Consider the following 72,089-nt stretch of genomic DNA (forward strand, 5'->3'; position numbering starts at 1 on the left):
TACCCATTCATGGCATTTTATTTATTTATTTCATTTTGTTAATGTGGTAAGTAGACTGCTTGACAGGGCCTTTTCATAAATGACTCAAGCATGTAGGGCAACAGTGAAAATACATAAGAAAGAAATAGGCAACATACTTGTTTGCAAACTAAAGGTTATAATACAGATTGAAGACCACTTATACATTGCACAAAGTGACACGTTTAACTTTAGGAGTTTTACAAGAGTCAAATTTTGGATCCGCCATGGTCAAGCAGCGGTTAGGATTGCTGCCTCACACCAAGAGGCTCTCCGGTTCGATCCTCGGCTGGGGTGCCTTTTGTGTGGAGTCTGCATGTCCACCCTGTGGTTGCATGGGTTTCCCCTGGGTGTAGAGTAGTCATGAACAAACAACTTTAATGAAGCTTTCGGGTATACACCCTTCATCAGCACATGAAATCATCTTACATAGACTGCATTTAAATAGAGGAAACACTAAAAAAACACATGAACAAGCCAGCCATTCAGATAAGAACCAGAATTAATTATGCAAATTATTTAAAAACACATCACATCTAAATTTCTTAAATACTCACTTATACCTATGAAATACATAAATAATTACATACTATTAAATCATGCATATAAAAATAAAAACATAAAAAACATTAAAAAGGGAGGCACAAAACAATTATCATAAATTCTCCCTCTGCCGCTTAACCAACACTGGTTTTATACTTACTGACCCATTCAGGCCAGGTGGTTTGTCAGCCTGTAGATGTACTATCCACTCATATTCCTTCAACAGCAAAATATTATCTAAATCACCACCCCTAATACCTATTTGTACCGTACAGATACACCTAAATTTAAATGCATGAGTTTGAAATTCATGTAGATGTCTGTACAACGCATTTGTCTCAACCTTCCTTTTAATTTCAGACCTATGCTCTATTATTCTATCTTTAAGTTTCCTACATGTGGTGAATAGGTGAAGGTTTTGAATTCGTCTCTCAAGCAGATTGTAATACCACTAAGCTAGTCTATCTTGCTAATTGCATTTTATGCAATGCTTTCTATGTGGGAAAAACATGTAGGAAACTTAAAGATTGAATAATAGAGCATAGGTCTGAAATTAAATTAAAATTAACGAGCAGCTTGTTATAGTTTCAAAACTTCTCATGATGAGCTTCAGTGCTTCAACTCTGACTGCAATTGCAGTATCGGTATTCATTTCTGAATGCTTTTACTGCAGTACCACCCCGTCACCAACTGCTGATCATGCCCCCCAATACCTTGCACCCAGGACAATTGCCCTCTTCACTTCACTCGGGTATGGTTCTGGAATAGATTTCCAACCCACATATGATAAATTGAGGAACAATGATACACACACACACACACACACACACACACACACACACACACACACACACACACACACACACACACACACACACACTATACATACCTACAGGTAATATGAAAGATTACCAGTTCACCTTATGAATATGACAGGAAAGAAAAACACTAAGCAAAAACCTGCACAAACACAGTAAGTACATGCAGACTCCACAAAGGAAGTGTCTCAGCTGAGAAATGAACTAATGAACCATGCACTGTATTACCCACAAGTATGCTATATGAAATAACACGAGTAATAAATTGGTGCAAAAAGAAGAGCACAAGAGTTATTAAATAATGCAGAAAAATGTATAAATAGAACAGATTCAAAAATTCAGATCCAAAAGAAAAGTGAATTAAAAGAATAAACCAAGGGTGAAATGAAACCACCCATATAATATGTACATATATTGGAATGCACCCTTGCAATACTGCACATATTGTTTCAGAGAGACAGACAATTCCAAACACACACATACTCACACACAAAATTCTGTCAGAAAAAGAATGCAGCAAAAAACTTAAGTTACACAAGTGGTCAAATCTGCATTTAGGGATGGAAGTGGATAGAAGATGAATAAGAAGATGAATGAACAGTGTCAATGTTCTGGACTCCCAAAACACATTATAGTTGAGTCAAGGCATTTAGAAAGAAATCAAGAAGTGAAGTTAAAGACGGTCTTTTGTTTAAAAGAAAACATATACTCAGTTTTTCCAACTGATAAAATGACATAATGTAGGCCATATAACATTATTAGTGCTAGAGAATGAACACATTATCAGATACTCATGAAGATGAAGAAGATGCTGACAAAGGTTTTGGCACACCTTGTAACCAGGAAATCCATGCTGCCATTCAAATGCTTGAATTACATAATCATAGAATCACTTTTGAGATTCCGTAGCTTTTCAAATGTTTTTGGCAAAATATCACCAAGTTAAACACGCTGAGGTTATAGAATAACACAAAGACAACACCAGTTATTATGCTGGCAAATGAAGTGTTAACTGTGTCATTAAGGAGCAAGACAGACAGTGTTAAAACATTACTTTGCTCTCCTCCCTATCCCAATTCAAAACTAAACTCAAACAATATCTGGCACTAAACTGGCTTTCCCACTGTAACAAGCCTGGCTAATTCTCACCATGAATGTATATAATCTATTAATCAAATTACTGTTATTTTTTCCCCTGATTGTTATCAGGGGTAACTTGAACCTGTGATATTGTCTATTTCATGTCTGCTTATGTCATTTGTAACTATCTCATCTGTAATATGTCTTCTTTGTTATTACATATCTGTCTACCTTGATATTATGCCTTCTTTGTTATTACTTGTCTACCTTGGAGCTTTTCTTCCCGGGCCTCCACTGAAAATGGACATTAATCCAGATGGACTATCCTGGTCAACAAATGTAAAATAAAATAAATAAATAAAAATAATATTCTGGTGTACAAAGATGCATCTTTAGTGATCACACACTCATGAAAGATTAACGTGAAGAAAGTACTACTTCTCAGCAAGTTAAGTCTGTGTCCAATGGTTTAATTTCTCCAACCCAGGGTTTCAATAAAGCAATTTTACCATGCCAGAATAGTGTAGCAGCTTCTGCATGGGATATGGCCACCAAACAATTCAGTAAACAAGGCTGGGGGCATGCACAAGTCTGCCAGCACTATTCTGGCATGGACACCACTGAATAATGCTAATTTCCTCATTTGCTGGAGAAAAACCATAAAAATCAAGTGAATTAATGATTCAGCAAGCAGGCAGGCATCTGTGTCAGAGCAGTGTCCATTGCAGAAATGTATTCAGTTACTAACTGTGTACATTTCAGCAAAAATCAAAATGGAGGCATGACAGCTCAAAGTAAAGCATGTGTTATGATAATCAGGCATGCCGATGGCCAAAAATATGGCCATTGGCATGGAAAACAGTTGCAAAATAATACAAATAAAAGTTTTTTTTTTTGGCCAATTTCAGCCATTTAAGAGTAGTGCAGTGGTGCGCAAATGAGATTGTGCAAACAATATTAAGAAAAATGTGAAAAGACAATTTTAAGTGAAATCTGCATTTTGCCATTATAGTGAGTAGCATGCAGAACCAAAACAATAACAGGTAACACTGGTTGCTAAGGAGATAGACTTTGGTGTAGTGGTGTAACAAGAGACTAAGGCAGTGGGGTATGCAAATGAGCAAAATTTACTGAATAGCAAAATGGGAGACAGTGTCCAACTGCACCTAACTGTGTAGGAGCTATAATGCAGTGATGTAAGCAGGATAAGCAACTGACATGAAAAGGGGGTGTGTCATGCTTGCGCTTGGTGCAAGCACATTGGAACTCAACTGCTTCCATTTGAGCTTAGCTAAGCACAGTTAAGGAAGAGGGTGTATCAAAGGCTGTATTTACTTATTCCATGAAATAAGGAGCGTATTTGCATCCAGGGGAGGGCCATTTCTACTTAAAATGTTTACTTTAGAAAAACGGGTTTGTGCAGCATGCACTGGCAGGTCTTAAAAAAAGAAAGAAAAAAAAAACGGAAATAGCAGAGCTGCTTACATTTGGGCAGTGGGTTTACATGACACACGCAGGGCTTAAAAAGGGTGGAAATGGGAAGGGGAAAAATAAATGGGAAATAGCAGAATAAAAGCAATTAAGTAGAATTAATATAGCTGGCAGGTGGAATGTATCATAGTCAGCCAATCATACAGGCATCATCTGTAGCACAACAGCATATAAACTATGCAAACACCTTTCAGTCTAATATTTCCCAAAACTCTGCACCACTGGTATACACACTTGGGGGGATTTTAACTGACAAATTGTTAGGGGCTGCTGTCACTTTGATACATCAGTATGTGCTAGAGGCTGAGGGTGGTGAGGAGATTAATGTTGACAACTTCCCCAGACTGAGGAAGAGGAGAAGAGTGTTCAGATCCAGCGTAACCTACCATGAGCTACATGATCTGGAGATAGACCACTGCAGGGTGGACAGGGACATACTTCAGAAACTCAATGAGCTGTGTTGACCTCACCTCAGACCCAGAGCCAACAGAGGGGAACCCATCATAGTGGACACGAAGGTATGTGTAGCCTTAAGAATACTAGCTACAGGTACTTTCCAAAGACTTACAGGGGACATCATGGGGGACTCACAGGCATCTGCATCAAGGGTACTCCACCACTTCCTGGATGCCATGCTATCACATGTCATGCTTCCCCAGCAGCCCTGAGGAGAGGACCAGCAATATTCATCTCTTCCACTATGTAGCAGACTACCCAGAGGTACTGGGTGCCATAGACTGCACGCACATCCATATCAAAGCACTACCCAGTGAACAGGGTGGCATCTATGTAAACTACAAGGGCTTTCACTCCATTAACTGCCAGGTCATGTGCAATGTCCAGGGCATTATCATTAATGTGTGTGTTGGCAGCCCTGGAAGCTATCACAACTCCCACATCTAGCATTCTTCACAGCTGTACCAGAGATTTGCCAGGGGGGACATCACATATGGCCATCTGGTGGGGGATGCTGGGCTATGCACTGGAGATGTGGATGATGACACCCATCAGAAATGCACACACATGCACTCAAGAATGCCATAATGAGGCACATGCACAAACCAAAATTACTATAGTGCATGTGTTTGGGATGCTGAAGTCACAGTTCTGCTGCCTTGACATATCTGGTGGAGTCCTGCAGTACTCTCCAGCCACATGTGCACACATATTCATAGTATGTGCCATGCTACACAATATAATCCTGCGGAAACCGCTGCATCAGGAACAGCACGGGGAAGGGCCACTCAGTCCCTCACCATTGCCAAGGTCCCCACAGGTACAGAGGGACTCAGAGGAGGAACTCCCTGAGCCAGCTCATGTAGGTAAATGGAGGCATGTCCAGTATGCCCTGGCCTTGGCAAAGAGGGAACACATAACACACACACTGACACTGTAGGGACCTCAGGACTGACATCTCTCTCTGGCTTGATCACACAGTGAAATGGATGCAACACACATCACACTACCTGTACCTTACCATATAAAGTCAGTGTACTGCGTGCATCTGACATAGGAAGCCCTCAAGCACCATCCTCACAACTGCTGCAGGCACAAGGTAAGTCAATCTTCTTAACAATAAATGAATGGAGTAGTATGTTCTGGTAGCATATCTATGGTATCATTGCATTCATGCAAGGGAATGGCGTGGCCTACTGGGATAACAGCAGGCAACTGACAGCTATGTGGGACACCGGGAAATGTTTGCCCAATACTGGCTTCCCCATACTATGAAGTAGTACCCAAGGTGACAAATCCCACTGCAGTATATGTGGGGGGCCAACTAACTGGTGGGGTCATAGATCACAGGCACTGATGTCAATGTGGGGGTCCCATACTCACCCCTCAGCCTCACCCAGCATGTCAGCCATAGAAAACCATTATGAAATGTCTGGCAAAGGCCCATAAATAGTGACAATGATAAAATACCCCCCTACAGACTTACACAGTGATACCAAGATTAAGAGCTTTATTGCCAGGCAGTTATAGTTTTGTTTAAATATGACCTATATGGGATTATTACTGTCATATTATCTGGTTTATTCAGTACAAACCATACACAAAACAGTTTTTGTACTGGCAGCTGACTCTCTACTACTTTTATATTTATTTGGTATGATTATTACAAACAGGATTGTTGTTCACCAGCCTTGCGACACAGCCTTTGCAGCCTACTTGCATAGGCTTCCTGATTCACAGCCCGCTTAGCTGCAGCTGTAAGGGAAATAGAGAAATATTTAGCCATACCTATCCATCATATACACAGGTAGGACATTATTAAACAGTTACTGGCATGAGTAATTACACACTGCTGGGACATCCCCCCTCTGCCTTGATTCTTGGACCCACTGGTCCAAGAGCTTCCTCTTCCTCTGTTTCAAGTCGGCATAGTAGTGCCTGACCTGCTCACCAGTCCGAAGGATACCAGTGGCACTGGTGAAGTCACGGATGAGATGGTCCCAAGCTTCTGCTTTATATTGGGAGCCTCGGTACTGGCCCTGCCGCAGTATCTTATCATTTTTTTTACCAGGAGTCCCACCATGACCTTGGACTCCTGTATGCGCCAGCACTGTGCACAGAAGCACATTCTGTCTCCAAATCCAGCTATCCTGCCTACAGTGGGAAGCTGCAACCAGTTATGAGGTGTATTCCCACCTGTGGGGTTTAAATACATCCGATGTCCTGCCCTTTGCCATGATTGGATGGTTTTGAATATGCTGAGCTAAGCTAAACTATGGGCAAACCTGCTTAGCTAAGGTTGGCATTGCTTAAAGGGGCAAGCTCAGCACTGCTTATCAATGGGCAAATCCATTTAGCTGGGCTACTCATTGCTTAGCAGTTATATTTACATAATGCTTACACCTGGTAAGCAGAGCTGTGCAATGCTTAGCATTGCTTATTTTTCATTTTATAGACTATCTGCTGCATGGCATTGATTCATCATTCATTACATATTATAAATTTGTTTACTGTCCCTGAGATCCCCCAGTGTGCTTTCATTTCATTTATTCATGTGTAACTATATTGTATGGGGCACTTGTGTTTTTATGGGGATTTCACAACTTTATCAAAATGACACCTCACATCTGAACATAATGCAGTACTCTGGTTAACAAATAAATGTAATTTAGTAGGAAATACTAAAAAATTTGTTTATGTACTGCTTTCACATGTAAGAGGTGAATGGGTTATAGTGGGGATTGAACCAGGAATGATTACTTGCAAAGCGTATGCTCTAACCACTACGCTATTGTAATGCTGTTTATGTTGGATGTCTCTTGCTATTTAACTTCTTGTGTTGTTTAAGCTGTTTTAAGTGTAGCTAAACAATGGGCACAGCCATGCAGCTATGCCTAAACTTAACGCATTTATAAAAATAAAAGTCTTGTTGTGTTATTTGGATAGGTATGTATATTTCTGTGCATTATCAGAACTCAGCTGGCTGGATTCTTGGAAGAAAGACAATTAAATGCACTATGCAGTTATGATATGTCTGCATCTTGCATCCATTAAGGTGAGTGTTGGGTTATCAGGTGCTTTTTCCAAACCTGGAGCAGAAATTACAGCCCATGCTTAAAGTGTGCCTCCATAACAGGGACTTTGAGGTGGGGAATAACATTATAGATAACATTGTGGACAGTATGTATAACAGCAGAAAGACTGTCTATGTGAACACCCATCACTACCTACAGAGTGATTGGTGCCCACCCGGAGATAAGAATAGTCACCTACAGGCTGCTAGCACAAAGTTAAGACTTTCTCATTCTGATCTACCTGTAAAGAATCTTCCCCTATGAGCATTCAGTCTCTCAAAGACAAGCAAAGGTGGTCATGAAGAAGACCTACACTGACTGGCCAGAGGAAGAGAATGAACAGTTGATCTTTTGAGAAAATGTCAGAAGAACTTTAAATAAAGGAGAAAAGGATGAAAATTGATCTTTCATTTAACTATGATTCAGAAGGCTGTACTCTCATTTTTGTTGCATGAAAAATCAGAAGCCTGTGGCTTTTATTCTTATAGCAAATTATTGGATTAATTTTCCATTAGTAACTATATAACATAGTATGGGGGTGGGGCTGCACTTTAGTGGTACTATTCTTGAAATGAGACTTTAACTTGAGGTTCCAGCTCCATGAGTTAGTGGAATCTTATCCGAATGTTGAAGATACCATGGTGCTTATCCACAATAAGAGTATGGCAATTTCTCTGGCATCCTTCCCAAAGTTCCCCAGACTGCATAATTACCAAAGGCAAAAAGTAATGTGATTAACCTGATAAACAAAAGTACATAAACTGGAGCAACAGTTTTGTCTAACAGACAATCAGTCATGGTGTGGTTACTGTTAAAGCCAACATTTACATCATTTAGGCTGATAAAGTAGAAACAATTTAGTTATTTTCTAAAACCTTAAGACTTCTTGTCACTGGAGGAAAACATGCAGAACTTTGCATGTCTACTCCCATCCTCCCATACTGCTTTCAGGGAATGTGACATGACAGGATTCATTCCATGATACAGATAAACCTGTAGCCATTATGTTTCTGATGTGTCTTTCTGCTTTTCCCGGTTAGGGGTCACCACAGCGGAACTCCGGTCCGCTAATGATTGGCAGTTGATTTTTACATGCCGAGTTGCCAGTCCTGATGCACAAGGTATGCCCATTCTCGCATGTCTCCACGCAGAAGACACTCTAGCTGAGAATCGAACCGGACAGCGTCTTACTGTGAGGTGACAGCGCTAGCGCAGCACCACCACTGCAGATAGCCATTATGTTTCTGATACATTTATAAAACAGGATTCTTGTGTTAAGTCAGGCTCCTGCTATGGTGCACCTGTGATTGCTGGTAGTTATCTCAAACTTCCTATGCTGTATCTCTGATTGCTAGCAATACTGACCCCTGAGAATGTCTGGATATTTCCCATTGTATACTGGGGTTCTATACATAAATGTTCAAAGCTGGTTAGTTTCTCTTGATTAGTTTTCAGTCCCTTTACCACTGTCTGCAATCAAACTTTGGAATTTTATAGGAATGTTGGAAGCAGTGTAAAGTTTTGTGATTTGAAAAGGAAAGTTTTATGTTTTGTGATTTGAAAGGGAAAGTGTATCTTCTTTATTGGCTATATAGTAATAGACAATAGAATAGCAAAAGAGAGAAGCCATGGAGTTCTGAAAACTTCTTTTTCAATTTAAGGTTTGGATGAGTCATAATCATTACAATAAAGGAGCAAAACCTTGTATTCAAATAGAGCAGATACTCTGAATATTCACATCGCACAGAACATCTTCCCTTTGAGTGCTTTGCACATTTGTATCTGTGACTCAGAAAATATAATGCCGTGGTCAGTGACACCATCTCAGCTTAGTGAAAGTGAAATAAAAGGACAACATTATGGATTACACAGGAAATATTTACTCATGTTGACATTTGTACACAGCATTTAGTACGTTTCTCTGGCTCAATTTCCAATTTCGGTTCCCTCTGAAAATGGATTCTGCTGGTAGTGATAAGCCAGTTAACAAGATATAAACAAGTAGTTGAATAAAGAAAATGTAATTCAATTAAACATATAAATTACTTGTTGTATAAATGAGATGCAAAAGATGCATCTGTGTATGTATGTATGCATGTATGGTACAAGTACTGCAAGGAGTAACGTACTTTAAATACCAGCAGGAGAGGGATGTTTGTTATATTACAGAATAGGAGGGGTTCAGCGAGTATTAGCAATTCTTTCTGTCTTCAGTACCTAATTATAAAAATGGTGATAGGACCAAATGGTGCCCAAAGCAATGCATGCTGGAGTGTGATGCAATGGGGACTGCTCAACACCCAGATGTTTTTCAAATGTAGTGCAAATATTAGCATAATTACAACTGCAGTTTCAGTTGCAAGCATACTTGCAAATTAATGTATAGCCCCAATCTCAGGTAGATAAGCATTAGCACAGTTACCAAACCTTTACACGGGTGTACCGAGTGCAGCATTTCTGTACATGAAGGTATAGTGTAGCACATGACATCCACAGGTATGACCCAACACACAGGTGACAGAATCAAAACAGAACCTTATCTGAATGCAGAGGACATGTTTACGTATGCCACATGAAAAACATGCAGAGTGACTCTGTGCACACAAAATAATACATAGTGATTACCAACTAACCAACTACTACAAAATCTGTCTCACTAAAACAGAAGCATCTTTAAACTACAGAAATGAGCAGTACAACCCACAAACACACTGCTAGATATTGCAACTACAGTATGTCAGTGATGCACAGATACACACACACACACACACAGACACACACACACAGACACACACATACACACACACACACACTGCAGTTAATAATGTGATATCTAATCTATGGAGTTGGTCAATTAATTAATTGTTAACATTTTCAACATAGTATTTTCTTACTATATAACTGATCACTGACAATCACAGTTTGACATGGTCTCATTTATTTTAATCAAAGTGAAACATGCATTGTTGCAGATTATCCATATCTATATCATGAAGTAATTTTAAGCCTTCATTACATTCAACAAAACATGCCATCCTGCAGTTGCTCATTGTATTTCTTCTTTCCTCCTAGCACCTTAAACATGAGGATTGACTAAAATTAAGATTGGAAAGGTATAATGAATGAGCAAGAAGTCACTTTGACTAATGAATGCAGACGCAGAAACAAGGCAGTGATTTGTAGTGACTTTGCAGTAGAGTGCACATTAGTAAGTTTACTTAGGCTGTTGCTTTGTCATGAACTTCATAACACTTGAGATTTAATAGGTTTTCAGAATCACACAGAATCACACACCCAAGCAACAATTATCTGAGCACAAAATATTAAAATTACAGCTAGAATATCAGTTTTTCTTTAGTATAAAAATTGAAAGAAGTCAGACATTATTATCTAAAATTCCCATATGAATGTGTCCCTAGTTTCACTTTGTGGAAGATACATTACTTTTCCAAGTTATGTTACACAGTCACAGTTAAGCCTTGCTGGTGTGGAAGGTACATCACATTTGTAATTTCTGTCACACAATCACAGTGAAGCCTTGCTTATGTGGAAGATATATTACTTCTCAAAGCTGTATCACACAATTATTGTAAAGCCTTACTGATGTGGAAGACGTATTACTTCTTCAATTTGTTTTTATTCACTCAATCAGTAAAGCCTTGCTAGTGTGGAAGATACATTACTTATCTGCATGTTTTTAGACAATCACTGTAAAACCTTGCTTGTGTAGAAGATACATTACTTCTCCAATTCTATCACACAATCACATTAAAGTCTTTGCTTATGAGATTTTGAAGCTTAGTGTGTTATCAGCCTCTAAGTCATACTTCATGACAGAAAGAGAAGTGTTTAGTGTAATCCTTATGCATATCTGGCAAGTAGATATCAGTAAGGTGAATCTAGTATGGTCATAGTTTGTGGTCCATCCATGTCCCTGCTGGGCAGGGGCTTTGGGTGCTGACTTGTCTAAACATGGGCTAACTTTTGACTAGGCTTATAAGGGCCTCAGGGCCATTAGCCTAGTAACTTCCTATGATCATTGAGCTTATGGCACTAATAACATTCTGTATCAAAATTGTACTGGATGGCATTATATTAGTTTATGAAGTACTAATTGTTAGTTTACTGCTGTAGAGCAACTCTACAATACCCAGAAGTCTTCCTGAAGGCATTTTTCTTTGTCTATATATATTTATTTATAATTAAAACAAAAAATACATATCATTACTGAAGGTGTTAATTTATTAAGTGCTTTTATTCCTGTATTCATGGAACTTCATGAGAATAAACAACACACAGATCAGTTCCTGTTTCTTATATTCACAGTGCTATCAATTAAAAACAAACCATTTAACCTTTAATCAATTAAAAATTAGTTAATCAAAAAATATATCATGTACTTAGAACTCATAGTTTCACAGACATGTAACAATCATAAGTGTCAGTGTAAAAAAAAATAATCATTAATGTCATCCAACCTTGCAACTTACTCATCCATTTGATGAATAAGAATTAAAAATAAAAACAAATGTGTATATTATTCAGGAGATATTTAAACACTATCAGGTCTCAAATTCAATATGCTTCTAATAGATACTTTATCATTAATGCCTGGGGAGGTGGCATCAAACAACATCTGCTAATGTAACTCATGTTTTTCCAGGTATGCCTCTTAATTACATCCCCCACATCTTTATCAACCTTCCTAAAATACAGAAAATAAACTTAAAACCAATGCACACTTTCCATATTTAAGTAATGCATTTCTTTCATCTTATTTTTGAATAGAGTAATGTGTTGATAGGATCTATTTTTTTAATTCATATTCTATCTTCCCTATGTAGAAGGCAACACAGGTCAGGCAAGTACCTGCATAAACAACTCCAGTAGTAGTACAATTAAATCTGACATTAATGATAATGACTCTTAATGAACTGAAACATGAACCAAATTTAAATATTCTCTTTAACTCCAATACAAGCCCTGCTTAGTGCATAGAGTTTTGCCAATGACATATGTATAGTGACAGAAAACATGTCTTAATCTGTAAAATATGTATGATTTATATTTCTGCTGTAATGATACTTCATGCAAATATATTTTGGATATGAGCCCTAAGCTCCATTCTGAAATTAATTAATATACCAACCCTTGATAGAAAGTGAAAATGGCAAACTGAAATAGTGAAATATTGAAAGAATCCCACAGTTTGCACCTACTTTTAAAAGGCCATATATTAGTATTTTTAGATGTGTTAAAAATATTGACGGAATGGGTCTATATTAAATCAACGAATACTTAAAATAGCGAACGCTGATTTATCAACTCTTTAAAAGTGAATGCTGACAATCTCGACACAGAACAGGGATTTTTTTTTCCCAGGGAAAACAATTCCTGGGCCGTTTTCAGGACTTTGCCATTTCCTTCACTGTGGTGGGATCTCTGAGTTGGTATACTTAATTAAGGGGGCTGTGGGGGGCACAGCCCTCCACTTTATTTTGTGTTCTGAACTTTTTTTTTTTTTGGTGGAACAGAGATTTTTTTCCCCCTGGGAACAAAATCTCGGTTCCGAGTCTTCGAGATTGTCAGCTTTCACTTTTAAAGGGTCGATAAATCAGCATTCGCTATTTTAAGCATTTGCTGATTTAATATAGACCCAAAGGAATTACATTAGGATGTGTACATTAAACATACACCTGAGACTATTATTTTTACTCATCTATTTCTAATTCTGTAATGAATTTGACTGAAGTACATTACCCCCAGGAAACACCGAGGTTTGAAGTGTCATGTTTGAAGCGACAAAGTTGTTGATTTATCCAGTGAAATGTATCGTTTTTTTTACTTCTTAACTACAAATAAACTCTGAACACCTGGTGTATTAGACTGTGACAGTGAAATGACGGCACATGCCGATATCTTTCTCAACTCATTGTAAGAGCTCTTGACAAAACTTCCACAGAACTATTTGTAGACATTCAGATATACTTTGCAGTTATTCACACCATTCTATCTTTATAGATATTGCTGCAGCTCAGTAATGACTTTGACTGCAGCACATTACTTGTTTCAGCACATGGAGTTTTGGTAGTGACATATTTGTAGAGACAATCTTTTGCTTTATCTGGTAAAATATACTGCATCTTAATGTATAATGGTAACTAATAAGCAATATATTCTATAATCTGCAACATTATAATTTAATGTACTACATTGCCAGTCTATTTAATTTTGTTCCTCTGTGCTTGCTGATGATCTGGGTGGTCACTCTGATCTGAACCACAATCTTCCCCTTCAGGATGAGAGATTATATTGGCATGATCATCATCCTGGTAACCACCAGAGGATTTTTATTTGTAGCCTTAACTCTCACTTGCATGCTGCATAAGTTGTCTACGGTCATTGTGTAGGGGGTGGGTGTGCAATGGTTGTAGAAGAGACTGCTATCTACATCTGTCAATGAGGTAGCCCGTTCACTTCAAGCAGAAATTTCATGCTAGCTCACCAGCTTTTATTCAAACATAAAACCTGCCCTACCCTCCACAGTCCATATCACTGACCATTTAATAGTGATCATATAAACTCTTGTTGCTTTCAAACAGATTCATTCTGGTTCTGTAAATACCTCTTATGTCTGATTTGGATGATCTTGAATGAAATAAACACTCAGTAATGTATTTTATCTTGTTGCTCACAGATACAAACCATACTTCTTAACCTCGGAGCACAAGAAATCTAGACAAAGCCAAAATTAAAGGTGTGGGGGGCAAAGGTCCGAAAATAGGGACAAATTAAAAAAAACTGCTTGTATAAACTTAGAGAGTTGCTAGAATAAAATATGTTGTATTACCATGCAGTTTCTGAAGGATATGAAGTATGAAACTTAAATGGCTGTCATTATTTAGGGAGTTTAGTCCTCAATGATTTGCAAGAAAACCGCATGACATTAGCTTTGAGCATTTAGAAACATTAACTTCTCTTAGCTTGCTTGGCAATGGTATACATGAAATAAAGAAAGGCTCATTCAGGAAACTATCTCTGCTTTATGAACTTTATTTGGGAACCTTATGGGAACCTTTCACAGTAAAAATGCTTTTTCGGTGAACATGTTACACCTTCCATTTGTAGTGATGACATTGTTTCTGAAAGAGAAAATGTGAATATTGAAAACCTTTGCATACTAAATGTGAGATGCTGTATTTTACTGTATGACACTTAAGACACATCATATTGATATCAAATAAATAAGACATTTGGATGGATTGTTTTAGTCAAGAACAATTCTGTCCTGGAAGAGATTTATTTTAAACGTGTCACAAATTTTGGTGAAAAAATCTCACATTATACTAGATTTCTCAGAATTAAATCATCTAATTTTTTTACAACTGAAAGACTTGTACATCAGTTCATCAAAACACTACAAGGCTTCAGAAAGCATGTTTCAAAATCTGAGACGTTTAAAATTAACAAAGTCTGAGTTTACTTACTTCACTCCTCAAATGTTTAATGATCTGTTTTTTTTCTTAAAGTGCTTGTAATTGCTGTGCAGAAAATTGCAATATTGTCCCCTGATCTCTTTAAAAACTCTGACAGTTTCAAGTATATTTATTTTTACCAGGCCATATTCCACTGTGATTGTCAAAATGCATGGATGATTTCCCAGGCAGTTGCAAGAAGGAACATGATATTAAACCTGGAGAGTGCAAAGTGTTTCTTTCCTGAAAAAGACCTGTAGCATTGCCTTAGCAAATTCATTTTTTTTCTTGGTAGCATTATTCCCATCATGCTGTTCATGATATTTGCTTTAGTATACAAAATGGCTGGATGAAATATTGCCTGTACATTTTGGCATTTTCAGAGCTCAGCTAGGAGAATTGCTGGGACAAAGACACATAAGAGTCCAGTACAAGTATGATGTATTTTTATCCTACAACAGTAAGGATGAGTGATGTGTTATTGACAATCTCCTTCCAAACCTAGAGCAGAAGGGATGCGCCTCCATACCAGGGACTTTGAGGTAGGGAAAGACATGGTACATAACATTGTGGACAGTATCTAAAGCAGCAGGAAAATAATCTTTGTGGGTACCCATTATTATCTATGGAGTGAACGACACTCCCTGGAGATGAGAATGGTCACTTGCAGACTGCTGGAAGAAAGCCTGGACCTTCTCATTCTGGTGCTCTTGGAGGGGATCTAACCCTTTGAGATTTCAGCCTATAGTAAGGTTGATCAAAAAGGAGACTTATATAAACTGGCCAGCTGAGGAAAGTGAGTAGCTGATCCTTTGGGAAGAGCTGAGAGACTTTAAATGAAAAAGATCACAATAAAAATAGATCTTTCATTTAACTGACTCATTTGGATGCAGACACATTTTTGATAGGGAATATCAAAAGGCTGTTGGTTCTAGTCCCAAAGCAAATTGTTGTATTCATTTTGTAATAGAAAAAACTATAGTGCAATGTATGGGTGTATGTGTGTGTGTGTGTGTGGGGGGGGGCTGCACTTCTGAAATATCATTTCTGAAATTACATGTTAAACTTGAGGTTCTATCTACATGAGTTGGTGAAATCTTATGTTGATGTTAAAGATACCACAGTACTTACCAGAAAGAAGTATATGGGAAGTTTCTGGAGTCCTGGTCAGTTTTCCTGGACTACATAATTATCAACAAAAACAAGACTCATGTGAGTATCCTAGTCAACAAAAGTACATAAACTGGGTCAACAGTATTGTCTAAAAGCAAAAATGTTATGGTACAATTACCGTTTCATACAGCATTTCAGTAGGATTAGATCAACTGTAAAAACATAAATGAGTAGTTAAATTAATAAATAAAACAAAACAGCTGAAAGTACATTGCAACAACTGCAAGGAATAACATACTCCCCCAAGATTCATGAAAGCTAAAGCTCCGTGCAGGAACAGTGTAGCAGCTTCCGCACGGAGTTCAGACACAGAGCGATTCAGCAACACCTGATCCGATGTGCATGAGCCTGTCTACACTGTTCCTGCATGGAAGACTGTGCGGCATGCTAATCACCTCATTTGCTGTTGAAAACCATGCAAATGAGGTAAATTAGTGATTCAGGAAGCTGCCAGGTCAGTGCAGTGCAGAAATGTGTTCAGTTACTAACTGAGCACATTTCTGCAAAAAAGGAAACGGAGGCATGACAGCACAAATAAATGCATGTATTCACATCTGTAGGCATGCCAATGGCCAGATATATGGCCACTGGCATGAATAAATGTTTAATCTTAATAAAAAATATTATTATTTTTTTTTTTGTGGCTGATCTTGGATGTTTAAGCATAGGTCAGTGGCGAGCAAACATGATTGTGCCGAAAATAACAAAAAAATGTGAAAACCCAAGTTTAAAGAAAATCTGCATTTGGCCATTATAGTCTATGGCATACAGAATCAAAACAATACCAGGGAACAGTGGCTGTCAAGGGGAAAGGCTCTGTGTTAGTGCAGTATCTATGGGCTAAGGCAGTGGGGTATGCAAATGAGGGGAAATTTACTGAATCACAAAATATTCCAAAGTCCAAAACCTGCACATCACCGTGTAGGTGCTAGAACAGGATCTTGTAGGCAGGAGGAGCATCTAACATGAAAAGGGGGTATGTCATGCTTGCTGTAAGCACATTGGAGCATTGTTGCCTGGGTTTGCACTTAGTTAAGCCCAGCTAAGCAAGGGGGGGTGTCTGAAGCTGTATAACTTTGTTTACTCCAGCTAAACGTGTTTGCATGGCATGCACCAGGTCATAAAAAAAAAAAAAAAACAGGAAATGGCAGCATAGTGTATATGTAAGCAAGGGTGTGTGTCCGAGTCTGTATAGCCTAGTTTACCTCACCTAAATGAGTTTGAGTGGCACACACCAGGATTTAAACCACAAAAATAAAAATAAAAATACAGGAAATGGCAAGTGGAACAAGAAAAAAAAGGGAAATGAAATAGAGGCACTCAAATACAAGTAATAGAGCTGGCAGGTGGAATGTATCATGCTCAGCCAATCACACAGGCAGCATCTGCAGCACACCACTATAAACTATGCAAACACCTTTTAGTCTGTTTTTTTCCCACAAACCCTATATCACCGGTGTACACAGATGGAGACATTTTACCTGACAAAACTAACAAAATGTTAGGGGCTGCTGTCACTCTCATACATCAGTATGTGCAAGAGGCTGATGGTGGTGAAGAGCACAATGCTGACAGCTGCCCCAGACTTATGAGGAGGAGAAGAAGAGTGTTCAGGCCCAGGGTAATCTATCAGGGGCTACATGATCTGGAGATAGTAGAACACTACAGAATGGACAGAGACATACTGCAGCAAATTGTGGAGCTGTGCTGGCCTCGCCTTACATCCAGAACAAACAGAGGGGATCCCATCCCAGTGGATACCAAGGTATGTGTAGCTCTAAGAATACTAGCTACAGGTACTTTCCAAAGACCAACTGGGGATATCATGGAGATCTCACAGGCATCTGCGTCCAGGATACTCCACCAGTTCCTGGATGCCATGCAACCACATGCTGAGGCGCGCATTAAATTCCCCACCACTCGTGAGGAGAGGACCCACAATTTGCATCTCTTCCACCATGTAGCAGACTACCCATAGGTACTGGGTGGCATAGATGGCACAAACATCCACATCAAAGCACCACCTGGTGACTGTGGTAGAGTCTACATAAACTGCAAGGGGTTCCACTCCATCAACTGCCAGGTCATTTGCGATGCCCAGGACATTATCATGAATGTGGGTGCTATCTGTCCTGGAAGCTATCATGACTCCCACATCAGGCATTCCTCACAGTTGTATCAGTGGTTTGCCAGGGGGGACATCCCATATGGCCATTTAGTGGGGGATGCTGGCTATGTACTGGAGCCATGGATGATAACACCCATCATAAATACACACTCACACACAAAAGAACACCATAATGAGGCACATGCACAAACCAGGGTCATTATAGAGCATATGTTTGGGATGCTCAAGTCATGGTTCCACTGCTATGACATATCCGATGGAGCCCTGAAGTACTCTCCAGCCACATGTGCACACATGGTCATAGTATGTGCCATGCTACACAATATGATCCTTCGGAAACAGTTGCAGCAGGAACAAAATGGGGAAGGGTCATACAGCCCCCTATTGCCAAGGCCTCCACAGGGACAGAGTGACTCGGAGGAGGAACATTCTAAACCTGCCCCTGTAGGTAGATGGAGGCATGTCCAGTATGTCCTGGCCTTGGCAAAGAGGCAACACATGCCACATACAATGACACTGTAGGGCCTCAGGGACTGATCTCTTTCTCTGTCTGAATTGCACACACAGTAAAATGAATGCCAAACATCACACCACCTATACCTGACCATGTATAGACAGTGTATTGTGTGCATTTGACATAGTCAGCCCTCAAGCACCACCCTCACAACAGCTACAGGCAAAAGGTAAGATGGTCTCTGTAACAAAATAAACTAATGGAGTGGAATTTTCTGATAGCATGTCTATGGTATTGATCAAGCATGTAAGGGAATGGGGTGGCTAACTGGGATAGCAGCAGACAACTGACAGCTCTGTGGGTCAGCAGGATATGTATCCCCAATACTGCCCTACCCACACCATGCAGTACCATCCTAGTCGACAAATACCTCTGCAGTATATGTGGTGAGCCAAATAACTGGGGGGTCATAGGTCACATGCATGGATGTCAAAATGGGGTACCCATACCCACCACCAACCCCACACAGCAGATCAGCTGTAGGCAACCATACAGAAATGCCTGGCAAAGGCCCCCACATGGCAACATCCATGAAATCCCCACCTACAGACCCTTACACAGTGATATCACAGCAGGTCTGGCAGTGGCAGTATGGTTTTGAAAGGTAAGAAGTCTAAAACTACAAATGTCTATGCGAGAACAATCTGACCTGTGGTTGATACTATTATGCCTGTAGTCTGAAAGATAGGGCTCACCACTATGCTACAACAGACCAAAATGTTAAGCAAATATCAGCACAGTCTGTGCTGATGTGTATTCTGTAGAGTTGTGTCACCCCCCCATAGTCCCATAGAAATGCAGTAACATGTTTGTAGACTTAAGCAGCATCCAGCTGTCACCCAGAGTGATGGCACAATAGTAACAAAAAGCAATTGAAAGTAACACCCACATTCAACTTACGGGTGCCATCCCAGGGATGTCTCCTGCCAGCAGCCTAGGAACATATGATCCTCAGAATGCACTGTTCTGCAACAGATGGCCTGCATCTGTCACACCTGGCCTAAAGGCCTCTGGGAAACACCAATGCCTCACACACAGTGCCATTCAGGGAGTGTCATGGGGTCCATAACACCAACATAACATAGTCCACAAAATGCAAAGAAAGGCCATGCTGACAACTGCTAGGAGCAAACTTGCCAGCCTCAGGGAGCCTGAAATCAGGACAAAGCCATCAATAATGGGGTGATGAAGGTCCATAGAGAAGGACACCTGAGAAATACTGCTCTAATAATGTTATAAAATTGATGGAATGATTTGTAGTAGCATGGAATGTCTGATGGGTACAAAGTCTGAAACTGCAATGTCAACTGTCAGTAATATCTGACTTCAACCCTGAGTGATTTGCAAAACACTGTTTCTGGAAAACCACACTTGTTTGGGTAATCAACAAGATATATGAGTCATGGATGTGGACATTCTGTGATACTCTGTACAGTCGACAGGCAGGGCTAGGAGTTTAAACATGGGAATGCACTCACTGCAGGCAGGCCTAACCCTGGAAGATGGTGACATGTCTGCACCTGCAGAACCCTGGGCCACAGCCATGGGGAGTAAAACACCCCTCCCTGATCACTCATCCTATGCACATCCTGACCCCAACATGTGGCCAGCCAAGCAAAATGAGGTGGGCCATACATATATGTGTGAGAAACACACACCTCCAGGCTGGTCAAACAGTCTGACACATGCAAGACCCACCAAGTGCAGTCAACCATTGAGGAGAGCCCAATGCAATGTACTGGTAGCTATAGGCAAACGTATCTGCCCTGGAACCCCCCCCCCCATATCCTATCCCCTACAAAGTTATCTGGAGTCTGCCTGTCACCTTGATCCTGTCTGACTTATATTACCCAACTGTGGACTGAAAATCAGACCAGGCCAGAACATAAATGCACAGAGATTCCTCCATTGTAATATATCACCATGGTGATGGACTATTTCCACAGCACCAGCAGTCAATTGCTTATAGGCACACCCTTCAACAGGCTGGATTGTGCAAGAATGCATAGCATTTGGTCCATAAACCTTGTGTGTGCATCATCCATCCTGTATTCCTCTGGCAAATCACTGTGATGATCTGAGGAGGTATGTCATGAGGTACTGAAACAATACACAACAGTGTCAAATGGCATATATGTCAGATGTCTGCTAAAACAAGCCCTGTAACCCTATCAACCCATATATTACTGAGAGAAATTGTTAAAATCATTGTCTGGCCCATTGTCCCCACATTTTGATAGTCTATCTCCAGAGATCCTGCACCAACAGGTTGAGCAGTATGGCTGTAGCACAAAACAAACCAGACTGGAGTACAACACTCCCTGGAATGGAGCCCCACATGTACTATAAAAGGACACACTGGGCATGCTCATAAATTTAGAGAAATGTCAGTAGCATCTAGGAATGAACAGGCCTTCCTCACTCAGTGCACTTCCCATTGCCCCATCTTAGCAGTACTGAAGATGTCTGTGACCATAGAAGTCACATTTGTTAAACCCAGCCCCATAAGCTCTGTGATGCATGCGATAACTGGATAACACTATAGTACAAACAGCTAGTTAGATAGGAGTTCTAATCTCAGTCCTGGCAAATATAAAAAATTGTGTGTGTGTGTGTGTGTGTGTGTGTGTGTGTGTGTGTGTGTGTGTGTGTGTGTGTGTGTGTGTGTGTGTGTGTGTGTTCACAATTAAAAGCTTTTGGGTCCATTCAAACCCAGTACACTTCCCCTTTCCCTACTCTAGCATTCATGCAGATATCAGTCATCTTAGAAGTGCCTTCCATCAGGCTTCAGCCCCATAAGCTCTGTGGCATGTGCGATAACTGCATAACACGATAGTACAAATAACTAGTTAGGTAGGCGGTCTAATCTCAGTCCTGAAAAATGTAAAAGTGTGTGTGTGTGTGTGTGTGTGTGTGTGTGTGTGTGTGTGTGTGTGTGTGTGTGTGTGTGTGTGTGTGTGTGTGTGTGTGTGTGTGTGTGTGTGTGTGTGTGTGTGTGACAGTTGTGTGTGCAAGACTGAGGGAATTGTGGGTTTGTTTGTTTATAATTTAAACAGTTTTATGTAATTCCCACCCATGACACTTCACAGTGCCCCACCTTATCAGTCCAGATGATGTCAGTCCCTTATCAGCAACCTTGGCCAGTTGTCACACCTATAAGCTCAGTAGTGCATGTGATAAATGCTTAACACTATAGTATAAATTATTAGTTTAAAATAATGAAAAGGAACAGTCCACTGAATAAAAGGTACTCGATACTGCTGTCCCAAAAGCCAAACACGAAACTCCAGCACAAGCACCAGTCCACACGATGTAAAATCAATACAGTTTAATTATATAAAATCTCCGTTATGCGCTTTCATCATACATAGACTTCATCAGAACAATAGTAGCATCATTTCAATCCCCTTATAAATGCATACATTTAATCACCTGACTATCTTTAATTAAAATTTAAGGTGCTAGTGCTGAATTCATTTTTTCTTTTATTTTATTCTTTTTCTACTTTCCCTGACCAGGAATGTTGACAAGAAGAACATATATATATAATTCCATAAATATCCAATGCATGTAAATAAATAATATACATAGATACACTATATATTTTTAAATACAATGCATATAAATATTTAATATACAAAAATACACTGAATATTTTTAAATACACTAAATGTCATGGTACCTTAATATTGTTACCCACTAAAAAATGTCTTCCCTTGTGAATGTTCTCTACCCCTCAGTGACTCTCCAAATATAATGTTTAGTTAAGTCAATCAGGAATTGTCCAATATAGGTTTAATTGAAATGTGTTCGTTGATTCCTGGATACACAGAAGCATTGAGTTTGATTTGCCACCTAACTTCCTTGTCACTGACTGCCTTTTTGATGTCACCCCCTCTCACATTATGTTTGACTAATTCTAATATGCCAAATTTAAAGGATACACAGTCCTTACTACTGTTCAAATGTTTCCATAGGGCGTTGTTGTCATCGTGTTTCTTAATACTATAATAGTGATCATAAATCCTATTACGTAAACACCTAACAGTCTTCCCTACATAATAGCAGGGACAATGTGTGCATACAGCTAAATACACCAAATATTTAGACCTGCAATTGCCCTTCTGAAATATAATATTAATTTTATTATAATTATGCAGAGTAGTACTTGTAACATCAATAATATATTGGCATTGTTGGCAAGTGCCACACTTAGTGGTGCCACCACCGTCACTCCCATAGCTTGTGTCATGTTTCCTCTCCAACAAGAGTTTCATATTGAACCCATTCTTGTGAACAAAATGTGGCTCATTCCCTACTAAATTCAAAACAGTACTATCAGCCTTAAGAACTGCCCAATTTTTCTGTATAATCCGCTTGATATCTCCACAATGGGAAGAATGTTGAATAACACATGCCTTATTGTACTTTCCTGTACCACCATCAGTGGTTGTAATGTTGACCATAGCTGTTTCAAGACCACCTCCTGACCCCAGCAGGGGCTTATACTTAATTCCCCATTGGCTCATCACATACTCACTAACATCTTTAATCATATCAGAAGGATACCCTCTTTCAACAAAAAAAGTACCTATTTTCCTCAACTCAATTTCCAAATCATTAACATTAGAGGTCATCCGAGCAACTCGGATGCATTGCCCTTTGACAATATTCCTTTTCTGGGCCCAGGGATGGTTACTGGAAAAGTGTAAATAGGAGTTACTAAAAGTATTTTTCCTAAAGATGTTGGACTTAAATTTTCCATCCTGAATGGTAAGTTGTACATCCAAATATGAGATGGTTTTCCTGTCCTTATTAAAGGTAAATTTAAGATGTTCACTACAGGTGTTAAGGTAGTCAAAAAACTTGTCTAATTCCTGTGTGTTACCCCTCCAGAGAAGAAAAATATCATCCAAGAAACGGAGGTAACAAGAAATATACTTATACGACTCAGAATTGAATATATATTGCTTTTCCCAGTCAAACACCACCATGTTGGCGTATATGGGGGCACAAGCTGCCCCCATCGCAACACCCTTAACCTGCTTGTAATACTCCCCTTCATAAAAAATATAATTGTGTGCCAACACTATCTCCATAAATTCTAATACCAATAGAGTCTTGTCCCTCGATAGCAATCCAAGTCCGAAAATACTCTCATGAAATCTGTCCAACCCTTCCTCCTTGGGTATATTAGAATTATTATATCCTTTAAATATGGCATATTAGAATTAGTCAAACATAATGTGAGAGGGGGTGACATCAAAAAGGCAGTCAGTGACAAGGAAGTTAGGTGGCAAATCAAACTCAATGCTTCTGTGTATCCAGGAATCAATAAACACATTTCAATTAAACCTATATTGGACAATTCCTGATTGACTTAACTAAACATTATATTTGGAGAGTCACTGAGGGGTAGAGAACATTCACAAGGGAAGACATTTTTTTAGTGGGTAACAATATTGAGGTACCATGACATTTAGTGTATTTAAAAATATTCAGTGTATTTTTGTATATTAAATATTTATATGCATTGCATTTAAAAATATATAGTGTATCTATGTATATTATTTATTTACATGCATTGGATATTTATGGAATTATATATATATATACATATATGTTCTTCTTGTCAACATTCCTGGTCAGGGAAAGTAGAAAAATAATAAAATAAAAGAAAAAATGAATTCAGCACTAGCACCTTAAATTTTAATTAAAGATAGTCAGGTGATTAAATGTATGCATTTATAAGGGGATTGAAATGATGCTACTATTGTTCTGATGAAGTCTATGTATGATGAAAGCGCTTAACGGAGATTTTATATAATTAAACTGTATTGATTTTACATCGTGTGGACTGGTGCTTGTGCTGGAGTTTCGTGTTTGGCTTTTGGGACAGCAGTATCGAGCACCTTTTATAAATTATTAGTTTGGCAGGGGTTCTACTCTTGTATCTGGCAAATTTGTGTGTGGGTATGTATGTGTCCCCAGATCTCTTATAATGCCTTCAGCATTCATTGGGCTCTCATTGATGTGGAACTTACTGGGAACTGAGTGTTTTACCAAGGGGGATGATGATGCGTTTTGTGATGTTAAGCTGCTGGCCATGGTTTCCACATCACTCATTGGTCTCAGTGAGGCCTTTCTGTAGGATGTCTGCGTCACTTGTGGAGTTCATGATAGCTCCCAGCTTGCAGTCCTCTGTGAACTTGGTCAGCCAGAGTTCCTCTGTGTTGGCCAGGACTCCTGAGACATAGATGCTTGATAAGACACTATCCACTACTGATCCTTGTGGCACTCCACACATGACTGCTTGCCAGTCTGACTTGGAGTTTGCCACTGTCACACTTGTGTGTTATGTGAACCAATTTGCAAACCACCCACTGATAAAGGGGCTGATGCTTAGTTTGTTGGGTTTATCAATAATACTTGACTGAGGAATGGTATCAGAAGCCTTGGCCAGATTGAGGTAGGCTGTATGCAGTGCCTTACTGTCATACACAGCCCTGATGACTCACTGAAAGACATCAACCAGGTTGAGCAGGCATGATCTGGCATTCACAAAGTCAAACTGTGTGGGGTCCAGAGTTAGGAGATCCCCCATATCTTGATCAATCAGTTCTCTGATGATGCGCCCATACCCGTACATAGTAGACTTGTCAGGCTAAGGGCTCAATAATCCCCAGTGTCTGTAGACGCTACCCCTTTATGGAGAGGGATGACTGTAGCAGTGTGCCATTTTGGAAGGATAGAACCTAAGGTGAGGCTGTGACTGACCAGGGCACACAGATGTGGTGCCAGGTCTCTTTGTATGTCATGTAGAACATAGCCATGGATATGTTGGGGTCCCATGAAAGCTGTATCCATGCTTGTGGACAATGCAGGTCTAACCTAGCCTGCAGTAATGCTGGGTGCCTGGCATTCATCTGCCATTGTGATTGTCCACTTGGGGGAAGAGGGGTAAAGCTGGCACTGAATGTATTGGCAAGCTTGTGGCCAATATCTGTTGTCTTAGGATAGGAATTAGCATTATGCAGTAACTCACAGCACTTGTGGTTATTGCCGTGGATGTTGCTGATAAAACTATCAAAGGCTCTGGTGATTGTCATCAGTGTCTGCTGCAAATCTGTCTTCATAGCTGCCTGTAGGTGATACCATGAGGGATTCCAAGTTGTGTTTGAGGCTAATAAGGAGGTTCACCAGTCTTGGGACACCATCTTTTTCTGCAACAGTGTCCTTCTTCTGTTGTACACTTTAGTAATGACAGGGAACCATCACATTGGCTTCCAGTGTTTGGAGGACAGTGTATGTGTTTTGTTGGCTATGGCTAGCATCATGCATCCATGTACATGTTTGTGCAGTGCATATGTGTATGATGCAACAGTCATGCAGCTATTTCCCAATGCTCTGGGTGCAGTGAAGTCATCCACCCGCTTTTATGACTACAATGTCAGCATTGGAGAGGTTTTGCAAGATGGTTACCTTTATGAGTGCTGTGGGTGAGACATTGAGCTCCATGTTGATTACATCCTGTTTGGATCTGACCAGGTAGAAATTAACAACTGTGGTCAAGCAACAGTCCCATATGTAAGCAATCAACACAGGTCAAGGCAGATCAGTATGAGCTGATCAAGGGCATTGGAACTGATAAATTCCATGAAGCGTTGGGCCAGTGTACTGGTGCTTGACTACTTTTCCCAGGTGATGGAGTGGTAGTTGAAGTCTCCTGCTATGTCAGTGTTGGGTTGGACCTTCATAGATGCCAGGGTGTTGAGAAATGTGCATTGACAGTCTAGGGACATAGCTGGAGACTAATAGCAGGATATGGTGTGGATTGCACTATTCCCCAAAGTCAAGTTTTACTGAAAGTAGCTCTGATGCATTATGCTGGGATACTAGTCTGGAGGTGTGCATATCCATTATGAATATGGAGACAACACCACCTGTGGAGGTGTGGTCTATGTTTTGGCACTGACAGCTGTGGAATGCATCATAGCCTGTTAGTGCAGTGCTGCTGTCTGCTGCTGTGAACCACCTCTCCATTACAGCACAAATGTCAGTGTCGTCCACTCTAAGGAGTGCTTTGAGTGACTGCATCTTGACAGTTAGATGTCTACTGTTGAGCAGCATGACCCTCAGATTGCATACATGTCTAGCTGTTACAGTGGGAATTTGATTTGAAGCACTGTCTAATAAGGCACTATAGGGGTGGCAAAATACTTACCCTGTACCTGGAAACCCAGGGCTGACAGATGTAGGACATTTCTGGCAAGGCATTGAGGTCTGTCAATCATGTTATCCCAAGCAGAGAGATACTGGATCCCCTAAGAATGACACACAACATGTAAGCCAATGTTGTAGTCAATTATCTGTTGATAGTACTGCAGCATCATTCTAGGTGATGGCAGTATACTGCACATGGCTACTGTCACACCTGCCTAGACCACATAATCTGAGTGTTCAACCATGTCTCTTGTCATGTGGCCCAGGGAAGTGTGTTTCAGGTCATTCACACCCACATGGATGATGACAGAGTGATACTTGTAGCTGCTGGGGAGTAGCCTGACTGGTATATCATGTGTTGGATGCTGGCACATGATAGACAGCTGTTACCTCCTCCATAACCAACATAGTGAGTGGGACAGCTGTGTGCCTCAGTACTGAGTCACCCATGATCATTGTATTGTGCAAGGTGGTCAGCCTTAGGAGCTTATGTTGAGGGAGTAGGTGACATATGTGTCCTTTGGCATGTGCTATGTCATGGTGAGTGGATGTCTGTCTTGCTGGTCTGTGCTGTTTGTGTAAATGTCCATTGAGTGTCCCTGTGAAGGTGGGTGTGTGGCTTTTCAGTGTATGTCAGGGCTGTTATAGTGGGTGTTGTGGCGAAGTATGTGTTTCACATGGTGTGGTGCAGGTATTGATCTTATCCCCTTGACTAGGTAGTCCAGTCTTTGCTGGAGAGTGCATATTTCCACATTTAGTGATATTGGGGTAACTTTCACTGGTCTAAGTGTTTGGAGTATAGAGGAGAGGGTTGTCGATGTACATGAGGCAGTTGTAGCAGTGCCTCAAAATGGGCAAGTGCATTGAGTTAATGGGTGAAATCAGAGAAAACTGCACTTCAATCATGCCAGAAGGGGCGGCCATAAGTAGTAAGTGCTGGGGCTAATTCCATGATGAACGAGTACTGATGATGTCTTCCAGGTGTGATACACCTATTGATACAATAACCTGTTGAAGTGCAAAGCTATAATGCTATTTGAAGTGCAAGACAGAAAGTACTAGCAAGATGTACGGGAGAAACTGAAGGCAGACTTCCTGCAACCTGTAATACTTTACCTCAGCTGTGTAGTTATCAGCACCTTTGGTCAGTTGTAAGTCCAGTAAGCTCTGTAGCATGCTCATTAACTGTGTAACACTATAGTACAAATAAATGGATAGGCATGGGTTCTAATTTCAATACTGGCAAGTGTGTGTGTGTGGGGGGGGATGATGTACTGCATGGGTTATACCATTTTGACTTGTGTACCACTCTTTACACATCCCCTCCCCCCAATTTAGTAGTCCTGTTGATGTCATTCACCTTAGAAGTACCTGTGGACTAGGTTATATTGTAGCTCTGTGGCACATCTGATAACTGTGTAACACTATAGTAGACATAACTAGATAAGCAGGAGTTCTAATCACAGTGCTGGTAAGTGTGTGTGAGAATCATGTACGGTGTGGGTTATACCATTTTTGACTTGTGTACCACCCTTTGCACTTCCCCTCCCTCCAATTTAGCAGTCCTGTTGATGTCATTCACCTTAGAAGTACTTTTGGAGTAGGTGAAATTGTATAAGCTCTGTAGGGCATCTGATAACTGCATAACACTATAGTAGAAATAACTAGATAGGCAGGAGTTCTGACCCCAATACTGGTGACTGTGTGAGTATGTGTGTGTGTGTGTGTGTGTGTGTGTGTGTGTGTGTGTGTGTGTGTGTGTGTGTGTGTGTGTGTGTGTGTGTGAATCAGATACTTTGTGGCTTATACCATTTTGATTTGTGTACCACCCATTACACTTCCCCCCACCATACTTTACTAGTGCTGTTGCTCTCATTCACCTTAGAAGTACCTTTGGACAAGGTGAAATTGTTTAAGCTGTGTGGCGCATCTACTAACTGTGTAATACCATAATATAAATAACTAGATAGGCAGGAGTTTGATTATCAGTACTGGCAACTGTGTGTGTGTGGTTGTGTGAGAATCATGTACTGTGAAAGTTATACCAATTTGAGTTGTGTACCACCATACTCATCTTAATTTAGTAGTCATGTTGATGTCATCCACCTTAGAAAAGTACCTTTGGACGAGGTGAAATTGTGTAAGCTCTGTGGTGCATCTGATAACTGCATAACACTATAGTAGACATAAATAGATAGGTAGGAGTTCTAATCTCAGTACCGGTGTGTGTGCATGTGTGTGTGTGTGTGTGTGTGTGTGTGTGTGTGTGTGTGTGTGTGTGTGCCTGCCATACATGGCAGGTGACCACCTGTTGTATGTGTGTGCGTGAGTGTGCCATACATGGCAGGTGACCACCTCCTGATGCCATTACTTTATAAAGTGTGGTAATGGCATCTGCCTCACATGCAGCATGTGAAACCATTGTACAGGCCATGCCAGTCCTCTGTACAGATGTGTCTGGAACATCCTTATGTTTGAAACCTATTAGTGCTCTGTCTGTCTTAACAATGCCCATGTATGTGATATAGTTGCCAAATAGGCCACAGTGAGTGTACTGACACATATGGCAGCATCAGGTATCATACCTGACTGAAACAGCATTCTGACACAATGTCTGCTACCGTCACACTTGTCCAGGCTTATAGATGCAATACATGAGTCCAGATGTTTGGTTTTACAAGAGAATTGCTCATGTCATGGGTCACATTAAAGGTTGGTAAAAGTGTGGACTGACATAGGTTCATAGGTTCGTACTAGGCTATCTGCCCTAGGGCATTTATAAGCCTAGCCAGAGTGTGTGTGGCTTTCAACACCCCTTAGGATGAGAATACTACGCCCTTTTAGGGTTTAGTTTACTGTGCCTCTGTCTAGTAGTGACACAGAGATGACCCTCGGGGTAAACCTATGATCTCCCATCCACTCGTCAAGATTTCTCTTGAATAGAATCAGTGAGGGGCTCTGCCTAACATGGACTGGGATTCTATTCCAGAGTGTAGGGAGCCTCTGGGTTATGAATCTGTCCCTCCAGCATGTCCTATTTATTTCTGTGTTGAGGTTTAAGTCTCTTGCTCTCATGGATCTGATGGATTTGGATTTTCTGAGGTGGGTTGGACATGGCCTTGTACGTCAGGCACAGGTCACCTCTGAGTAGGTGGTATGCGACTGAATAGAGCAGGAGTTTTTTCAGTCGGGCAGCATATGACATATGTTTAAGACCCTTTATCCTCTTGGTGAGGAACTTTTGGGGTCTTTTCAACTGCTGCAGGTGTCGAGTGAGATACATCCCAAATGGGGCATTGTACTCAATCATTGGCCTGATAAGAGAAGAGTACAGGGGCACAATGACCTCTCTTGATCTAGATGTGAAACCCTTCATGATAAGGTGGGCAATATAGAAGGTCTTCCTAACCACTTTGGCAATGTGAGTGTCAAATGAGAGGTTACTGTCAACCTGGGTCCCTAGGTCCCTGATTACCTCTTCCATACTTAATGGATTACCACCTATGTGGTAATTTGTGGGTACCTTGTTTTTCCCAAAGGGTATGACTATACATTTTTGGTGTTCAGCTTAAGGCCATGGCTCTGGCACCAATTATCCATTTCTATGAGGCCTCTCTGAAGGATGTTTGTGTCCGCTGGAGTATCAATTATGGTGCCCAGTTTGCAGTCATCTGCGAACTTTGTCAGCCACAATCCTCCTATGTTTGCCTGTACCTCGAAAAATAAATGCCGAACAAGAGGGTCCCAGGACTGAGCCCTGTGGGACACCGCTTGTGACTGGCTTAGAGTCTGACATAGCTCCAGCAACTCTGACCCTGTGGGTTCTGTCCTTGAGCCAGTTTGCAACCCATCTTGTGACATATGGGTTTACATTTAAGCTGGTGAGTTTGTCTATGATGCCCGAGTGGGGTATTGTGTCAAAGGCTTTTGCAAGGTCAAGGTAGGCTGTGTGAACTGCCTTGCCCTCATCAATGGCCTTAGTGACTGTTTCAAAAAAGTCGACCATGTTCAAAAGGCAGGATCTGCCCTTGACAAAGCCAAATTGGGTAGGATCCAATGTCTGTAGGTCCCCAATGTCTTTGTTTATGAGTTCCATAATGATCCTCTCCATAGTTTTGCAGACCAGGCTTGTCAAGCTTATGGGGCGGTAATTTCCAGGGTCCGTAGAAGCACCGCCTTTGTGAAGTGGGACCACTGTTGCCATACGCCACTCTTTGGGTACATATCCTGTAGTAAGGCTAAGATTAAACAGCAGCCTTATGTGTGGGTTTAGTTCCTCTTGGAGTTCATGTAGCACACAGCCCGGGACACCGTCCGGTCCCATTCATGCTGTGTTTTTAGCTTTAGAGAGGGCGGCTCTCACCTGGGCATCTGAGATGTTAGGGAGGCTACACTCTGCTGGGATAGTTATTTCTCCTTTTGGGGGGGAGGGGACTGGAGAAATTTGCACTGAACCTGTCTGCCAGAATGTTGGCAATGTCAGTGGGTTCAGTGTATTTTGTGTATTTTTGGACTAACTCTGAGCATATCTGGGAGTTTCCACCCAGGTTTCTAACATAGCTAAAGAAGGCCTTGTGATTGTCTTTTGTGTCTTTTGCGATTTTTCTCTTAAAGTTGGCCTTGGATGATTTTATGAGTGATCGTAGTTTTTTGCTAGTACTGATCAGAGATGCCTTCCCTTTTGGGGATTTTGCTCTGTCATGTAGTAGATTCCTCCTCCTGTTGTAAAGTTTGTTTATGGCTGGGGTCCACCAGACCAGGCGCCTGCCTTTGGGGGAATGGGTCTTGGTTTTAATTGGGATTGCATGATCCATGCATTCTTGAAGGTGCCCATAGAAGGCATTTGCAAAGGATTCAGCAGTGTGGGTTATGGTTTCCACTGGCCCAGGGGCCTTGAAGGATACCACCTCAGTCTTAAGACATTGTGATATTGAGATATCACATATATAATATTAAGATATTGTGGTCTCAATCAGTATATATCAGAAACAAATGGCATTTTAACAGGTGTGTGCATACATTTTATATCCACTGTATAGCAGTAATGTTTCACACATGCCTCTACCTTAGTCAGTTTGCCCAACACATTTTGCTGGTATCTGTTCAGATGTCTTGCACTGACAGGTTGTGAGGTATGCTACAGGAATGTTACATTCCCTTGAGATAGGCCATTGTGGTGACCACTGTGATGCAATACAATTAACCCCACCACAAGTGAACATGCACATAAAACAATATGACTATTAGTCATAGTTGTGTGCATGGTAACCTGCATGCCCTCCACATGCCTGGGATATTGCCAAAGCACAGCTGAACAGTTCCATACTCACCATCTTCAGGCTGCTGTCCCATATGCAGACCAGAGCAACCAATGTAGTTGTGGGAGAGGTATTGTCAGCAGACTCATATGTGCCCTTGGTAAAGAATGGATGCAGCATGTCTGCACATTTACAGTACAACACCCAATACTACACGATTTGCTGTCCTTCACCATAGATTTGCACTTCTGCGCATTAGAAATCCCCATCCACAACTGCAATCTAACCTGGCACATGCATGTAGATACTGTACAGATACAAGTATGTCTCATACAGTAGTCTACTAATTCCCCACTGGAACCTTAATTGCACAGTCCTTGTCCATTATGTGGGTGCCACCCACCTCCAGCAAGTGGGACTTTTTATCCTGGTGTTGTACTGTGATGGGTGGCCCAAGCTTGGGGCTGTATGCCTGGGCTCCCACCTGTGGTTGTGGTGTCCCTGGCCATGGCAGCAGCCTTTTGCCAGGTATGGAGTATGAAGTTGGTGGCATACCTCTCAACAGTGTCAAATCCCTCAGCATTTACTGGTTTTGAGGTCAAATAATGGGGTGCCACAGATTTCAGATTAGCCCCCTTTATTCCCGATTCTTTCCCAGCTGTTTTTTAAAAAAAAATTTCCCACAGTAATTTTCCACTGACATCATCATGTGCAGAGGTGCGTGCGATGACGTAAGCATTGTGAGCAGCCTGCCCACCTGTAAAAATTCGACTGAGGGCTGAAGGAGTATGACCGACTGACTCATCGGCTGCTGCCTGCTGTACTTTAGTCTTGGAGACTCAGACTTCTTTCAAATTACAGACTACAGAGCATGGTAGTCAAGGAGACAGCAGTTTAGTTAGTTTAGACAGGGTCATGTCATATTTCGGGACTGGACTACTGGGTCTTAGACTTGGATGCACTTTGTTGGGCTGAGATTTGAGTTTTTTTAATGTCGTGATTTTTTTAAACGGGCAAAATCTAATGTTACTAGTGCCCAGCTCAGAAGTAATCAGTCAGTCAATGGCCATTCTTAAAAATGGGATTATGTCCCAGATGCTGGCATGCTCTTTGTCAATTCAAATACATGGAAATGCTTGCTGTGCTTAAAGAAGGGCATATGCAAAAGCTACCATCTGAACTAAGAAGTATGTCAAGGTCTCATAGTCTATACTGGGTTACTTAAGGAAAACTCATCGCAATTACAGTTACATTACAGTACTCACTATACATTCATTCGTATGTCAACCAACTGCCTGTTTGAGAGGTAAATAAAATGTTGTTTACGGCTGCAGCTCACCCACAACTTGCTGAACTGCCATCCAAAGAAAACTCTGCATCAACATCTGAACTTTCAAGGTGTTTTTGATTTTAAAGAAGCAGGACAGGTCATATCTGCATTTTACGAGTAGAAATCCAGTCAACATCTGAACTTTCATGGTGTTTTTTTGTTTCTGACATAGGAAAGAAGCAGGACAGGTCGTATCTGCATTTCAAGTAGAAATCCATTCCATGCATATTTGTAAAGGTAAAGTGAAAAAGAAATAACTAAAGATGTCTCTGCGAGTTTTCATTAATTATAAATAGTATGCATGGGCAGGCCCATTTCTTTCCTATTGGTACTCGCAAATGTCATGATCAGTAACTATTAGATGGGAATTGGGAAAAGTCTAAAGGTCGGTGCAGGATGCTGGTAACTTTTGAGACTTACATTCCGACACTCTTGAGCCAGGTTTTCTAAAGTGCACCATTTACTGTTAATCTTTAGTTTGAATGGGAAAGAAGGTTGTGGCAGCATCAAATTGTTCAGAGCTCAGTTTACTTGTACTCCTCTTGTTTCTCAGGTTATTTTCTGAAGAAGAAATTGTAGATCTCAATTGTGTCACATAATCACATTTGAAAAGGGAAAATGATCTGGAACATTCAGGTCAAGGTACCCGAACTCTCTTTGCCCAGGAAATATCTTTTTTGATTTAGTAATTAATAATGTCCGCAAGAGTTGAGAAAAGTGCATTTTGGGAACAATGTTGTAGTGGAGACACATGGGACAGTGGGAATAATTAGTTTACTTGTTTCTGAAAGCAAAACATCAGTTTATGTAGTTTTTAAGTTGATGTTGGCATGATGGCATCAGGTCAGATTTCCCCCTTATAAGTTAGTGTATATTTGTAAAGCCTTTTGTTATGCATGGCATGTGTGTATGCAGTATTGCACTGCAATGTGTTATTTGTACCAGCTTGCAAAAATATATATGCAAGTGATTTTTTCCCATTGAAATACACCTGCTAAACTTGATCCTAACAGGCATTATTACTCAGTTAACTCATTATATCTGAGTGACGCCTCCAGGTGAATCTGCAGTTACCTCCTACCAACACCTATAGGCATCAAATATTGCTTGTTCAGATCTGCATCAGTAATTCCAAAAGCATGTTATGTACAAGGTTTTAAAAGATTTCATTTTAAAGCTTACACAATGGCAAATTTAACTAACGTGGAATTTATTGTGATTCACCAAGAAATGCAAATGACTGAAAGTAGTTTTCTGCTTTGAAGTTATCACATTGGTTATGTAAGTGATATAAACAAAATGGTCTAGTTGAGACAAGATAATTTTACTGATCTGACCAGGCTTTTCATGTTAAAAGTGACAAACAGCAGTGACTACTGCATATTGCGAAGATGGAAAATATACAATACTCAGGTGAGACTTAATGCAAACCTGCAGTAATTTTAAGTACATATACCTGATGTATGTTGTAGTACACTGTTTCTTTATGGTAACAGACAAAAATAACATAGTTTTGTTTTTTCCTTGAATTTCTATTTGGATGCAGTTTCAGGAAGGCACGTTACTAACTTTGGCAAAGTAGTTTCATAACTTTTTACTGCACTATTGCATTATTAAGTGATGTAGTCCAGAGACCTTGTTGCATAGAGTTAAATCATTGTATAGAGCCAATGCTGATAGATCTCTGCTTCTGATAAACAGTGGACTGTTTAGTTACTTTGATTCTTTAATTGTTGATTGACATGACATTACTAATGTCTAAGTTTGTGTTATTTAATGGCGAAGGCTGAAGCGCAGCTGGAGTTAATTTTATTTTTATAAAAGAAAATTGTATTTTAAAAACAAAAAAACTTGTAACCAAATACTTCCTCACAAATCACAAAGCAGAATATGGTCCCGGTCAACAATAAAGGACATCTTCAAAAATTCAGTCGAATGCAGCCAGGAATACACCAAAAAACAGTTTATTGCATAAAACGATACACCAAATAGTAAAAACGATAATCTTATATACAACTAGAACCTTAGATTAAGCGCTTTCATCTCCATTCGGAGACTTCATCAGAATCCAAGGATTTAACAATACTAGCTCCCTTTTATACTAACCAAATCCATTTAGCTGGCATCTAATTAAATAATTAATTAATTGGTTCCATTTTTCTTAAAGTACAACCTTACCATAAATACTAAAAACTTTTGAAAACATTTGAAAACCTGTGTGAATGAATAATCTGCAGGTAAGAATAAACACAGTAGATAGGTATAAAAACACTGTAAATAAGGGTGTAAAATGTGATGAATATAGTATATAATAAATATAATAATTAAATATGTATAATAAATATAATATATATATATATATATATATATATATATATATATATATATATATATATATATATATATAAATATATATGTATGTATATAAAACAGCCACTGCAGTAAAATGATAATATAATACATAGAAAAAATATATGTATATTAAAATATTCATAGGGAATGTAAAATTGTGTTTGAATACATATTATACTGTTTAGAAAAAATATATAAAATATTTAAACAATATATAAAATATTCAAAATATTTAAAATATTTGCAACAAATAATGGATGAAAAACTAAGGATTTTATATATATATATATATATATATATATATATATATATATATATATATAGGGAATCAGTTCCAATATAAAAGGGAGCTAGTATTGTTAAATCCTTGGATTCTGATGAAGTCTCCGAATGGAGATGAAAGTGCTTAATCTAAGGTTCTAGTTGTATATAAGAGTATCGTTTTTACTATTTGGTGGATCGTTTTATGCAATAAAATGTTTTTTGGTGTATTCCTGGCTGCATTCGACTGAATTTTTGAAGACGTCCTTTATTGTTGACCGGGACCGCATTCTGCTTTGTGAAAATTGTATTTTAGTTTTGCACAGGTTCAAATATTAATATAAATAAAATTATATAGTTTTTCTGCCTTTTTTGTGTTTCATGATCATATTTTGGTTGTCCGTTCTTCAGTCTGCATTTAAAAGTTGGTATTGCAGAATTCCATTGGTGTGGGCGGAGTTACATAATTATGTATGCAAATGTTATGTTAATCAGCATACAGATTTGTACCTATTTTTCATGGGCTTTTGTCCAGATTTTTGATGTTTCCAGGTTGAGAGGTATGGTTGGTGGCATGATGCTGCACCTGCTCATATGTATGTACATACAGGTCCACCTAATTTACACTGTGGACAGGGTCATCCCGCAGGGTTCTTCTCTCCTGCAGATGTTGTTGGCCTCAGCTGAACAGTATGGTTCTGTATTATGGCTTCCATTATCAGGTTGTATTCCACTGGTGAAAAGGTCTCCCGCTCGTGATGTGACATTGCACCTGGTAGACACTAACAGGGAAACACATCACAGGTCCCCATACATTTGGCAACAGTATGCCCAGTACCTGTGCATTTACCTTGAATACCAGTAGCCAACACTCACAACCATACCAGTAGCCACCACTCACAACCACAGCATACCCCTGTAATCTATCAGCACAGTATCAGCTTGCATTGCACTCCTGATTCAGATCAGTGATATTGCCCGCAGTGAGGGCAAGTTGTTTGCATAATCCATCATTCCTCATTCAGGTCTGTGTAAATGGATGACATTAGCCATCTTTCATGCTAATGATGTTTGGATGGTGCTGCGTCTTGATGTAACTACAGTGTGTAATGCAGCTGGGACCACATGCCTGAGTTCATGTAGGATGCAGACAGGGATGATATGACGTCCCATGGATACTTACATTTGTTGCCTTTCAGGAGGCAATATGTACCTGCTCACTGGTGATGAGGGGAGGGGTGTGAATGCTGTACATATCCACCTATACTGATGATGAGCCAGGGGGGATGTTTGCCCTAACACTAACCCTATCTGCATCAGGTTGCCTGTAGCTATGTTGTGTGTGCATGTGATCTGATTGACCAACATTACAAATTGAGTTTGTATGTTTCTTCCAAGATTGCAGACATATGGTAAGATGGCCATGTGATTGTCCCTGGTGGATGTCTCCAATATGTACTCATAGTTGGTCTTACAGTAATCCACCTGTGACTTCATATGCTTGTTCAGGCAATGGCTGACTTATTGACAGGTTGGTTCCTGCCCCTACTTTGCCCTGTACAGCCACTATAGAGACCAAGTATGTGGTCTGTGTAATGCTGATGTCTAGCAAAGGGCATTACTCTACATTGGTGGAGACAGGTATGACAAGTAAGGTATTGCTGAGTCCATACAGCCATGCATGTGTTCAATCAGTTGTTTGCAGTGGGCATGGCCACGAAGTCATAACACAGTTGGAGACCACTCCAGTTTAGTAATGATAATCATGCTTATTGTACTAACCATGGCTGTGTCAGTGCAATGCAACAAACAGTAGCTGTAGAAATATCACTTTTTTGGTTGCACAGTAACTAATATTACACACGTGTACAACATGTACAGCTGTTGTAACTGACATTTTGCATCCCATGTCTGTTCTCATGTGGACAATTACATCTAGTCATCATGTGTATAGCTAATAGCTCACATACATGTCCGTTCTGTGTCAATATGGCACACTAAATTCACACTCTTGCTGTGCAGTCATCCCTCTCAACCTGTTACAGGAGGACATCTGTAGGATGCCATGCATATAAGGGATGTAATGGGACAAAATCAGTGACAGTGTCTCAATATTGCTGTAACATACTTGAGTCATTGAATAGCACAGTAGCCTTTGCACTGACAGGCATCCCCTGGAGGATGTTCAACAGTCATATGGTAGGAAGAGAGGGGAAAGGCTATGATGGTGGTAATGAGGATAAGAATTGTTAATGTTTGCAGTATGAGTTGTATAGGGACTGGGCTAGCTCATGTGATGCCCAGGGGTTGGTTGATATATTGTGTGTGTATAAGAGACCACATGGAAGGGGATTATAGCTGAGTATATGGTAGGCAGGTCACAATTGTGCTATCAAGGTATAGACTGGAGGTGGAAGGGGTAGGGCTTTTACTGAAGGAACTGTATTCCAAGAGTGTTTTTGGTGGATGACATAAGCATCCAATAGAGTGATGTTTCTGAAGCTGTAAGCTGATGGTGTAAGGATGACTGTTGCTAGTGCATATGCTGTGCAAGTTGGTTGTGTGATGGATGAGAAAGAGAGCTGTGATGTCATTTGGATGACTTAGTGTTGACTGTACCCAAGGGTGGCAGACTGATCATTGCAGCAGATATCAATGGGCATGTTGGTGAAGGAAAAAGAGAGCATGGGGAATTGATGGGTATCTATGGTGTTAAAAGATGTAGAGATGGTGAGATGGTAGTGGAGTCTGCAAAAAGGGCTAACATGGCTGTGGTGAATACACACTATAACACCAGGGAGGATCATAGGGTGACATACAAGAGTGGAGTAAGATGCACACAGGTAGAATATAGCCAATGTAGGATGACCAGTTTGAAGGAGATTGGAGACTGTAAAGTGGTGACATGGGAAAGTGTATTTAGGCAGCAGAGAATGTTGGTATGTGAGATGATGTTGGTTATCAGGATGAGGAGGATTGTGGGGGCAGCACCAAGGATCAAATGGTGTGACTTGGAAAAGTGTGCTTGTGAGGTGGAGTTCAGGGAAGAGTTGAGACAGGCACTGGGTGGCAGTGACAATCTAACAAATATCTGATTAAGTACAGCAGAGCTGGTAAGGGAGACAGCTAGATGGGTGCTTGGGGTGACATGTGGATGGAGGAAGCAGCACAAGGACACCTGTTGGTGGACTGAGGAAGTACTAGACAGTATACAGGGACAGAGGTTGGGGAAGAAGGAATGGGATTGTCAGAGAGATGAGGAAAGTAGGCAGGAGTATGAGGAGTTGATGTGTATGTCAAAGAGAGGTGGCCAAGGCTGAGGATGGTAATATGAAGAGTTCTATGGCAGGTTGGACACTAAGGAGGTATGACAGGAATTGTACTGATTGGCTGGACAGAATCACTGAGCTAGAAAAGATGTGCAGCAGATTAGGGTGATATAGGATGATGAGGTAGATGTACTCACAAGCGAGGAGAGTGTGTTGTGCACATGGACAGTGTACTTTGAGAGGCTGATGAATTAAGAGAATGAGACAGAGAAGGTTGGATGATGTGGGTATGGTAAATCAGGAAGTGCAATAGCTTAACAAGGAGGATGTAAGGATAGCTATGAAGAGGATGAATACAGGCAAGCCTGTTGGTCCACATTACACACCTGTGGATGCATGGGGTTTAGGGGAAATGGCAGTGGTGTGTTAGCCAGACTGTTTACTGATATCGTGGGAAGTGTGAGGTTGCATGAGGAGTGGAGAGAAAGTGCTTGGGTATGGTGTTAAGAATAAGGCTGATGTTCAAAGCTATGATAACTACAGAGGGATAACATTGACCAGTCACAGCATGACATTATGGGTAAGAGTAGTGGAATATAGGTTACGCAGGGAGGTGAGGAGTACTGGTCAGCAGTATGATGTCATGCCTGTAAACGGCACTACTGATGTGATGTTTGCTCTGAGACTGTTGCTGGTAGAATACAGAGAAGGTCAGGAGTTGCTCTGTGTCTCTCTGTTCTTACAGGAAGCATATGACAGGGTGCCTAGACAGGAGTTGTGGTACTGTATGATTAAGTCATGAGTGGAAGAGATATATGTAAGAGTGGTACAGGATATGTACAATGGCGGTGTGACAGCATTGAGGTCTGCATTTGAATTGATGAATGTGTTTAAGGTGGAGGTGGGATGACATCAGGGATCAGCTGTGAGCCCTTTCTGATTTGCAATGGTGATGGACAGCTTGACAGACAAAATCATACTGGAGTCCCCATTGACTATGTTGTTTGCAGAGGACATTGTGATCTGTATTGAGAGTAGGGAGCAGCTTTTGGAGATGCTGGAGAGGTGGACATTTGTTCTAGAGAGGAGGAATGAAGGTCAGCAGCACTAGGACAGAATATCTGTGTGTGAAAGAGAGGGAGGATAGTGGAATGTTGAGGATGCATGTAGTACAGTTGGCAAAGGTGGATGTATTCAAATGATTGGGATCAACATTTCAGAGTAATGAGGACTATGGAGGACAGGTGTAGAAGAGAATACAGGCAGGATGGAGAGGGTGGAGAAGAGTGTCAGGAATGATATTTGACAGATGAGTACCAGTAAACATGATATGTAAGGTCTACAAGAGGGTAGTGAACCCACCTATGTTATATGGGTTGGAGACAGTGGCATTGACAAAAAGGCAGTGGTCAGAGCTGCACATGGCAAAGTTACAGATATTCTGATTTGCACTGTGTGTGACATGGGTGCACAGGTTTAGCAATGTTTATATGACAGGCTCAGGCCATGTTGTAAGGATATGAGGCAGTGTTGGAGAGGCAGCATTACATCAGTTTGGACATGTGCTGAGGAGGGGTGCTGAGTATATTGTGTAAAGGATGGTAAGTATGTAGCTGCCAGGTAAGAGAAAGAGAGGAAAGCCTCAGATAAGGTTTCTGTATGTGGTGAGAGAGAACATGCAAGAGGTTGGTGTGATAGAGCAGGATTCAGAGGGCAGGCAGAAATGGCAACAGATGATCCACTGTGGCAATCCCAAATGGGAAAAGCCAGTGGACAAAGAAGGGGGATGTTGTAACGTCAGTCTTCACAGATTTGTCAAGCATTTGACTGACATAACACACCTCTGTGGGTAAATTACTACAAATATGAGGCACACATATGGTCAGTTTGCAGAACACTGGACAGTTGAATGGTATGGGCTCAGTATATAACATGCAGTTCAACACATACATCTGCAGCAATACTTTACTCTGCACATGCTCTGTATAGTTGTCTTATCTTTACAAGACAAAATGTGTACCATATTTATATGCACATGTAACATATGGATATGTACAACATCCCAGCAGCTGGCCTAGTCACTACAGACAGAGCTACATGCTATTGCCATTAATGCTGTTCAGCAGTACATCAGTACAGCAAGACTTGTTGAGACACTTGCTTTCAAACCCCTATTTTCCATTATTACAGACCACCTACTGTATTCAACTACATACTTACTTGTTTCACATACCTTATTTTCTGGATATTTCACAGATATATCCTTTCTTATTTTTTTCTCACACTACGTCAGCTTTGTACTGATGGACTGTCTATGACAGAGGTGGTTTGAATAGATGGCAGCTTGTCTTTTGTAGGTAATTCTCATGAACATGTGATGGCCTGAGCACCAGTTGGTGTTCCCCAGTTGTTGATTGCATGCAGAGCAGCTGTGTAATTATTCCAATAGCCAATGTCATGGCAACACACTCCTGTAATTGAGTACTTCATGTGGGTGTTGGCCCTTTCCCTTACCTGTGAGGAAGAGATCCTGGAGGTGTGTGAGCTAATGCCTCTCAGAACAAGACCTGTGGAGACAAGCCAACCAAATGGTGGAGAAGATTCAAGACTTAGGGGCAGAATGTGGGTATTGCTGTTATATGTTTTGAATACTCCTTGTTTAACAGGGTTTGTCTGAACATGCTACTTCTGCATGGGTTTCAGTCTGACAAAGTTCTGTGTCTACATAGCTCTCAACTTTAGGACTATCCATGTAATGGCCAGAGGTTTGCCTGTTATGTTTGATCTGTTCCCCAGACACGTGTTGTCCTTGGTAAATCAGTAGCACACTCTGGTGATTGCAATCAGTACATACCAACGTCCATTTGTGTTTCAGATTTTATATGCCTCAGAAAAGATATGTTACAACAAACCCTGTAACACCAGCAATTTTCTCAGTGTATAACATCAATATTTCAAGTATGGCTATGTTTTTGGGCCTCAGTACCAAATTATGTCAGGCTTGGTACAGATGGCATACAGTAAGAGGTTGATAGGTAGGGTCTACTGTTATTTTATTTTGTCATTCCTGCTGAGGGGAAAGCGTGTACAACATCTGGGACTCTGTACATGCAAGAGGTTGGTGTACAGAGAATGCTCTTAGATGCCCTTGTAACATATTTTATGTGAGGGAGAGTAACATGTGTTTTAAAACTAGGCTGTTAGAACATGTGAGACATATTACTGATGAGGAAGAAGACAGTTCTATAGCTGCACATTTCAATAATTCTCACCATGGGAGTAGTAGTCATGAAAGAAGATTTATGTACAGAACTGGTTTAAATTCTTAAATGTGATACTTTATCCCCTGGGGGGGTGAATGTGCAGTGTAATTGGAGGCTCTGTGAATATATATATATATATATATATATATATATATATGTATATATATATATATATATATATATATATATATATATATATGTATATATATATATATATATATATATATATGATTAAGTGTAGTGGGTTACAAGATACCGCTTTGGAAAAAGTCTGTTTCTCAGTTTGGTCAAACAGTCATAAAAGAGCAATTGTTATATACAGAATCAATGTATGTTTTTAAATGTGATACTTTATCCCGTAGTGGTTGACTGAGGGGGTGTAATTGGCGGCTGTGTATTTAAATGTACATAAGTGTTAATTGATTCTTCTAATTAAGGGAAGTATTTCTTGTAATGCGTTACTCCTTGAAGGCTTTGGCAAAGACATCAGAGTAAAATAAACTTGTGTGAATTACTGGCTGTTTGTATTATTGTTTACTACCTTCACTCATTGTAGTTGTGTTGCTAAGAGGTCACTGTATATGTCTGGCCATTGTGTATAGCCTATCATGGTTTATTAGCAGCATACTGTTCACTTATTATTTGGACTGGGGGGGCAGATGTGAGTGTAACGTGTCCTTTCGTATCTAACTATGCATGCTGGCCCAGTTATGCATGGTCTATCAGCAGCATATGTTTCTATGGCCATTTAGAGACATGTATGTATATATATATATATATATATATATATATATATATATATATATTTTATATACACATATATATTTTACACACACACACACACACACACACACACACACACACACACACACACACACATATATATATATATATATATATATATATATATATATATATATATATATATATATATATACCCAGTAGTATTTCTTGGTAATATACCTGTATATTGTTATACATATATTTATCTCCACACATATCTATCTCTCTACATATGTAAATATTTTTGCATGTATATTTTTGTAGATAACAATCATTCTTGATTGCACAGTGCATCCTTCCTATTGTAAACTGACTGTACTGCATGGTATATTGTAAAAAAATATCATAACACCTCACAGCTAAGATGGCCAAGTGATAGATTGCTGTGACTATGGTGTATAGTATCCCGGGCTCAAGACTGAGCATGGCTGATTATTTTGTTGCTGGCCAGAAGGAGGGCTGCTGGATACAGAGTGATTAAGGCCCTTTTAAGCAGTTGTAAGTGGGTTTGCATGGGTTTGGGTGGTTCTAAGTAGCGCTAAAACATGGTTAAACCGATAGGCACTTAAACTGTGTAGGCTTTGCTTACTGACGCTTACCAGTGAGCAAATATGCTTAGCAGAGCTAACTACTGGTTACCATTCACATTTAAGCATTGTGTAAACCTGCCAAGCATAGCTCAGCCCTGGTAACCATTGCTCACATTCCAGTCTCATAAAATAGCAGAGTAATGACATAATGTAATAAGTTTATTTAATTTCCCATGCATAACATGCTTTTATGTGCTCTCATTACAGTAGCAAAGGGTGTGACTATACTGTCCAGGACACTTGGGTATACATAGGTAGCATCACACATTTTATTTATTATTTTTTATACATGGGTATATCACATGTTATATGCACTCACACTTGCATGTTACACCAGCTACAGTACACTGGTTGATGCCACACATACTGTATTATGAAATTAGTACTGTTGACACTGCTTTTCCATGTAAAATTAGATTGCCTATTGTAGTACTTCAACCATGCACCTCTGCATGCAGAGCTGGGATTCTGAGTACTACACTATCTTGTTCTTGGTGATTCAGCTGTATGTTTTTATGTATTTCCTATTGGATATTAATATTGTATTATTATATTAACTGTAGAGTACTATGATTTTTTTCCATGTCATTGAGGACTGCTGTCATGTAGTAATGGCATACAATTCAGTTTCAGACTTCTATCCCTCAGGACATTCATCCTAATGCATAACATGTTTGCTGTCCACTTCCTGTCTGTCCTCTGTGCAGATGTGCAGTTATCAGGTATTGCTAAGGCCATACAACTATGTAGGTGACCACATCGTTTTGTGCTGTGTGCCTAGGCACCACTGCTAGCTCCAACAAATGGGACATCCTTCATGTGGGCCTTGGCCTTATTACTTGCCTGTGTGAGGGACATTACAGAGGTGGTGGGCTAAGATTAACAGACAGTACATGGGAATACTTCACAGGACAGGGTATCTGGAGATAGCAGAACAATACGAAGAACATATCTCCAGAATTATGAACAGATTCCATGTCATCATCAGTGCTGTTATACACATGGTGGGTTGATAGGTTGACAGAGTTTGTGTGGACATGCATTTAGTGAGTGACTTCACATCTGACAGTGATATGTCTCTGACATACCTCTCCATTGGCATGCTGTCCACAGACTGGCCACATGCTTGCCTGTTATGTTTTGTCTGTTCCACAGACAGTTGTTGTCCTTGGAAAATCAGTCAGGGACTCTGGGGAATGCAGTCAGTAAATTCTAAAATCCATTGGTATTCCTGCCTTCATATTCCTCATAAAGGATATGTTACAACAAACCCAGCAACATCAGCAACTGTCTAAATGTCTAACAACAATATGTCCAATCTGTGTCTGTATTTGTGCCTCTTTCCCCAAATGATGTCATGCTTTGTCCAGATGCCACGCACTATTAGGCTCAGATGTATTTAGTAGCATTATTTCTTGCCTTCATTCCTTCTACCATCCCAGTGATGTAGTAGACCCACAGACTTTTATTGTGATTTGTCTGATGAAGTCTTGAAGTTGTTGATGAAAAACGTGGTGGATTGTTCAACGTTTAACCTAGAAATTAAAAGTTTTTATACTACTCAGCTGTCCGGTGCGTTTTGTCCTTGCCACAGTGTTTGTTTCATTTATTAGTGTTCATTACACTGTGCCTCACATTCTAGACCCACAGACATGTTACAGGGGAGAGGTCATAGATATCAGTTCTGAGCCTGTACATTCTGAGGTGAACTGTATATTTGAAAGGTCTGTGCATGTCTGGCCATTGTTGACAGACTGTCGGGATTGTGTACATGTTATGTGTACATGTTATTTGGGCTGTGTAGGGCACGAGTTAGATGTAAGTGTTATGGCTCCTTTTTTATCTGACTGTGCATGCTGCTCCAGTGTCTGCTGGTCGTTTGGCTGTATGCCTTTGTAGCTGCAGACTGAGACGTATCCTGTACCATGGTCAGGATTCAGACTACACTGAGAATTGAACTACTATATGTAGGGGTAGTGTGTGACTGGAAAACTATGATGTATTTCTTTGCACAGTCCATTTACTCTACTGTTCACCTGACCTACCAGTATGTGACTGTGACAGTGACTGTGGTGGAATTGGTTGTGGGTATACACTTTCACACTGGTGTCTGATTTTTGGTGCTGTAGCATCCTTGTAGTGCCTGACATCCCACAGTGCCTGACATCCCAAAGGGGGTTGGCACACATTCATTGACATTGAGTAAGGCCATGGCTCTAACACCAGTCATTGGTCTCAGTGAGGCCTTTCTGTTGGATGTCAACATCATTTAGGTAGTTAATAGCTCCCAACTTGCAATCATCTGCAAACTTTGTCAGCCAGAGTCCCTTCATGTTGGCATGTACTTCAGAGAAGTTGATAACAAGCAGAAGAGGAACCAGGACCGAACCCTGTGGAATTCCACATGTGAATGGTCAGCAGTCTGACTTGGGCTCAGCTACTTTCACACTGTGGGTTCTATATGTGAGACAGTTTGCAACCCACCTGCTGTTATAGGGATTGATGCATAGTTTAGTGAGTTTATTCATGAACCCTGAGTGGGAATGTTATCAAAGGGCTTGGCCAGATTGAGGTAGGCTGTATGAACCACCTTGCCTTCATTTACAGCTCTGGTGACTTACTCAAAGAAGTTGACCATGTTGATTGAACAGGCATGATTTACCCTTCACAAAAGAAAACTGTATGGGATCCTGAGTCTGGAGATTCCCATATCCCTGTTTCTTAGGTCCATGATGATGCATTTCATAGCTTTGCATGACAGCCTTGTGAGGTTAATGGGGTGATACTTCCCAGGGTCTGTAGCCACTAATCCTGTGTGGAGAGGGATAACTGTAGCAGTGCACCAGTCACTAGGGGCAAAGCCTGAGGTGAAGCTGTGATTGAACAGGGCACACAGGTGAGATGCCAGTTCACTCTGTAGTTCATGCAGAAGACAGCCAGAGATATTGCCAGGTCCAATAGAAGCTGTATTTGTGGCCTTGGACAGTGGTGTGTTAACCAAAGCAGCAGTACTACTGGTTGCCTGGCAGTGTAGTGGTATTGTGATTGGTCCTTTGGGGGTGGGGAGAGGGGTACAGTTGCCATTGAATCTGTGTGCCAGTATATTGGCAATATCTCTTGCCTCTATATAGGAGTTAACATTGTGCAGTAGCTCAGAGCACATGTTGGTATTGCCATGGAGATTCCTTACATAACTATAGGAGGCCTTGTAGATGTCTTTACTGTGTGCTGCAATTATGTTTTCACAGCTAGCTTTAGAGTATTTGATGAGAAATCTCATCTTTTTGTTGAAGCTGAAAAGGTTTTTTTTTTCCATTCTTGGGACTTCACCTTATTCCATATCAGTTTCCTCCTTCTGTTGCAGAGTTACTTTGGGCAAGGGACCACCAGATTGGCTTCCCTTTTCTGGAGGGGCGCGTACTGTTTCTATTGGGTATGTTCGAATCCATGCATTTGTGTACATGTATGTACTGCATGGGTGTGTTTGGAGGTCATGCAACTAGTTTCCATTTGCATGGGTGCCATAAAGTTAGCCATCTCTGATCTTTGGAGGCCAAAGTTAGCTTTGGAAAGGTTTTTCATGGTGATTACCTTTACGGGGGTGAGAGGGATGTGGATTCCTAAGGTGATGACATTGTGGTAAGACCTAACAATGGTGGAGTTGGCTATTAGTGTACAGCAACAGTCACCCATGTTAGTACTGACTAGGTCAATGATGTTGCTACCTGTAGTGGGTGTAGAAATGAGCTGTTCCAGGCCATTGGAATGAAAGCATTCCAGGCAACATTGGGCAAGAGGATTGATACATGGGTAGCTTTCTCTGTTAATGGAGGGGAAGCTGAGGTCAACCAGTATGATAGTGTTACGTTGGACAGTAATATTCTCCAGGATGTTTAGGAACATGGGGTTTGACTCTTGGAACATGGTTGGGGACCTATAGCAGGCTACGACTTGAATTGCTGTCTTACCCTATGTTAGCTACACCTGCAGTATTTGTGATGCATTATGTTGGGCTACCAGTGTGGACATGTGCACATCCTTTGTGAATGAGTGCTTTGAGTGAGTGCCTTTTGAGATTTAGACTTCTAATGTTGAGCAGCACGACCCTCAGATTGCATTTGTTTGCAGCTGTTGTATATTTAGGTATATTTATATATAAATGTGTATGTATATATATATATATATATATATATATATATATATATATATATATATATATATATACATATATATTTTTATATATATATATATATATATATATATATATATATATATATATATGTGTACATATATATATATCTGTACATATATATATATATATATATATATATATATATATATGTGTGTGTATATATATATATATATATATATATATATATATATGTGTGTGTGTGTGTATGTATATATATATATATATATATATATATATTTATATACTTTTCTATATATATGTTTATGTATATATGTATATATGTTACATGTATAGCTCTACAGATATATTTTGTGTCTATATTTGTCCACATATATACATAAACATACATAAATAAATGTATATATATATATATATATATATATATATAAAACCTGACTGATTCTACAGAATATTTTCCCTACTGTTGAATGACTCTACCGACTATAATGTTTGGAAAAGCATCAGTACTGCATAAAGCTCGCATGGTGTAGTGATACATTGCTGTGACTATGGTGTATAGGGCTCTAGGTTTAAGACTTGCCAGGAATGATAATTTTGTTGCAAGGCAGGACAGTTGCTGCTGGAGACAGAGGGATAAGAGCAATATTTCAAAGAGGTCCCTAGTTGGGGCTCCTTGACCCCCATTTTGACATCCATTGGACAGATTTGTTACATTAAGAGGTTTGGGGGAATGGATCTGATGTGCGACTCCAAAACACACACACACACACACACACACACACACACACACACATTCACATATATATATATATATATATATATATATATATATATATATATATATATATATATATATATATATATATATATATACACATATATATATATATATATATATATATATATATATATATATATATATATATATATATATATATATATATATATACACATATATACATATATATATATATATATATATATATATAAAAACACACACATATATATATATAATATAAACTCTCACACACACACACACACACACACACACACACACACACACACACACACACACACATATATATATATATATATATATATATATATATATATATATACATGGATATATTTATATATCTGTATATATATATTTTTTATGTACATAGATATATCTGTATGTATTGATTTACTTTTCTATCTATACATTAATTTCTAAGTGTATATATTTCCTATGTATAGCTGTACATATGTTATGTATTTATTAGTCCATATGTATATGCATCTCCATACACATATACATTTGTGTGTGTGTGTATGTATATATATATATATATATATATATATATATATATATATATTTACAAAACCTGACTAATTCTACAGAATTTTTCCCTACTGTTGAATGACTCTGTTGAATGATATGTTTGAAAAACATCACACATATCTACAGCTTGGATGGCTTAATGGTAGATTGCTGTTGCTAAGGTGTGGAGGCTTCTGGGTTGAAGACTTGCAAGGACTGGTTATTTTGTTGTTGGCAGAACAAAGACTGTTGGCTAGAGAGTGGTTAAGGCACTTTTAAGCAGTTGTAAATGGGTTTGCACAGGTTTGCGCCGAGCAGGTTTGCGCAGAGCTAAGCAAAGCTAAGCCATACTTACGTCCGCTTACATCAGCTTAAACCCATGCTAATTTTAAATAAAGAAAAGAAAAAAGGGAGACAGGAAACTGGTGAAATGTGGGAAATCAAGCAGAAAAACAAGATGAGAGGCAGCTAGGGATGTGCAGGATGGGTATAGGAAAGGACCATAGCTCTGCATTTTTTCGACAGCAACAGCTGATATGAATGTGGGCAATTTTGAATTTAGAGCCTAATATCCCACAGGGATGGGTGTGTGTGACATAAAATAATGATAATTAGTGGGGTAGATTGAGTAAGTGGACCTTGTCTCTGGGTGAACTGCAGAGCTATGTATGGTATGTAATTTTCTGGGGACAGATGCCTTTCTTTTTTTTAAGGTGAGAGTGGGATGTTGGGGAAGGAGTGTAGGTAAGTGTAGATAGGGACGTTTGGTAGGAGAGGTTGCATTTGCAGGCAGGCAAGACACACAAGACAGCAGAAAGGGGTGGTGTGTGACACATGGGGGGGAGACACATTGGACGGGAATGGTGGTTAGGGAATCAGATGCCCATGAGCCCCCTAGATGGTAGTCATGGGACTGATGTCCCCACCTGATGGCAGTCACCACTACTCCTTCACGACCCCAAAGGTGGATGTGCTGGAGGCTGAGTTGGAGGGACCTGGTGCCCCTCAAATTTCACCACTCTGCCCTCCACCTGGTGCAGTCGTTCATCCAGCTCTGACTGGAGGGCACTGCGCACCATGCCATGGACCTATAACCAGGTGACAATATCCTCATTGCACCTGTATGCAGGGGGAGGACAAGCCCTGTCCCCTGCAGCGGTTCCACCCATGAGTGGTGCAGGACCAGCAGATGAGGGAAGTCCAGGTTTCTTGGCAACAGGGGAAATTATCTGTGACAGCGTGACACTTGAGAGGCTTGTACTGGCCAGACTGCATAGTGTAGATGGCTAGCCTGCTTCTATTTGTAGGACTGGGGCTGCTCAACAGAACATTTGTACACATTTCGTACATATACCCATCATACTGCTTCTGAAAATATTTCTTTACCTGTGGGAAAAATATCTGTTCACAATAGATTAGTGTTTTTACCCAAGTTTACAGCTGTAGAACTAGAAAGACATGTTAGTAGCAGTTCCTGGATTCGAACTGTGGTCTGTGTGTGCAAAAGGGAACTACAGACCTAATCTTTATTGGACTGCAGTTCTGGGGAAGTGGTATCTGCTACTTGAGTAATTTCTGTCTAGTACATACTTTTCTACACACTCTACTTTTTTATCAACTGTATTTTTATTTGTTTTCCATAATATTTACAACAAAAATCAGAACAAAAAACAGTTGATGTTACTGTTGACACAATATAAGCAGATTATTAAAACTAGACATTTGGACATTTTAATAAAATGTACTTAAATTTAGAATCAAGTCAACACTCTACCTTTGCTATCTGCACCTGTTAGTGTCTCACACTTTCCTGTACATTCAGGACTACATACAGCTGAAATGCAAAGGTTAACACAAGGCAATACTGGCAGGAACACAGTGCAACACATTACTGAAGAAAATATTTACTTTTGCATTTTGTCAATTATTTCAGATCCACATTCTGAACTATGCAGACAAACAGTGCTAAATCACTTCACCTCAGTTACTGCATGCTGCAGCAGCTATACAATTATACTTTTCAGATACAAGACAAATGAAAGACAACAGTTTGTGATAGTCAGTTTTATTATTTTTGACATAACAACACTTTCTATAACTCAGAAATCCACAGTTAGTATTACTGCATGATCTGCACAGGATGACTGTTTCTCATTTGTAACAGTTACAGTAGACCTGACACAGCAGTTTCTTAGCAGGTTCTTTCAGACAGCCTAACTCATACCCTACTCTTCTTCTCCTCAACTGTACCTTGTTTACTACAAAACTCTGTATTACACAGCAGCTGGCACTACTGAGTTCTAACACTGGCAGCCTGACACGTGCATTTATTCAGTACAGTTAGAGAGCAATTATATATACAGACAGTACTACCTTTACTATTTCTGATTTATTACAGCAGATATTATGAATGTTTCTGTACTCACCAAAATCTCAGTGCAGTCAGACCAAGCACTGTGCATGGGTATCAGTGCTTGAAGCCCTCTCAGTGGCAGCTGTATGGGGAAAGAACACACATTAAGCACACCTGTACAGTAACATATACATTTTTTAAATAATTACTTACAAATACACAGACTGGATACTTACTCTGAGACCTCCTCCACTCATACCTCTTGGATACACTGGGCCAAGAGCTCACTCCTCCTATGCTTTAAGTCATCATAGTGATGACTCACCTGCTCACCAGTTCAGGGAATGCCAGTGGCACTTGTGAAACCATTTGCCAGATGGTCCCAGGCCTCCACTTTGTACTGGGAGCCCTGGTACTGGCCCTGCAGCAGTCTAGCTTTATGGTCTTTGATAAGGAGTCCAACCATGTCTCTGGACTCCTGGATGCCCTAGTGTTGTGTCCAAAAGCGAACACCCTCTCCTACACTTGACATTGTTGCTGCCCAGATCAGACTCAAAGAGATATGGCTGTATTCATGTCTGTACGGTTTAAATAAGGCCATTTTCCCACACTTTTCCATGATTGGCTGATTTTCAAATATGCTAAGGTCTGCTTATCTCTGAGCAAATCTGCTTAGCAAGGCTTAAACCGGCTAAGCAAAGCTTACAGTTGCTAAGGACTGCTTATATTTTCATGCTTAAGCAATCCTTAGCTAGTTTCAGCAGAGCTGTGACAGGCTTAGCTGGCCACAAACAATTATTTAAAAAATAAATAGAAGAATTTTTTACATTTTCATATGGCATTTTCTCAGCCCTACACAACCATACATGAGGCATATGACTTACAAATATCATTCCAATTCATAAAAATCAATTTATAATTGCTTCCACACATTTGACCAGAGCTAGGATTCAAACCATGCACATTTTGCATGCTAAACTGAAGCTCTAACCACTACACTACATCAGCACCAAGGATTTTTCCTTCATAATTCAATTTGACTCAAAAACAGCATTTAAGCTGGGCTGAGCAAAACATCGTGGCAAGCAAACCTGCTGTGCTTTGCTTAAACTTTCTTTTTTATTGTAAAAAAAAAAATAAAGAAGAAATTTTAAATTATTACATAAATTTATCAGCAGGTTGCAAGCATGTGGGTCAGGGATCTGGCCATTCCAGGGGCAGTCATTTACTGTGTGGGCTACGTCTTGGGATTGTGTGCTTACTTTTTTTATTATTTCAGTTTCCATGGACACTGGCATGCTCAGTTTTACATTTCAGTCCCCACAGACACTGAAATAATGCATAATATTAGAGTCAGGCTCTAATATTATGCTGCATCCTTGTTTGAAAGTGCTGTACAGCACTTTCTGAGTGCAGGGGGCATGTTTAAGTGTCCATGCAGGACTTATACATGCCCCCTGCACTCGTACATGGATCGTGTGTGTGTAAGAATACAGTAGCGCATCCTTATTAATATGTAGGGTGCGCTGCTGCTGTATCCTACATGGAACAGTCTGTGTAAGAATAGACTATTCTTGCACGGACTGTCTATGAATCCGGGGAACTGTGAGTACCAAATGGTATGGGAGACACTAGCTGTAATGGAAAAAAGCACTTCACTTATGTAACAACATAAAAATAGCAACATGGCTGAATGGAACCCAAATGAATATATGCTTGTGTATGAACCAATGGGGACTCTACAACACTCATACTTTTTTTTGAAAATGTTTTATTAAATTTTTATAAAAGATAATCACTGCAAAATTTGTAATCAGAAATGTACATACATATTTAAAAGTAAGAAAAAAACAACCTAATCTTATAAATACAGAAACAAAGAAAATAAATATTTACTAGAGTGTCTGTCAGCCGTCTAGTCTTTCCTGTTGACATGTCTGTTCAAATCCAGAAGTTTTTTTTTTGCTTGTCAAGCAGTTCTTTACATTTTGTCCATACAGTGAGGCAAGAGATAATTCTGTTCATTCTCAGTCTGATTGTAATGATTTCTAGATGAGTTACTTTTGTTGCTGAACTTATAAATTCTTTAAATGAGGGAGAAAATTCATGTTTACAGTTTTATGTGATCACTTTTCTGGGGATAGTCAATACTGTCCACAAAATGTTATATTTCATTCTTTTAACACAAGTGGGAATAGGGACATTAAAAAGTAATGAATTAGATAAAATAAATGTATCTCTAAAAAAAATGCCTGTAAGAAAGAAATCACTATTATTCCAAAAAAGAATCAAGACAGTACAATCAAAGAACATGTGTTGCCAATCTGCTTTAAGTTCTTCCTTGCATCTCTAACAAAGTTGCTTTTCTTGTACATCAATTTTATGAGGGATGAAGAAGGACCTATGTAAAAACTTCCATGTAAACAAGTGCCATCTAAGAGATGAAGTAGTATGTTTGTATGATAATAGAAATATGTTTTTGTCTTCTTCACTTGGTGATCTATTATTGATTTGGGTAAAATAGTTCCAATATGTGTCATTACATGTTTTAGTTTCCCTCTTCACCACTTTATACAATTTGGACAAGAGACCATATCCCAAGGATTTTTTTTGCAATAAAAAAATGACATATTCAACCAATTTGGGACATGATCCCATAACATTGGTTGTATTGACTTAATTTCCCCTTCTATATAAAGCCTGCAAGATTGTATATCTAACCACATATCGTTATCCAAATCATATTTATTCCTAATGTAATCTACTGAATGCATGTCTTCTTTTTTCATTAACTGAAACTAGTGCAACAGATTCTTCTCTTTAAAGGCAACCATTGTTTCTAAATTTGAAGTAGGGATATTACTCTGAGTATATGCTATAGAAAACATTAGGAAAATCCATGCTTTATAAGCTGGATTTCTACATATAAAATTTCAAAAAGTATTTAATATAGTCAAAATGAAGTAAGAATCTCTTGTTTGATGAAGTTTCCCTTTAATGTAATCATTTAATAACCAAAATAAACTTATATTTAATATAACATAATTATTGGGTCTATATTATGAGCTCGACCACTTAGCTTGTCAAATGCCTAAATGTCGACAGCTAAATGGCTAAAGCTTAAAATCATGAACAGCCACTTATGCAAACTTTTTCATTGGGAAAGAATTTGCTTGGCTGTTAGCGGGAATTTGCCCTTTCCCTAATGTAGAGCAATCTCGGAGTTGGTATATTTAGTAAGGGGAGTGTGGGGAGCAAAGCCCCCCCCACTTTGTTAGGGTTTGGAAGTTTATTTTAATTTGAGATGGCCAAACAAATTTTTCCCGATGATAAAATTCGAGTAAGTGGCCGTTCGGAATTTTAAGGTTTCGTCATTTAGCTGTCAACATTCCGGTGTTCGACAAGCTAAGTGGTTGAGATTTTTATATAGACCCTAATTATTAGTATATCTATTACAGTTAGAATGTATAAAAAGGTTCCTAAAAATTCTTTCCCTCTCGCAGTATAAGTGTTGTTGATCCAAAGACATATTGTTTTCATAACTGATGATAATGAATATAATTGTATGTCTGGTAGTCCGGTTCCCACTACTTCCAGTCTCTTACATGATGATTTAACTCAATTCTTGGTTTGTCAGGGAACCAAAGAAATTTAAAAACACAAGTGTTAAAATCTTTAATACAGGTTTTCATAGGAAGTAATGGTAATGATTGAATAATAAATAGGATTTTTGGCAAGATAATCATTTTGATGATAAACACCCATACTGTTTAAATTTTTAAAACAGTGCAAATGCCAACTCTGTTCAATTGTACTGTCTTATTCAGGCAGACTAGCAAATTTAAGCACAGTTCAATTACATGAAGACAATGGTGTAGTCGTCATAGTTTCACAGATTAGTACTCAGCTAACTGCTCTTGTGGGCCATTTTAAGCCTAGCCAATTAACCCACATAAGAATTAAACGCTGCATCTTGTGTTTGCAATGTAAACACCTTAACCATTATGCCAACGTTCCCCCTTCAAAACTTCATACACGTATACAGGACATAGCTTTACTGCAGATGGAGGTGTAGCACATCATGTGGTACCAACAGATGTGTCCCAGCATGCACATTATGGAATCAGAAGTTAATTTGAACGCAGAGAACATTGCTACACATACGATGTGATTCACTACCAGTCATCACCAAGTAACAAGCTACTGCAAATGTGTTTTAGTACCAGCCATCACCAAGTAACAAAGTACCATAAATGTGTTTCAGTACCAGCCATCACCAAGTAACAAACTACCGTAAATGGGTTTCAGCATCAGCCATCACCAAGTAACAAACTACAATAAAGGTGTTTCAATACCAAACATCACCAACTAACAAACTACTGTAAATGAGGTTCAGTAAAACCCATCACTAGCTAACAAACTATGGTAAATATGTTTCAGTACCAGCGATAACCAACTAACAACTAATGCGAATGTATTCCACTACCAGCCAACTAACAAACTACCATAAATGTTTTTGAGTACCAGCCATCATCAACTAACAAACTACCATAATTGTGTTTCAATTTCTGGCCATCAGCAAATAGCAAACTACTGTAAATGTGTTTCTGTATGAGCCATCACCATGCAACAAACTACCATGAATGTGTTTCTGTACCAGGCATCACCCAGCAACAAACTACTATAAATATGTTTCAGTACCAGCTATCACCAAGTAACAAACTACTGTAAATGTGCTTAAGCACCAGCCATCACAAAGTAACAAACTACCATAAATGGGTTTCAGCATCAGCCGTCACCAACTAATAAACTACTGTAAATGTGTTTCAGTAAAAGCCATCACCAACTAACAAACTACAGTAAATATTTTTCAGTACCAGCCATCACCAATTAACAACTAAAACAAATGTGTTTCAGTACCAGCCAGCTAACAAACTACCATAAATGTTTTTGAATGCCAGACATCACCAACTAATACACTACCATAATTGTTTTACTTTCCAGTCATCACCAAGTAACAAAATATCGTAAATGTTTTTCAGTACCAGCCATAACCAAGCAACAAACTAACACAAATGTGTTTCAGTACCAGTTATCACCCAGTAACAAACTACCATAAATGTGTTTCAGTATCAGCCTTCACCCAGTAAAAAACTACCATAAATATGTTTCAGTAACAGCCATCACCAACTAACAAACTACCATAAATGTGCTTCAGCACCAGCCATCACCAAGTAATAAATTACCATAAATATGTTTCAGTACCAGGCATCATCAAGAAACAAACTACAATAAAAGTGTTTCAGTACCAGGTATTATTAAGAAACAAACTACCATAAATGTGTTTTAGTACTAGCCATCACTAAGTAACAAACTACCATAAATGTGCTTCAATACCAGCAATCACCAGAAATGAACTACTGTAAATGCCTATCAGGACCAGCCAACTAAAACTACCTTCACCAACTAACAACAAACCATAAATGTGTTTCTATTCCAGCCTTCACCAGCTAACAAACTACTGAGCATGTGTTACAGTACCCACCATCCAAAGTAACAAAATACTGTAAATGTGCTTCAAGTACCAGCCATCACCAAATAACAAACTACTGTAAATCTGTTTCAGTAAAAGCCATCACCAACTAACAAACTACTTTAAATATGTTTCAATACCAGCCATCATCAAATAACAACAAGCACAAATGTGTTTCAGTACCAGGCAACGAACAAACTACCATAAATATTTTTGAATACGAAACATCACCAACTAACAAACTACCATAATTGTGTTTTACCAGCCATCACCAAGTAACAAACTAGCATAAATTTGTTTTGGTACCAGCAATCACCAGGCAACGAACTTCCATAAATGTATTTCAGTACCAGCCAACATCCAGTATCAAACCTGTTTAAGTCTAAGCCATCACTAAGAAGCAAACTACCATAAATGTGTTTCAGTACCAGACATCACAAATTCATAAACTACTGTACATGGGTTTCAGAACCAGTCATCAAGTAACAAATGTGTTTCAGTAACAGCCATCACCAAGCAACAAACTACCATAAATGTGTTTCAGTACCAGCCATCACCCAGTAACAAATGTGTTTCAGTACCAGCCATCACTGGGAAACGAACTACTGTAAATGTGTTTCAGAACCACCCATCACCAACCAACAAACTACCATAAATATGTTTCTGTACCAGCCATCACCCAGTAACAAACTACCGTAAATGTGTTTCAGTACCAGCCATTACCAAGTATCAAACCACTGTAAATGTGTTTCAGCGCCAGCCATCACCAAGTAACAAACTACAGCAAATGGGTTTCAGTACCAGCCATCACCAACTAACAAACTACTGTAAATGTGTTTCAATAAAAGTCATCATCAACTAACAAACTACCATAAATATTTTTGAATACCAGACATCATCAGCTAACAAACCATAATTGTGTTTCACTTACCAGCCTTCACCAAGTAACAAACTACCATAAATGTCTTTCAATACTAGCCATCACCCAGTAACAAATGTGTTTCAGTACCAGCCATCACCAAGAAACAAACTAGCATAAATGTGTTCCAGTACCAGCCATCACCAAGCAACAAACTAACATAAATGTGCTTCAGTACCAGCCATCATGCAGTAAAAAATGTGTTTCAGTACCAGTCATCACCAAACACCAAATTGCTATGACATCACGAAGTAACAAATTATTGTAAATGTGTTTCAGTACCAGCCATCACAAAGTAACTGACTACCATGAATGTGTTTTAGTACCAGCCATCATGAAGAAACAAACTACTATAAGTGCATTTCAGTACCTGCCATCACAAATGTGTTTCAGTACCAGCCATCATCAAGTAATAAACTACCATAAATATGTTTTAGTACCAGGCATCACCAAGTAACAAACTGCCATAAATGTGTCAGTACCACCCATCACGAAGTAACAAACTACCATAAATGTGCTTTAATATCAGTCATCATCAAGAAACAAACTAAAATAAATGTGTTTCAGTACATGCCATCACAAAGAAACAAAGTACAATACAGGTGTTTCAGTACCAGCCATCACCAACTAACAAACTACCGTAAATGTTTTTCAGCAAAAGCCATCAGCAACTAACAAACTGCCACAAACATATTTCAGTATCAGCCATCACCAACTAACAACTACCATAAATGTGTTTAAGTACCAGTCAACTAAAAACTGCAATGAATGTATTTGAGTACCAGACATCACCAACTAACAACCAGCCATAAATGTCTGAGTACCAGCCATCACCAGCTAACAAACTACTGAAAATATGTTACAGTAACCGCTGTCCCTAGTAACGAACTATTGTAAATGTTTCAGCAAAAGCCATCACCAACTAACAAACTACTGTAAATATGTTTCAGTACCAGCCATCACCAAATAACAAGCACAAATGCGTTTCAGTACCAGGCAACTAACAAACTACCATAATTATTTTTGAATACTAGACATCACCAACTAACAAACTACCATGATTGTGTTTCACTTACCAGCCATCACCAAGTAACAAACTAGCATAAATGTGTTACAGTACTAGCCATCACCAAGCATCAAACTACCATAAATGTGTCTCAGTACCAGCCATCACCCAGTAACAAATGTGTTTCAGTACCATCCATCACCCAGTAGCAGATGTGTTACAGTACCAGCCATCACCAATTAATAAACTAACGTAAATGGGTTTCAGCATCAGCCGTCACCAAGTAACAAACTACAATAAAAATGTTTCAGTACCAGCCATCACCAACTAACAAACTACTGTAAATATATTTCAGTAAAAGCCATCACCAACCAACAAACTACAGTAAATATGTTTCAGTACCAGCCATCACCAACTAACAACTAACAGAAATGTGTTTCAGTACAAGCCAAATAACAAACTACCATAAATGTTTTTTGAATCCTACAGATCACCAGCTAACAAACTACCATAATTGCATTTCACTTTCCAGCCATCACCAAGTAACAAACTATTGTAAATGTGTTTCAGTACCAGCCATCACCAAGTAACAAACTACTGCAGTGGCGGATTTAAGCATGGGTGTAGGGGCGCGCACCTCCCCCTTTTGTCCATTAGAACCTTTGTTCTTCATTTTTTTTAAATGTACCCTTTACGTTTTTCATTTTCAAGTTATGTTTTTTTTTTTAACTGTCATGAAGAAGAAATCATATAGTCCATATATGATCAATATCTCCATGGCAGTTCAAAAAAAAAAAAAACGTGGACAGTAGCGTACATTTTTTTTAGTTCGGGTTCCTTTCAACCAATCAATGCTGTGAAAACTTACGCCTAACTCAAATACATTGGAGAAGCGATTGGAGATTGCAGAGTCAGGTGATTTTATAATCTCCTCAATTGCTCCTCCAAATATATCTCTATTGTAGTTGAGTTAGGTGCGTTTTGGTAAAAACTTCAGAGAGCATCGTGTTGGAAGAAATTATTATTCAATAAGTCAGCAGTGACTGTGCAGAGTTCTGAACTCCAGCAACAAACTCACTGGTTGAGGCAACAAGTCTGTGAGAGTTTTTTTTTTTTTTAATTTTTGTACCAAAGAGCCCCAATTGTTTGATTACTCAATTTAAAAAGTCGAATATTTTACACTGTGATTGTTTGTAAGAGGACATATACTATACTGTAACACACAGTACAAACATGTAAAACTATGATGCAAATAATTAAAATGTATAAAGCTCAAAGACTCAGAGGTCTCTGACATTTGACATTTCAATTATCTACTTAAAACTAGGCTTCTTACACATAGATGTATACAGGCTGCTCAGTTTCTTTACATAGTTCATGCATTTATAGTCAATATGCAAGGCATGAGGTATTAATGTGTGGCATGAAGACGCAGATGAACTGGAACATGGAATATAGCATATGATTTTCCTTAGCGTGTGTGTGTGATTTTTCAAATAATTTCTGATCGCTTCATAGCCCACCTGCTAAATGCGTTCCTCGCTTAAATGGTTTTAAAATCCCTCAAGATGCCTTGGCATATTGTAATTAAAACTGGCGCCATGTATGATCTGCACTAGTGTTTCCCCATGTGCTCTTGCATGTTTTGCCTTGTGGAGTCTTTCTTAGGTCATTGGTCCATTGGCGATATCTGACTCAGTGAGCTCCTAAAGCACAAGTCCTATCATTTTTACTTAAGTATTGTATTTTGCCTGTCAAAACATGTCCAAATTATTTGCAGGACATACCGTAGTGAAAACTGATGCTGAACGCTCTTTCACATGCTGGGATAGAAGTCGAGTTTCAAACATTTAAAAGAAAATACCATTGCCTCTGAGGTGCAGAGAAGCATTTTGTGCCTACAGCCTTGTTGTCCAGTACCCCAAACCTCCTCAAAATCAAACGCATGTACACCTCTCCAAATGTTGACCAATGTTAATACTCACCCTCAGACTGTACCACCTTTCTCAAGGACAGCTAGGCCAATCAGTCCCGAGATAAATTTGAGGGCACCCATCTAGTCATCGAGGTTCTGTTCCTGTGAATTATTTCACCCAAGTGCACTGCTAAAGTGCCACTGCAAAGGCTGAAACCTTAGGCTTACAGTAGTGCTCATAAGCATGTTGCATTCTAAAAGGAAAACATAAAATTACGCACACAGCGTATCCAAAATGCAGCATTACATTTTACATTTTCTGTAACCCTTATTCACAAGGGAAAAATACATTTTACATAGACATTGCACTTACATGAAAAAAAAAAAAATCACACCTTGTTACTCCTAACCTTCAAATTTAAAATCTCAGTGCATGCATCTGCAGGGTGAATTTGTAAACTGTATAGTTAGTTAATATTTCATTCATTTAACAGGGCAGTCATAATTAAAATGATTAGGAAAGTTAAGCATAGCTCTCAACTGTCCATGATTTAGAAGAACGTATTTTGATTTTTGCCTCAGATTTTTCCTCTAACTTGTGATATTCTGGCAAAATACTGAAGATACAGTAACTGAGTAATTTTAATCATTAGGATTCCCGACTTCTTATCATTCAGAAAATGCATGTTTGTGAAAATCCTCCAATCTCTGTCTACATCAGTGACTCTTGAGCTGAAATGTTCAGAGGTATTTTCTGCAGGACACACCCCTACAAAGGATGGTCAGCATACCTTTCAATTAGGGTTGCTAGCTTTCTTTGTGTCTAAAACCGGACTAAGGTCATGCCCCTCGCATCACCCATAACTCCACCCATTCTCACCCTCTCTCCCATCCATGGTCCACCCATTTCCTGAGATCACTGTGACATCAGCTGATGGGAACGCCCTCTTTTTCTGTTCCAGATGCCTGCTTTCAGCCGATTTCTCCCCAGTTTCCATAAACACTGTCAAAACTCTCACTGTGCATACTGTCTTCTGCTTTACTTCTACCGTGATTACAGATATTTGGATTTAATTTAAAACATTTATTTCAAATTTTATAGCACAAACCACTGATACACATTTGCTAAAGAAAGCAATACAGTCTCACAATGAAAACAGACTTAGCATTAAAACTACTCTTCTACAATGATTATTTGGATTTTATTTTTTACATTTTACAGCACAACGATGCACAAACACTGACAGACATCTGGTAAACAAAGCAATACTGTCTCACAATGAAAATAAACTAGTAAATGGCATTAAAACTTCTCTAACCTTGAAACTCACATTCATTGAAACTAAAGTTACCATACGTCCTCTTTTTTTGGCTCCTGTCTGGGCGGTTTTTGAAAATTCTGTGATTTGTCCGGGTTTTAAAACTCAGACAAATTGCAGAATTTTCAAAAAAAACAGACATCCCTATTTCGGAGTCTTTCCTCTGCTTTGTTTTTTTTTTTTTTTGATTGGCTCATATACCGGTATACGAGCTAATCAAAAAATGGAGCTCTGTTCAATGTGGAACTGCTTGATGTTCCGTATTGAACAGAAGAGGGTCCGCTGTGCACATTTTTGATTGGCTCGCATACCGATATACGAGCCAATCAAAAAGCGGAGCTCTGTTCAATGCGGAACTGCTTGATGTTCTGCATTGAACAGAAGAGGGTCCGCTGTTCGATGTTTTGATTGGTTCGTATATCGGCATACGGTCCAATTTTTTTTTTTTTTTTTTGCTCTTTAACCTAAGAGGATGAAATAATATGTGCTGATAGCTACACATATTTTTTCGTCCTTTTTAAATACAAACAATTATGGTAACCCTAATTGAAACAGCATTGAAACCCACACCACATACAAAGAAAATGCATGGCCATGGGTGGATAAAGATTACCTCTGGTTTGTTTGCAAATCATAGGCCTCTTGCACAAAGAATAAGAAACATACATGTGTTCTTTTCTTTGATACATCTTCCTGACTTTATTAAATTATATTCCTTGTATAATACAGCACACTTGTTAGACTGCATTTTAAATTTGTTTGAACATTTTTCCAGTAGACTGTACTGTAGGCAATGAAACAAAATGCATGAACCAATAATGACAAAACTGCCCAATTCAGAACATTTCCATCATAAAAGTCTACTTCCACACCCACACTATAAATAGAAAAAAAAAACTTTTTTTAAGGGCATTCCTCTATAAGAACGCCCTTCATGTCCAGTCGCACAGATGCAGAAGCCAAGATTGTTTACATCTTCGTCTTCCACGTGGGTAGAAATTGAATACCAGAAGACATTTAGACTATGCAGTGGACCACCATGAACAGTCAGACAAGTGAGAGGTAGGGGTGTGTGTGTGTGTGTGTGTGTGTGTGTGTGTGTGTGTGTGTGTGTGTGTGTGTGTGTGTGTGTGTGTGTGTGTGTGTGAGAGAGAGAGAGAGAGAGAGCATGTGTGATGCATGCATTACTGGATGTGATAACTATAAACTAAACATTCTTGACATTCAGCTATACAACAAGTTGCCAAAAAAAGTATTCTCCAAATGTTTAAACAAAAGTTCAGTATAATGCACAGTTCACCCAACAACCAAAACAGAAAAATGGGCACAAAAAATATTATTTTGTAGTGGGAAGAACTCATCTATCAATCCTCCACATAACCAAGAGCCCTGTTTGCATCTTGTTTATTGTGTTTTGTCTCCAAGTTATACACTTCAGATTTAGTAATCTCCTTCTAGAGATAACAAAGTTTTAAATGACAATGTTTAACCAGTCATAATCACCTAACCAGCATTTAACATATTCTCTTTTATTTACACAATGTATGTGATAGCATAGAAACTGGTGCTTGATTTAATAAATTCAAATGCATGTGAACATTTTGTTGTAGCAGAAGTAAATATTAGTTCTCTCCAGGTATTCTCTTACACATAAAACACATACACACTTCATTCAAATGTTAGCATCTGAAAAGAAAACCCGTCTTATCACACACACATACACACACACACACACACACACACACACACACACACACACACACACACACACACACACACACACACACACACACACACTACCGTTGTGCTGGCTTCTGAAATTGCTGCCTTCCCGTAAGTCAAGTTGATGAATTCCCCGAAGTGAAATAATATCCAAAGTCGGTTAATGCTATGCTTCTGCTTCCCACTCGCACTACACGCTGGGCTTCTGCTTCCTGCTCGCACTACATGCTGGGCTTCTGCTTCCCGCTCACACTACATGCTGGGCTTCTGCTTCCCACTTGCACTACATGCTGGGCTTCTGCTTCCCACTCGCACTACATGCTGGGCTTCTGCTTCCCACTTGCACTACATGCTGGGCTTCTGCTTCCCGCTCACACTACATGCTGGGCTTCTGCTTCCCACTTGCACTACATGCTGGGCTTCTGCTTCCCACTCGCACTACATGCTGGGCTTCTGCTTCCCACTCGCACTACATGCTGGGCTTCTGCTTCCCACTCGCACTACATGCTGGGCTTCTGCTTCCCGTTCGCACTACTAGAAGTGAGCTCATTGAGCTCAATTCCGACAGGCTGGTAGCCGTGCATGTGATGACATCAGCGCCACAAAATTTAAAACCAAAAGTCCGGTTTTGATTGAAATTTCTAACCGGACAATTTGTCAGATAACTGGACAGTCTGGTCAAAAACTGGGCAGCTGGCAGCCCTACTTTCAATTGTCCAGATTTTCACACAATGTCCAGATTTCTGCATTATATGTTTGGTTTGTTCCTCATAATCTGTGCTTTTTTCATTGAAAAAAAATGGTACTTATTATTGCAACCACATTCGGAAGGAACTGCAGAAGCGACTTGCTTTCTAAGTGTTCTGTGGCTGAAAACTGTTGTCAGATGCAGAAGTGGCTTGCTTTTTAGATGTACATGTGCAGGTGTCTAAAAGGAAAATTCAAGCTTTCTTTTTAAGCAGACTCTTATTTGTAAAACTCTTCATTCCAAAGTACAGACACGCTTGTCAGTGGCAAACACAACTATGCAGGAGACTTACTTTTGGGAAAAATAGCATTTCAAAAGGCAATTACTGCCTTTTGTCGTGTAGGACCACCATGACACTCGCTTCATTTAGGCAGTGCCATTGGGTCCTGCATGACTAAAAGGATTAATTCCGACTGGAATTATGCCGTTTACTGTTGTAGCCCTACTGTGGCACATTGCTGAATGCAGCAAAAGTATGTTTAAATTTAGAAATGTTATCCCAAGCTGCAATCACACTCACCTCTGCATTTCTCAACCACAAAACTAAGTACCTGTACTGTAGACCAGATGAATTCCACAAAGAATCAGATAATGCCAGAAAAATTCTAACTAAATATTTTCACAAAATATGAGAAACTGTTCAAGTGTATCTCTGTGCAAAGAATATTTCTTTCTCCATGGACCAACACTGTAATTATGCCCCTTGTATTTAGATGATCTTACTTATATAAAAACAGATTTAATAATTAGTGGTTCATCTGTTAGCATGAGCTGTCTTCCATTGCTTCCTTTAAAAAAATACCTGAACTACAACCTCTTTATAAAAATATCCACTTTATAAAGCATTATGAGTGTCACAGGGTGTTAGGATTTGCCTTTACCAATCCAAAGTTTGATTTCAGCTTTGTAATTTCCCTCATGTTAGATGCTTCTTCTCGTTTAAGTTATCTTTATTAGTATTTTTGAATTGATATGGCCTGATTCTTAAGCAGATTAAGTGTTTTAACATCTTGCACTTAAAATTTCTCATATCAAAGGTTTGTATTGTTAATTCAATATAGTTTGTCATCTGGTTGGCAAATATTTCACTCTGTCATAACTTCTATAGTAGGACTAAAAAGGCAACAAAGCATAAATAAATACATAAGCAATGAGTCCAGTAGGTATCTGAGAAACAAGTTACTAGTCAAAAGAATTTCAAAAAGACTGCATGTTCTGGTTGCATGCTTTTTTGTGCACATTTTGTTGAGCTGATTTATCCATGGAAGGCAGTATCCATGAATACCTGTAAGAAAGTGTGTTGTATTCAATTCTGTGCTTGAAAATTGCCCATCACAGACAGCTGAAGATCTATAAGAAAAACACACCAGCATTAATTAAACCCAAATTGTCCAATATTTTTGGTGGATTTATGTACATATTCTGCATTTAGTCATAGCTTAGGTGTTACTACTTAAACAAATCTGGACTCTGGTGTCATCACATGACATATACGTACATGTCCAAGCAGGGAATTTTGTGGTACATGAGCCAAGAAGTTCCTTCACCAAAGTGAGCCCTTCCTATTACATCTACAGCCATAAAGCAGTGCTTACAACTTCTTCAGCACTATATTTTCTATAATTTATTTGCATTACTTAGTAAACCTTTCCAGACAGGAAATATTTGCCAGTGTCAAGGATTGCCATCTCACCTTCCACATCTCTTTGGGATGTAAGAGGAAGCTGTAATACCCATGGTTAACCAATATAAACACAGGAAGGGCATGCAGACTCCATGCAAAAGCTGCCACAGCCACAAATCAAACTGGACAACCATGTACTACTGCTTGTCAGGTATCGTTTTTGTAACACCATAGCATATCTTAGGATTCCTGAATGCCAGACTGACAATGCATAGCTGATAAAATATCTTAAAATATTAACAGTATCAGAGATCTTGATTTTAACAAATTACAACATACACCCTAAAACTATTTTCATTCTACAGCAAATTAATTGTTTTAATTTAAGAAATTATAACTTTTCAGTCGATCTACTCAGTGACATGTAATTCTGTTATTCATTTAGATACTTATCTAGCATTATTTTGGCAGATAAATATTTTATAAATCCCAGCTGCAAAACAACAGCTGTTATAGATTCATAGGTGTTTACTAGGCTAACGGCCTTAGGGGCCTTCTTAAACCTAGCCATGCTTTGCCAAATGTATCTGACATGATCTGATACACAATGATAATTGTTAGGGTTGTATACAGGCTTTGACAATGGGTGGTCAAGCACTTACAGGCTGCCTCTGTGCTTAAGAGGCATAGCTGCCAGACTGGAGGGTAACTTTCCGATTCCACTTGAATTTGGTTAGAGAGGAATTCTGCTTCACATGGATGGGAAGCCTGTTCCAGGGGAGGGGGTAGTTTCTGAGACATGTTTCTATCAGATTATTGAAGCTTCAAAACTTTGAAAGTAATTTTGTTTAGACCATAATGATTGAAGTTTTGAAACTTTGAACGTTTTGAATGGACATCTTGGTACAGCGCAGAATGGGAAATTTACCCTTTTCTGCAATGTAGTGTGATCTCGAAGATGGTATACATAAATAGCAGGGAGTGTTGAGGCACAACCACTCATGTTAAAAATATAATTTTTATTTTTTATTTTTTTTTTTAATGTTCAAAGTTCTGAAACTTCGATCATATGGTCTAGGCCATATGAATTTCGAAGTTTCAGGACTTCAGTAATCTGACATAGATCCTTTCTGAGATACACATCTGTCCCTCTGTGTCCTATTTATGTTACAGAAGAGGTTTAAGTCCCTAGATTATGTATTTTTTATGTTATTTGTTTTGCAGATGTGCAACATGTCCAGTGGTATGAGATCAGGTGATGCTTTATAGGCCAAGCATAGATCACCTAGCAGCAATCCATAGGAGACCAAATAGAGAGATAGAGCTTTGAGGCCGTCTGCATAAAACATGTTGTTTATGCCCTGTATTCTTTTTGTGAGAAATCTTAGGAGATGCTGCAGCTGTTCCAGATGCTTGGTCAGGTATATATATATATATATATATATATATATATATATATATATACACACCAAATGGTATGTTGTACTCACTGATTGGTCTGATGAAGGCCAAGTACATCAGAACAATGATGTCCTTGGATCTAGATGCTTATAAATTGTGAAACGCAGAATGATTTTTTTTACCACAGTAGACAGAATGGTCAAAGGCCAGTTTACTGTCTACAAGCCTACCAAAATCCCTGACCACTGAGTCTACTCTTAGAGGTGCATTATCAATTTTGTAATTTCCAGGGGGTGGCCATCTTTCCAAAGGATACTAGTATGCATTTCTTTTCACTGAGTTTTAAACTTCACTCTGGCATCAGTTATTTGTCTTCATTAGGCCTTTTTCAAAGGTATTTATGTCTTTGGGGAACTTGATGACTATGCCTAGTTTGCAGGCATCTGCAAACTTGGTCAGCCAGGGGCCCTTGACATAGACTTTGATTTCAGAGAAGTAAATGGCTAAAAGGATAGGCCCAAGCAGCAAGTCCTGAGGGACTCTGCTAGTCAGTGGCCTCTTTGTGTAGGTAGCTTCCCATATCCTAACTTCTTGGCTTCTGTCTGTGAGTAAACTAGCTATCCCTTGAGTGATATATGAGTTCATTCCTAATTTAGTGAGTTTGACTACAATTACTGGACAAGGTATTGTATTTAGTGCTTTATGTGTGCAGTGTCTTGCCCTCATCCATGATTTTACTGTTCTATTTAAAGAAGTTCAAAATGCTGAGTATGCATAACCTGCCTTTGATGAAACCAAACACAGTCTAAACTCAGCCTTGATGGAGTTGCTGCATATCCGTAAGTCAAACTCCACTCACACAACCTGCATGCAAGGTCTCAACCTGGTCTGTGACATTAATAGAACTTGTTGGCAGGATAGATTTGTGTCCCAATAACTCCCCCATCTGTGGAATATATTTCCTTTTATGTCAAGAAGAGTACCTCACTAGCCCTCTTTAAGAGAAACCTGGGCAACTGGATGATGAGAGCCTCTGCAAATGTTTTTGTGTTTCTATGTGTGGATTTTGTTGGTGTAGGTTTAGTGGGACTATATGATGAGTGTGGTGTGGTGCAAGTGTTTATCTTTACCTTGTCCTCTTGACTGTCAAGTGCAGTCTTGGTTGGAGAGAACTTTTCCTATGCCCTTTATTTGTCCAGAAAATGCTGTGTAATGCCAGGATGTCTGCAGGCTGATAGAAGTATAGCACCCACAAACAGAGACAGTTTTGTAAAGCAATTGCAACATGCCAAAGCAAAGAACAGATTTGTGCATTCATTTCTGAAGTGTTTTATATGCGTTCTTTCTTCAGCATAATGAACACATGTTGTTGTGGCCATTAGCTAAGTCATTAATACTTGACACTGTTTTATTTTGTACATTAGATAACTGAAGCAGTTATTTTGTGTATTGAAATGAGCTGCAGTATGTCAGGAGAAAGTGCTGCCATGTCTTCAGGAGCCAAGCGAGAACTACATCAACAGTCTCTCTTCAAATTTTTCAGAAAGGTCATAAAACACGGAGAAGGTTCAGTCTCTGAGGGTAAGTCATTTGTGGGTGAGAGTAGTGCCAAAGTACAGAATTATGTCCTATTCTCAGGATGATTGTTAGATAGTTCAGATGTGTGTGACACTATTTCCTGTGCTAAAGTATTTGTCTAGGATTTTATGAATGAGGGTATTCATAAGTTTTACTGATTTTAGTCTTGAAAGGAAAGGCAGATATGGAATGGAAAATGAACTGAAAGTTACTGTACTCTAAAAGTCATATATGAAGGCAGGAGCTCATCGGTGAGATGGAACATCTTAATGATCCATGTTGTATACTTTGCATTTCTTTTATGGGTTTGCAGGCATCCAGTGTATAGAGTCTTTCCCTATTTTCTTTTTAGTTAGTGAAACTTTTTTTTTTGTGTAACAGTACGCTATTCAGTGGAGGCAAATGTAGTTGTATTTGTTGTACTGTTACAGAAGTTATCTTCCTTTTGATATTTGTTTTTATTATTTTAACCAGCAGTGAGAGAGTCATGTGTGTTTGACACAGAAGACATGGTAAATGAATGTAGTGTCATCAGAGAAGTCAGTGAAAGTAGTACTGTCACAGAAGTCATCAGCTTAACAGATAACATAGAAAGTGAGAGAAGTACTGTTAGTGCAGTCAGTAAGAAGCATTCGGATGAAGTCGGTGCCACAAAGTGTTCACTGACAGATATTATTGAGCACATCACATGTACTAATACTGCGGATAAGGAGAAAGTCATTGTCATAAATCATCGCAAACCACATGACGGTTTTCGTTTTCCACTCAAAGCCTCCACAGACAAAAGAAGAAAATCAGAAAGTTTCCTTCGCCAATGTCAGCTGTCATGGCTAGACCAGTTTCAATTTCTGGCATATTCAGTGAAACAAGATGGGCTGTACTGTTTTGCGTGTGTGTTATTTCCAAAACCAGCACAGACAGAACGTGCAAAGTTATTCATTGAGCAGCCATACTGTAATTGGAAGCATGCCAAAGCTGACATTCAGAATTAAATTACCACAAGAAATCTGAGGCAAAATTACATGCTTTCTGAAACACAAATGACAATCTAAGTCAAAGAGTGGACTTTGCAATTTCAAATGCTTCACAGCTGCAGGTGGCCAAAAACAGAGCTCTACTAACTTCTATTATAAAGTGTCTGGAGTACTGTGGTAGGCAAGGGATAGCCCTTCATGGACATAGAGATGATTGCACATCTGACTGTACAACCAACAAAGGAAAGTTCAGATCACTAGTCGATTTCCAAATTGATGCTGGTGACAGAGAGTTAGAAGCCCACTTGCAGATATGCCAAAAGAATGCAACATATATTTCAAAAACAGTACAGAATGAATTGCTAGACTGTATTAAAGAATACATTCAACAGCAGATAATAAAGGATATTAAACAACAGCATCTTGGACCCTTTTCTTCCATCCAAGCAGATGAAATTGCAGATATAAGCAACTAGGAACAACTTGGAGTAGTACTACGATATGTGAAGAATGGCCATCCTGTGGAGAGATTCACAGAGTTTATTGCCTGTGAATCTGTGACCGGAGAAGAGATCTGCAATAAGTTGGTCACATGCCTAACAAAGTTAACGTTGAATCTTGAGCACTGCAAAGCTCAAGGGTATGATGGTGCTGGAAACATGGCGGGAGCACAGAAAGGCTGTGCAGCTTTGTTTCAAGAAAAAGTACCACGTGCTATTTTTTTCCATTGTGCTAGTCACCAGTTGAACCTTGTACTTTCAAAGGCTTGCCAAGTTCCAGAAGTACGAATAATGTTACATGTAGTGAAGAAAGTTGGTTTGTTTTTCAAATACTCCCCAAAAAGGCAAAGATGTCTAGAGGAATCAATGCAGTACATAAATTTACAGCAAATGACAAGTGGCAAAAAAACTATAGAAAAACAAAAGCTTAAGTTGTTGTGTGAGACCAGATGTGTGGAGAGACATACAGCCTTTGATGACTTCTATCATATGTATGAAGCACTCATTCACTGTTTAGACAATATTATGAATAACAGAGGGCCACATTGGGATGGAAAAACTTTGACAGATGCCAGTGGACTTTACAGTTCAATTACTAAGTCTTGCTTTATTGTTTCCTTCCAATCAGCAAGGTTCTTGTTTGGCTTTACTAAGCCCCTTAGCAAACTTCTGCAAGGATCATCACAAGACGTACTGTATGCATATGAGCAAGTCAGCTGTGTGCTTCTTGAGCTGCAGGCTGTTTGTGCAAACATTGAGAATGAGTTTAGGAATATCTTCAGAGATATGTCAGAAATGGGGAGCTTCTCCAGTAATACTGAATTACCCCTTCCACGTGTCTGTAGCAAACAGACTATGAGGAACAATGTTGCTGGACAGACTTCAGAAGAGTACTGGTGAAGAGCAACTTTTATTCCCTTTCTGGACCACTTCATTCAAGAA

Source organism: Protopterus annectens, chromosome 7.part0 (assembly GCF_019279795.1).
Source record: "Protopterus annectens isolate FY-2018-M chromosome 7.part0, PAN1.0, whole genome shotgun sequence".
In the NCBI taxonomy this organism is placed as follows: Eukaryota; Metazoa; Chordata; order Ceratodontiformes; family Protopteridae; genus Protopterus; species Protopterus annectens.